The sequence below is a fragment of the Pelobates fuscus genome, chromosome 7, assembly GCF_036172605.1.
Source record: "Pelobates fuscus isolate aPelFus1 chromosome 7, aPelFus1.pri, whole genome shotgun sequence".
Lineage (NCBI taxonomy): Eukaryota > Metazoa > Chordata > Amphibia > Anura > Pelobatidae > Pelobates > Pelobates fuscus.
This window is the reverse complement of record NC_086323.1, coordinates 117362380-117434468: the sequence shown is the minus strand read 5'-3', so window position 1 is coordinate 117434468 and position 72089 is coordinate 117362380. Positions and strand designations below refer to the sequence as shown.

The 72089-nt window shown below is 42.9% G+C and overlaps 1 protein-coding gene across 1 annotated transcript; it reads right to left on the bottom strand.

Annotated features, from left to right (window-relative positions):
• Window positions 1–17274: 17274 nt before the first annotated feature.
• On the bottom strand, window positions 17275–49269 carry RFT1 (RFT1 homolog). The gene is made up of 13 exons (XM_063427446.1): window positions 49033–49269; window positions 47366–47451; window positions 43583–43699; window positions 41718–41907; window positions 38878–38979; window positions 37563–37697; window positions 33811–33889; window positions 32334–32384; window positions 24439–24569; window positions 21737–21881; window positions 21131–21236; window positions 19480–19729; window positions 17275–18242 (listed from the first exon to the last, which is right to left on the bottom strand). The coding sequence occupies exons 1-13, from the start codon at window positions 49093–49095 to the stop codon at window positions 18078–18080; spliced, it is 1620 nt and encodes a 539-aa protein (XP_063283516.1). The 5' UTR covers window positions 49096–49269; the 3' UTR covers window positions 17275–18077.
• Between the last annotated feature and the right edge of the window lie 22820 nt (window positions 49270–72089).

Below are 72089 nucleotides of genomic sequence, written 5' to 3'. Positions count from 1 at the left end.
CAACTACCTTGACATATTAAGAAAAGCTTGGTGATGGGACTGAAATGGTGAATGTATGTAGGGCACCACTGTAAAAAATGACGGTATCTTGTTTATTTTGAAGTCCTGTGGGTGCGCTCTTCACTTTAAATATGTTATTGTGCTGGAGTATGCACCTAGCAACAAGACTGGGCCAATATCTGCTTATTACATTTGGTACATATCAATTACATTTCTCTGTGTATTACTTATATATATATATATGTACATTAATATATGTGTAAATATAATAGGCATAATTATATATATATAACTAATACACACATTAATATACATGATATATATATATATATATATATATATATACACACACACACCCACACCAGTGGCGGATCCAGAGCCTGATCTCGGGAGGGGCACTTATAGATTTAAAGAAATAATCCATACACAATAACCACTACTGCTCTGTGTAGTGGTTATGGTGCCAGGAGTGCCGGGACCCGCTCCCAGAGTAAGTAGTCAAACCGTTTAAGAACAGTTTGACAACTTACCTGGGGTCTGCTGGGATATGGGGCTGTAGTAGGGTATAGGAGCAGTGGTGCAATGTGTGATGGGTGCTGTTTGTGTGAAAGGTTCAGTGTGTAGGGTGTGTGGGGCAATGTGTGCTTGGGTGCCTGTGTGTGTGTGTGTGGGGGGGGGGCAATGTGTGTATGGGGGGGTCTAGGTGTGTGTATGGGGCTAGAGGTCGCAGTGGTGAGAGTGAACTCTAGCCCGTTGCTCCAGCGCTAGAGTTCACTCTCGCGAGAGCTGGAGCGTTGCCACTGTAACCGCGGCAACGCTCTGTACTCGCGCAAGAAGGACCCGGAGGAGCTGCAGGCTGAGCTCCCGGGTCCTCTCTTCCTCCCTCCCCTGCCGGCTGCCTGCATGGTGCCTCCAGAACAGGGAGGGAGACCTCTGATCTCCCCTCCGGTCCGTGAAGGCACATGATGCTTGGACAGTGCTAGCCTTGCATTGGCCAGCAGGGGAGAGCATCTGGGGGGGAAAGGGCAATTGCCGTTGCCCCCCCTGGATCCACCAGTCATACAGGGAGTGCAGAATTATTAGGCAAGTTGTATTTTTGAGGATTAATTTTATTATTGAACAACAACCATGTTCTCAATGAACCCAAAAAACTCATTAATATCAAAGCTGGAAGTAGTTTTTAGTTTGTTTTTAGTTTTAGCTATTTTAGGGGGATATCTGTGTGTGCAGGTGACTATTACTGTGCATAATTATTAGGCAACTTAACAAAAAACAAATATATACCCATTTCAATTATTTATTTTTTACCAGTGAAACCAATATAACATCTCAACATTCACAAATATACATTTCTGACATTCAAAAACAAAACAAAAACAAATCAGTGACCAATATAGCCACCTTTCTTTGCAAGGACACTCAAAAGCCTGCCATCCATGGATTCTGTCAGTGTTTTGATCTGTTCACCATCAACATTGCGTGCAGAAGCAACCACAGCCTCCCAGACACTGTTCAGAGAGGTGTACTGTTTTCCCTCCTTGTAAATCTCACATTTGATGATGGACCACAGGTTCTCAATGGGGTTCAGATCAGGTGAACAAGGAGGCCATGTCATTAGATTTTCTTCTTCTTTACCCTTTCTTGCCAGCCACGCTGTGGAGTACTTGGACGCGTGTGATGGAGCATTGTCCTGCATGAAAATCATGTTTTTCTTGAAGGATGCAGACTTCTTCCTGTACCACTGCTTGAAGAAGGTGTCTTCCAGAAACTGGCAGTAGGACTGGGAGTTGAGCTTGACTCCATCCTCAACCCGAAAAGGCCCCACAAGCTCATCTTTGATGATACCAGCCCAAACCAGTACTCCACCTCCATCTTGCTGGCGTTTGACCCATTTTGCCAAAGGAAAGGATGTTGCCTAATAATTCTGCACACCTGATATAGGGTGTTGATGTCATTAGACCACACCCCTTCTCATTACAGAGATGCACATCACCTAATATGCTTAATTGGTAGTAGGCTTTCGAGCCTATACAGCTTGGAGTAAGACAACATGCATAAAGAGGATGATGTGGTCAAAATACTAATTTTTTTTTTTTTTTTTTAATTCTTTATTTTTTCTGTGCGCATGATAACACAAAGGCTTGCAATGCCACAACAACGTAAACAAGCAATGATGTCAACGCAGAACATATATATGGCATGAAAAAAGTGGCACATTTTTTAGAAGTATAATAGCAAGTAACGGTAATATGTGTTAGCGTATAAACATGGTTGGTAAGCTAGATTACTGAGGCATGTACAAAGCTAGGGTAAAGGATTTATGGGAGACCATAGCATTGTTGTCTACTACACAGCAAGTAACCCAGATAGGTGTGGGCCGTCAGGGGATTCTGCGGCATAGAGGCTGCAGCTGCGGTTGGCAGGTTGTGCATAGACACATAGCGTGTAGCCAAATAGTGTATGGGCAAATAGCGTAAGGGCAAATAGTGCATAGGCAACTAGTGCACATCTTAATGCCGCGTCAGAGTTAATAAGCAATGATGTCAACGTAGAACATATACACGGTATAAATAAGTGGCACAGTTTTAAACAATAAAATGATAATAGCAAGTAACGTTAAGGATGTCGCTTAATATGCGTTAGCATAGATACATGGTTATTAAACAAGATTATTGAGGCATGTACAGAGCTAGGGTACAAGATTTATGGGAGACCATAGCATGTTCGACTATTACACAGCTAGTAACCCATATAGGTGTGGGCCAGAAGGTGGTTCTGCAGCATAGAGGCTGCAGCCTTAGTAGGTAGATTGTGCTTAGGCACATAGCATATAGACAAACAGCGCATGGGCAAATAACGCATAGGCAAATAGTGAGTTATGGATAATGCAAATAATAGTAATTAGGCAGCAAAATAATGCAGCACAGCGTCAGTCCTGAGAGGGCTGGTGAAAAAAAATTAGAAAAACATAATAATGAATAACGAATAAGGCCCATACTCTGTGCGCCCAGTTGGTATCAGTCATCCTATGCCTCTTGGCAGCTTTGAGCTGGAGACCGACCATTCTGCTTCCCCAGTAGTCTTGTGTGCCATCCTGTAGGTTCGCTGTGAGTGCTGGAACGTGGGTGTGCGGGAGCCTTTCAGCTGTGATGTGTCCGGTCTTGACTGCAGTGGAGAGCCTCTGGTGGCTGAGCGTGAGGTGGGTATCTGCAGGCCTCTGCCCCCCAGGTCTGTCGCGGTGAGGCTAGCATTGCGATAGGCAGGTGGTGATTGTATGCTGCTGCGTGGATGGTGGGCACGGGTCTCCTGTCTGCGTGTGGGCGGATCATGTGCTCGGTTTCCCTGAGGTACCACGCGATGGCTGGGGACCTCAGAGGAGCGAAGATGGTGATTTCTGGGGGATCTCATGTCGACCCCTGGCCCATGTAGGTAGTGTGTCAGGGCTGGGTTGTGTGGGGTAGCCCGGGCCGATGGGATGCCGGAGCGTGAGAGTTGCCCAGTGTGCTTGCTCGCTTGCGAGTGGGAGCGGGTACACGTGCTTGGGTAGCTTTTCGGTTTTCGGTGCCTGCGTGGCCGTGTGACTGCTATGAAGGCCAGGAGAGGGTAGTCATAATAGCTTCGCCGTGTTGTAGGCCGGATCCATGCGGCTACCATGCGGGCCGCTCGTCGATAGGGTACTCCCCTGTCACCAAGGATCGCACAGAGGTTCAGGCATAGCTGATCGAGATTTTCCAGGGGGTGAGAGAGTAATTGCCTGCTCGTGTTCCCCTGCTTTGGCCCATGCCAGACGGCCATCTTAGATGGGTCCCGGTGGTCCTGTGCCCCTCTTAGGCCTTGTAACTGGCCTCACTCGTCTGTAAGTGTAGTCTGCTTGTCCAGTGGGGACCGGGATGACCCCCGCCGGTCCAGAGGGGGGGGGGGAGGTGTAGGAGAGCAACAATCTTGTGGGGGTCCAGTGCCGGAGTGAGCGGCTGCCTCTCTCCGGCTCCCACTCCCGTAGGCCGCAGCCGGCGTTCCTGTCACTTGAGTCCGATGGGCCCCTGAAAGGTATCATTCGATGCAGGAGTGCATCCCCAACATGGGTAGTGCCCCCTTGCAGAGTTTTGGGCTTTGTAGCCTCCGTATGTGCCCTGTATGCTGCCCGCCTAACAGGAGCTCTTCTCCCCCACGTCTGTTTGGCTTGGCGGTCAGACTCCGCCCCCCGTCAAAATACTAATTTGCCTAATAATTCTGCACTCCCTGTATATATATATATATATATATATATATATATATATATGTTTCTTTCTCCCCCTCACTGCTCCTCTGTGTCCATGTCTCCCCTCTCCTTCCCAGTCACTCTCTTCCCCCTCTGCCTCTTTCCCCCCTCCCCTTGTGTATCTCTCTCTTCCCCTCTGTCTCTTTTTCCCCCTTTTCCCTGTCTCTCTCTCCCTCTCTACCATCTCTCTATCCCCCTCTTTCTCCCCTTGTGTCTCATTCTCCCTCCCCTTGTGTATCTCTCTCTTACCCTCTGTCTCTTTTTCCCCCTTCTCCGTCTCTCTCTCCCTCTCTAACATCTCTCTATCCCCCTCTGTCTCCCCTTGTGTCTCACTCTCCCTCCCCCTCTGTCTCTCTCTATTCTCCCACTGTCTCTTTCTTCCCTATCTCTGTTTTATTTCCCCCTCCCCTTGTGTCTCTATATTACCCCCTTGTGTCTCTATATTACCCCCCCTTGTGTCTCTATATTACACCCCCCCTTGTGTGTCTATATTACACCCCCCTTGTGTCTCTATATTACACCCCCTTGTGTCTCTATATTACCCCCCCTTGTGTCTCTATATTACCCCCTCCTTGTGTCTCTATATTACCCCCTTGTGTCTCTATATTACACCCCCTTGTGTCTCTATATTACCCCCCTTGTGTCTCTATATTACCCCCCCTTGTGTCTCTATATTACCCCCCTTGTGTCTCTATATTACCCCCCCTTGTGTCTCTATATTACCCCCCCTTGTGTCTCTATATTACCCCCCCTTGTGTCTCTATAGTACCCCTCCTTGCGTCTCTCTATTACACCCCCATCCTCTCCATTTACCTGAGAGTAGTCAGAGGGGGCCGGCCGCTTTCCACGCTGGTGCCGTCGGGCCGGGTGGCAGCCTCGCCGGTCCGGCGGCACTTCTAATGCTGAGGACGGAGGAGCATGAAGGAGGAGGGAGGAGCATGTCTCTGTACGGCAGACGGCACCAGCGTGGAAAGCGGCAGGCCCCCTCTGAGTGTGCCACCGGACCGGCCACCCGGTGGCACATACCTCTGCAGCCCCCAGGTGCCGCGGCCCACCGGGAAATTTCCCGGTATCCCGGTGGGCCAGTCCGGCCCTGGGTTGAATAATTACTCAGGGTCTTATATCATAATATTCTATACAACTGAACCTAAGCATAGATGTTTCCAAGGTGGGTCTGATCTCTCACACTGTTTGGTGTGTTAAAGGATTGTTTAGCACAGGGGTCCTCAAACTCCGGCCCCCCCAGATGTTGCTGAACTACAACTCCCATGATTCTATCTATGTAATTCAAAGAATCATGGGAGTTGTAGTTCAGCAACATCCGGGGGGCCGGAATTTGAGGACCCCTGTTTTAGCACATTGTCATAGAGGTTTGTGTAAAGTTGTATGCAATATGTTTTCCGTGTGGGGGGTCTACATACAAATATGATTACGTACATGGTAGTGTAGAGTTAGTTAGAATATTCCCAAATGCGAATATCACAGTGCAGTGCTGAGAGATTATGATTTATCATAACATTAGAGACTTTTATTACGTCTGTGATATATAAAGTCGATTACAAACTGTGAAATAGTGCATGCGCCACTGACTTAGTAGGGAGAAATTTGCATAGTCAATTGTTAAATGGGGGGTTTCTCAAACCCCTTTTTCAATGCAGTTTGTCAGTAAGTTTGTAGTGGTTCAGATTGCCTACCGTTAACTCATATTTCCCTGTTTGGGATATTTAATTTATTATAATTATTATAATTAAGTTCTGGCATAGAGGATTTATCTGTGGTAAGCCAGCTTTTGGCTATCAATGTTTGCGATGCTATAAGTATGTGAAAGAACTTACTTGCTAGCCATATCATCTGATCTTTTTTCCAGCTGTCATCTGTTATGGTTATTTTTACCCTTAGGAACGGAGTCTTTTTTATAGAATTAAATACACCTACAGGATAAGAACTCCCAATTAAGGACTGTTATTTTTATCAATCTGTTTCATGCACAAATCTCTCAACAAATTATTCCTCTTGTTATAAATAATGATGCCCAAATATAGTCATCGTGAATACATTAATTAATATATATTTATCTTGAATGTTTTTATTCCTTTTCAAGATGATCACATAAATACAACATTGCACGATACAACTTTAAACAAATTCATACCATGTGTCCAATTCTTCCCTCATATACCAACCCATCATCTCTATATCGCCATCACCGCAAAAAAATGTTTGCTAAGCAATTCAAGTGAAAAAATATTTATGTATAAATAAAATCCAAGATAAGCCATTATTCTAGAACTTAGCCTTCTTTATTCCAACATAAATCTAACAGTCAACGGTTCAGTTCAAATTTAGAACTTTCATGAGGACATCTGGCTTAACTTGGAGTTGCTGTTTATAGTATTGTGGAGCACCGGGCTGAATTCATCATATAAGTTTTAAGTACAGGACTTTTTTTTACTGTTCATGTACACACAGGTGCCATTATAATGCTATAATCAATAATATCAGTGTATACACAATATACAACATATATGTGGCGACAATATGGCCACATTGAAACTCATAGCAGACCATCAAATCTTCATATAGAAATCATTTAATAACCAAAAATTATTTTCAGTCAAAATTTCAGAATTTACAACAAAAATTCTCTGTCTTTCTATTTACCCCAACTTATCAATGTACACTGCTATAGCTTCCAATCCAGAACTGTGTTCAGTAGAGGAATATGGGCGTTCTATGTTCATTGTAACCGAAAGCCTACTGGTTTGTGGGTAAAAGCTGAACTTTGTGCAGCGTGTCGGTATGTGCTGCTCCATAGTTTGGCCATAAATGAGGGAATCATTGAAACAGCAGAGTATAAAAGATGGGTACAGTAAGTGAAGTAGATATTAACACTGACAGGGTTATTCACTATAATGAGAATTCAAAGAGAATTTCACGTTTAAGGCCAGAGTAGCTGAACTGAAAGCATAGCTGGCTTCGAGAATCTCTCCTTTGTAATATTTTGACCTTTGAAATTTAAAATTCACTTTGAATTCACTTTAAATTCTCACTTTAGTGAGTAACAGTGTGTGAGTGAAAAAGAGGTGCTGCCATGGAGATTATTATTATTAAGTCATCTATATGTTGCCAACATATTCTGTTGCGTTTTACCATTTTTATGTGGGGATTAAACTGAAAAGAATTAAGAAACTAACTATTACAAATGTAAACAAGAAACAAGAGGTTATCCCTGCTCAAATGGACTTAAAATCTGGAGGGATAAGTTGAGAGACTATCACTGTCTGAGACTAGGAGAGAAAGTAAATCTTGAATTGAAAGAAAGTGGAATTTCGACTGATTGAGAGAGAAAAAGAAGGATGGAAACAGTGCAGTAGTGAAAATAAAAAAGAACTGATGACATTGTCTCTTACTTTAAATGCATGGGCATTACAGGAACACTATAGTGTTTTTTTTTTCCATGCAGAGCCGGTCTTGCTGCTCTGCCTCCATGGATCATTAGTCTCAGCCAACCCAATGTTTTCCCATAGGCTTTCCCATTGCTCATACAAGGCAAAACGCATCTCTATAGAGAATGTTCAGCGCCATCATGTAGAGTGTGGACACTGTATGCCAAAGCTGCACATTGTACACCACTGACACAGGAAGCACCTCAAGTGGGCGTCAATGTAAACACTACCTTTTATCTGAAAAGGCAGTATTTACATTAAAAAGCCAGCAGGGACATGCTATAGTGGTTCCTATTCAGCTGTAGTTGTTCTGGTGATTGTAGTATTCCTTTAACTAAAGTATTAGCTGGAGCATGAATGCAGCTATCGAAAGAGTTACTGTCACGATCATCTGTCTTGGTATCTGTGATCCAAAATGTCCCTATATTTGTATTCCATTTGCTATCAACTATACATCATGCAACCAATAGAAACCAATGCAGGGAAAATGGAAAAGCAGGAGAACATCTGTATTTACATTATTCATATAAATATATAATATCTATTGGTCGCTAACCATCAATTTTTTGTAATTTTTTTTCAAATATTTTTTTTTTACATCACTCACAGAACTCTGAATCAAGAAACAAAGGAAACGGCTTCATCTATGGTCGATTGTGAATATAAAAAATATAAAATGTAAGGATTACTGCAACCACCATTACCACTTCAGTGCTTTGAAATTTTCATGTTGGTAGGCATATGTATGCGCAGTGTTTCAGCTGAGTTATTAATAATTGTGTGCTAATGGGCTAGTTGCACTCCCAGCACGTATGACATTGGCAGGCTTACTAACTCAATTCGGTGCATAAAAAATGCCTGTCACCAGTGGGCACTGCACGCTACTAGATTGGTTCCCTCTCCCTCCCACCTCTCTCCATTGAAGTACCATTGTTTAAAAAAAAAAAATCATCCCTCCTCTTCCACATTCTCGCTAGCCCAGAGCGTGCTCAGGTGCTCTGAGATGGCAAAACAGCCCAATCTCAGGTTTCTGTATGAGAAGCCTGTGATTTGACCGCACAAGGCCTCTGTGGCGTAGGAGGGGACGTGACATCCCGTTATGGATTCCATGTAAGTAAAAATTATTTTTGGCAGGTTACACTGCAAATTGAGCGGGGGACCTTCTTCATAGTGCCCAATAGGGCATTTTGCACAATAAAGGTCCCCCCTCGAAGGGGTTGGTAAAGCTCTAAAACTGCAATTTTAATTTTTCCTCTCCGATTCATCTTGCTATGAGATCATAGGAACTCTTTCATGAGATGGCTGCAGGCAAAGAACAAACACTTATCATATCATATCATTATTTATATGGTCACCACATTGCTGATTATATCAGGAACTCTTATACAATAAATACTTCAAGCCTACGGACTTTGGACGACATTTTTTCTGATTCTTGGAGTCGTATCTAAAGCATGTTTTGTTTTAGAATGATCATCCTGCTGTGACTATATTCTTTCTTGCACATTAGCCCAAGCGCTATTTGTTGAGAAAATACTGTAGCATTTATTTGAAACATATGATACAAGACTTGTACATCACCATAAAATGATTATGCATCTATACCAGGCTTCCCCAAACTTCAGCCCTAAAGATGTTGCTGAACTACAACTCCCATGATTCTCAACTTATCTATTTCATTCATAGAATCATGGGAGTTGTAGTTCAGCAACATCTGGAGGGCCGAAATTTGGGGAAGACTGATCTATACTAACAAATGAAATTTTTAAGAAAATTTACTCAGTTTAAATGTTACATTAAAGGGCTTCTATAGTGCCAGGAAAACAAACTAGTTTTTATGGCACTATAGATTTCCTCTCTGTCAAGGCCCCCTCCCGCAGCACTGAAGGGGTTAATAACTCTTTCACTCACTTGCCGGTGGGGGAGACCTAATGCGCATATGCGGCAATGGCCGCTCTCGCATTAGGATCGCCCTATAGGAGAGCATTGTTCAATGCTATCCTATGGGTAAAATCTGACGCTGGAGGTCCTCATGCAGAGCATAAGGAAGTCCAGCATCAGATAATGGACCAAAAGTCAGTTTCAATTCCTGAAGTCCCTCTAGTGCAGAGGTAGGCAACCTACGGCACTAGTGCCATGTACGGCACTCAAGGTGTCTTTGCACGGCACTAAAGGCTGCTAGAGCCAAACAGGCTTTGGCCTATCAGGAGTCCCAGTGAAACTTCAGATATCTGCTAATACGGAAAGGTGGTGAAGGACAATCCTCAATTTATGCATTGCAGCACATAGAGTAAGTGATCTCAGGTCACTTCCTCCCAGAACTTGTGAATGGGAATCCACACTGTGGTAGAGCAGCCCACAGCGGATATTGCATCTCCTGCCCTTCACCTGTACCTGGCCAGCCTGGTCTCCACTGGAACCTAGGGAAGCCACCCATACTGCTAGATATACACAGAAATGCACAATAACCCTCCCCTCATACAAATAATATGAACAGCCCAAAAAATAAACATACACACAATCCGCACAAACGTAGCACTACTAACAATCCACATACATGTACACAACCCCACATGCAGCCTCTCACATGCAATACCCCAAACAGCACCCACACATACACACACTACCAAACACACAATGTGACATATCCATCTACACACAATTCCACAAGCAGCCCCAATACACAGCCCACATTCATAGGTATCATACACGATACCACAAACTACTCCTGAACATATAAAATATAATAGCTCATATACGCACAAATACAAAGATACAAAGCAATTACAGTATAAATAACACAAGCAGAATACATACACACCTCAATTAAAAAAAAAAAATAGAATCGGCACGCTACGGGACATCACAATCCTATATGGGCACAGCGCTGCTAAAAGGTTGCCTACCCCTGCTCTAGTGGCCGTCTAGTAGACAGCCACTAGAGGAGGAGTTAACCTCAGAGGTAATTATTACAGTTTATAAAAACTGCAATAATTACTACTGCAGGGTTAAGGGTGATTGGAGTTGGCACCCAGACCACTTCAATGAGCTGAAGTGGTCTGGGGGTCTGCAGTGTCCCTTTAATTTGCCAGCTTTTAAAGGGTCAGCTTGCTGAACTGCATTATGTATGAAGAGTGTGTCCTCTTTTTTTTTATATTACAAAAAGTGCAGATTGGAATACAAAATGGTACTTTTGGTTTTAAACACTTTTATTGTTGTGATTTGATGGAAAATGACAAGCATAAGGTCACAAGTAGAGCAGGACAAGCCAACAAGATTTTGCCTAAAAATAGTACAGCACAAAATTGGTAGAACAGAACAAAACAAAACATTTTCTCTCACGCATCATACTCAAAAGAGGCATGATAGACAGAAAATTCGGGTTTAATGTAATTAGAGGAAATTGGCACTTTTATAAATTAACCATGTTGCACCACCCTGGCTGTCAAGACACCCTGGTTTGGTCAGCTCAGTGGAGCTAAACTGCCAGGGCACCTGCCTTGCAAAGACTTCAAATTGAGCTGCATTGTAAAGTATGTGATTGGACAGCCACAGCAAGTCTGGGCGGGGTTAGAAGAGGAGGGCTTGCAAAGGTTTTAGACAAGAGAACTGAAGCTTTTACAAGCTAAATTTTTTATTTAAATTTTTTTTAAATTCTTTATTTTTGTATTCAGCTGACAGGCATGAGATTTCAGGACATGTAAACATTTGTTGTAAGCAGAGACATGTGCATCTCAATAAGATAAAACTGCTATCTGTGCTACCTACTATGAACTGAAGTTTTTGTGGTTATGTTCTGAGTGATACTAAAGGATAAACATCAGAGACTATCTCCCGTGTAGTCATATGCCGTTTGGGCCTCGCTAGACAAAGCGTGTATAAATCTCAAAACATTGCTGTCTATGGGACGTATCGCTATTGTGTTAAAGGTACGCCTAGGAATGGGAGAACTTGGATTGTGGTGTTAGCTCTTTTCAAAGCCAGTTAGGCGAGGGGGGGGGGGGGGGGGGAGAATGGTAACTTTAGTGGTTGATAACCTCTTCTAGCTGAGGGGGAGATTAATACGTGTAACTAAACTAAACTAAACTAAACTAAAGTAAATCTTAGAGTGTAAATTCAGGGTATTCCTGCCGTGTAAGTCAGGTGGTGCTTGCTGCATACGAGTCCTGTGTGGACTTTCTTGGCACAAACGGGATAGTAGTCACTAGGTCCCAGCTATGTGATGTTCAGTTTGCTGTGCTGGGTCTTGTGGGTGTCAGAGGTTCCCATGGGAGACTCAGGATGTCCGCGAGGTCCTGGACCAAGTATTTCCCTTCTACCTTGCAGACCATAAGTGTGCGCTCCTTCCTCCATTGCTACTGTATATTGTGTCCACCTAAGGATTCTTTGTGCTTCTTTTGAGCGATGAGCATCAATGTAGTCAGGTTAAAAGCAAAAAATAATAAAATAAAAGAAAGGAATATGGCAACCAAGATATATAGAGCCAAAAATTCCTTTATTATAACAAAATAAAATGTTTTTCTAGACGCGTTTTGCCTAAACAGGCTTGTTCAAGTAGAAAATAGTAAAGACATAAACCTGACATACATTACTTTATATAGGGTACATTAATTGTGTTGGAATTTGAATGTTCCCGCCAACATGCGCACCTGTGCACCTATTCATGTCTTACCTACCAAACGCAACAGTTTACCGTGTTTAACCCCTTAAGGACACATGACATGTCATGATTCCCTTTTATTCCAGAAGTTTGGTCCTTAAGGGGTTAAATTCTAACTATTTACAAAAAAATGAGGCATTACTATCTAGGAAATGTTAATCAATGCTGTGATATCCCTATCTTGTATTCAACTCGTACATTTCCCTTTCTTCATTCTGTAACCCAACTCACATGCCTTTATAAAATAAAAGAAAGATTGAAAACAAAAAGTATAATTATTCAAATAACATTAAATATTACAGGAAATCTACTGCGCATGTCTTCTCTAAACTATGCGTAGGTTATCTTGGCCTGTGAGACAGGGAAAAGGGATGTTGTGCTTGCCCTTAACCCTTATTTACCTGTATCTATGACTAGTCCCCTTTTCTCTGGTACTGCAGGGGACAGTTAGGCAAGGTATCTCCAGATGTACTAATCACCTTTTATTAATTCTTCACCTTGATTTCTTTGCCCCCCCTAAACCCCTCCCACCAACAAACCATCGAGGAAGACTTGTCCAGGTATTTGTAAATACAGGACAAAATATGTTATTAAATCTACATCTCCATATGCAATAAATCTACAGGTTAATGCATGTATTTATAGCTCTGTATGTCTAGGGGAATATACACTAAGCATTGCATAGGTAAAATAATTCATTCTCCATCAAGGATTTTTAGACTTTTTGGGCAATTCACACCCATTTTTTTGGATTTAAATAGAGACTGTGGACTGAGAGGGGGCTGATCAGATGAGGCCAATGACCACATTGAAACGCGTAATCACGCCCTAACGTCACTACGAACGCTGGTCAGAAGCCCCGCGTCCCAGAAGTACAGAAGCAGCACCCGATTCCTGTAGTCATTTGAAGCAGGCGTTTGACAGAAGGACAGGAGGAAAGCTGAACCAGAGGGACTAGAGAGTGTCACAGGGTTGTTACCACAGGACTAGCACATTTTGGCACAGTGCACTTTATTTGTATTTTATGATTTTATGTGTTACACTTTTCGTGTATATTATATTGCACTTTGAAGTCTATAGTAATCAATTATAGTCTTAAAGACACAGTAAACTTTACTGTTTTTGAGTGGTCCAGACTATTAGGTGAGGTGTTTGCACGCTGGAAGCCATTGCTGCAAACAGCTCTTTAGGCATTTAAATGCCTACATAGAGATTGCCTTGTTGTAGCAGAATGGAGAACTCTAAATACGTTTGTGACGGAACCTACACCTATTCCTATACTTTTCCCTTTTGATTTTACATGTTTCACCCTTTTTCCATTCGGGAGACTTCATACGAACAGAATCCTTTCGTCTACCGAACGAGGACCACTCCTGTATCCCTTAGAATGTTGACACAGACCACGTAAGTGTGAAACCGCAAGTGAAGTAATTAATGAATGCTCCCCTGTGTGGCCGCCATTTTGTATAACCAAATACGTGGCAGACAAAAGAAGGGCAGCCATCTGGTCTCGTGAACGTGGGCAGTGTTACTTGGTCGAGTGCTGGGAACCCTTTTCCGGCTAGGCACTTGTGCGAACGCCGGTAAAACTTAGACCGCTGCCCGTTCTACTTCCAAACCACCTATACGAACGACGTTCAGGAGATATGAACTACTTAACGGGTGAGCACTCGTATCCTGAAATGAAGAGATTCCCTTGCATGGTGTTCGCACAGAAACCTCACGAACGGAGACCTGCCAGGGCACCTACTTCCCTGGAACTGTTTGGGGCTAGCGCCTCATGCCTGGCCGGTCAAAACTTTACCTCAATGGCATTTCAGTTTCACCGAACCGATCTGACTGATTCTTGGATATGTTATACACTCAGATCGGGGCTATCTGGGAATGTACTTTTTGTGGGGGTTTCCTATGTACGGTGGGGGCGCTTTTTGGGTACAGTATATTTTGTTGGATTTCTGTACCTGAGAGATAATTAGAGGGTTTTTCTCACGCAATCATCTCTCGGGCACAGAGGATCCTGGGATTGAAACCCCTGTTTTATTGTATTGTAAACCCCTTGTAGGGCACTGGGTATAAAAGCCCTGTGTGACCAAATAAAGTTCAGTTATACTCCCAGAACTGTGTATCGTCCAGTTGCTGGGGAAGAGGTGTGATATTTCTTTGGCATTTTTTCTTGTTCCTGATTGTACATTGGTGGACCCAGCGGAGAAGAGTCCCTGCTAGGACTAGGGCTCCACTACACTTGTGAGCTGGGTTACACCCCTACTCACACTACTAACCCCAGGTCTCAATGAATATCTGGAGTTCCTGTAAGTACGCTTGGGGCCATTTTTACTAAACGTAATTCTGAAAACGGCCAGTAGATGGTGACAACAAACCGTGTTAAATAGTAAAATCAATTTCTAATATCAGAATTGATATTAGCAGTGGGTTACCTTAGTTTTAGGGTTGGTGTTAGTGGTGGGGTAAGGGTTATTTATTTATTTATTTTAAACTTTCCATTCTCACCCTCGCCAGCCTGGAGCACACACACACGTGCTCTGAACTGGCGAATCACAGGCTTCTCTATGAAAAGCCTGTAACTGGAGCGCACACGGCACTTGTGACATCAAGAGGGGCCATGGAATAGCAGCTCTGGGGGCTTTGTTCGGCACTGGATTCAAAGTATGTAAAACTTTTTTGTTGTTGCAGTTTTTACAAGGAATTGAGGATGGGAGACCTTCCTTGCCGTGCCTGATAGGGTATTTTACACCAGAAAGGTCCCCCCTTCTCAAAAGTAACCCTTTAAAGGATTCATCTGTGTTTTGTATATATTTTGTTTTTTATGGCAGTACCACTACTGAGAAATGCATGTTCCAGGTGTACCAATTCCAGTTCCCTTTTTCAATATTTAAAGGGACTAAGACATGTCATATATGGCATTTTAGTCATGACAAAATCAAAAAGGGACCTGCACATTAAGCCATTTGAACCCTCTCTACTTAAGCACAACACAAATATTTCTTATTACATTTACAATGTGTTATATTCGTGTAATTACATAATAGCCATTCTTTTATTTTATATTTTTATTTCACAAATTTGCATTGAGACCATTTAGAACAATTCAAATGATGATTCTAAATATTTTAATTCAAATCATTACAATGCACATTTTTCTTAGTAGCACAGCCACCAATAATAAAATTACTTTTGGTTGCCCAAGACAAGCTCATCATCAATTGAGGAATATTAAAAAAATTTTTAAAAAGTGTGTGTGTGTATATATATATATATGTATGTATATATATTATTTTTACAAATATAACTGGAGCGGATTTCAAGCTCCATAAGATTCTGCTTTCCTGCTTCCTTTCTTTTCCTAATTGTATGCATGGTTTTTGGTCAGATAAGCATTATTTCTGACATGAGAACTTAGCTATAGCTGCCCCCACAGACAAGGATTTGTACAGAAAACAGCTGCTACGTTTAGCAGCAGTTGGGTAGATAACTGTATAATCTGAACCAAAACGGCCGCTCAACTCGATAAAAAAAAGCAGCATTTCTCACAAAATTCAATAGAAATCATTAAAACATATCAAGTTTCATTAAATGTAATAAACTTCGGGGAAAAAGTCAAAGTTTAATGACAGTTGTCCTTTACATGTAACTGGGTTTCCTCTCTTTTAGAGGCCCAAGAATGTAGTATTAAATTAGAAAGACTGCATTCAGTTACATAGTACAATACCAACAAATATTAAGCCAAACTATGTAATTACCATAACGATAAATGTCAGCATCTTTGTCTCAAACTAATGTTGAATTATTCAAGTCCCCCCAATGAAGAATGTGTGCTTTGGAATTGCTCTATTTCAATGACCAATGATTTTTACTAAAAAGTGCACTGAGTCGTACAGAACACCACCAGCAAATTAACCCCAAACAATGTAATTGCCATTAAAGTCGGGGAAATTCAGTTAATACAAATTTTAGTATGCCTAAGTAAAATGAATGTAACTACAATCCAAACATAGTTCTGAGCATGGAACAACAGAAACTAAAACAAAGGCCAGGAATGTGATCTAGAAACAGAAAAATCTACAATGACATTTTTTTTTTTTTTTTTCAAATTTAACATTCACCAACTCCTTCTCAGGTTGCTATATTCCATAGTAAATCATGGCATGGCTCTTGCTTGGTTGATTCCATACGCTTCCAATGTTTATTCCATGGTAACATGGGTGTTACTAGATTGCAAAATTATCAGGGGCTTTAGCATAGAGGTACATTGCATGGCCGCTTTTACATATATTGACCCAATCTTCTGTCAAAACCACAACCTTTACTCTGGTCCTGTTCCCAACCTTAAAGGAAGTGGTCTGGGTGCGTATAGTGTCCCTTTAACATCCAACATGTTCCTAAATCATATTGTGTCACCACATTTTTGAAAGAATTAAAAGTTTTATATAAACCTATAGTTATAAACTCCACACCTGCTGTATAAATCCTGCTCCCGGAGCATCAACCAAAATCTAGACTGTTTTTTTTTTTCTTAGGAGCCCACTTGGTGCTCCAGCCCAGGTGTGCCCCCGCACAAGCCACTGCATGGTAATTGGTCATCGCCACGCCTGTGATTTTGTGACCATTTATTACTCCCCATCTACATCTCTTTTTTATGTAAACCCATTTCATAATATCCAATACCATCTATATAACCAAATCTGCCTCCTGATATCGCTCTTATATACCAAGTTACACAACTGTCTCTTTAATATTTCACCATGTATGGTTAACTTTTACCACTAATAATAGTATTATGTAAGTGCCAAGAACATATAAATATTACTTTAAAACTGGCTCTGTCAAAAAAATAAAAATAAAAGAGCATTCCATAAAGATTATAATTGTATTAAATGCTCATATAGACTGCATTGGAATGTCATTGAAATTCCAACACAGTCGAAAGATCTCATAATTCTGAAGCTCTAGGACTTGGAGAAAGAAGACAACTCACCATGGCTGCATCCCCCCGGCCACCACAGCCTGAGCAGCGCTGTCACCATTGGGGGTCTTTGCAAAATGTACAAAGACCCCAGAAGGTGACAGAGCCACTTTAACATGTCACTCTCTCACCCAAGATAGCATACACATTCACTCTGTCACCATCTATTGTCTTGACTACTGAAGAGCTTTTTCTATTTACCTTCCTGACACCCAAATGAGATTATATATATTTAAAATCTCTTTGTGGACCCATCTCATCAGCCACACTGTTCTAACCCGCATTGTTCTACTTATGACTGAAGGCTGTCCACCTCAGCCGCACGGTTCTTACCCTGCATTGTTGCATATTTTTTAAAAAATCACAAATGGATTTCAACCCTTAACCCTTAAAATTCACCCTCAAAATCTTTCACCATAATATCTACAATATAGTCAGTCTTTCAGCTGTTTTGATCCACTGTAATAGTGGATAGTCTGTATCTTATGATGCACTGTGTCTGTAGGCAAGGATCTGACAACTTGCTGTATCAGTTGTTTCTGTTACACTCTGTTTTATCATCACTGTATGCAAAGTTACAGAGTTTGCTGACCCCAAGTAAGGAAGAACAATGACACGTGGTGATTTTTAGTTCTTGAGTTCAGTCCACTTGGCACATTCTTACATCCACAGGAGAGATAGCTCTGTAAACACACCCTTTATAACAGGGCATTGTCCAGGTTTCCACCCTTATTAAACACCCTTTTTGGAACGGCCAGCCAGGAAATGGCTACGGATAAAGTGGATCAGTTTGCTTTCTGACAGTACAATAGTACAGGCAGTGATTGAGATACAGGTAGTGCCTACAAGAATGTGAGCCACACGGAGCAGCCAACCTTGATCACAGCAGAATAACACCTGAAAAAGATCAGAGACACACTGTTAGTTAAAATGTATACCTTGCTGCAAAATCAGATATAGGTGACTGCTTCTTCACCAGGAAAGAACCCCCTTCCTTCCACAGGTATCCTGCGGATATTTTACACATTATGTGAATGGATTTGTTGTAGAGCTGTATTTTTGGAATGTCTGGAGTTAAGGATAACACAGTTACTAGAAGAAACTGCCCTATTATTAAAGACTCTCCACTGTAAGTCGAGGGTGAACATGCATCTGTTTCTCTTTTACTCCCTTTCCCCCTGATTATGACTCTATAATAATTCTTTCACAGTGATTTCACTGCACTGGACCCGTGTTACAGAAATGTATTATTCATACAGTACAACTGCGGAACAAATGTTAGAACTTAAGCAACCCTTTGTCCTAAAGGCTTGGCTACCGGGTGTAAAGTGGTCACTATAATTTAATTTTGGTACTGACTAAGTGTAGAGGACAGCAGTAGTATATAAAAGATTAATATCAATAGGACACCGTTACCTTAACCGGGGATGTGTCCATCCCTAAATCATAAGTAGATGGAGGGTCTTTCATAAGATCTGGCAGAGGCTGAATATATCGATTTAGGACATTTAGTGTAATAGCTGTAGTTAGTGTTAGTACTAGGGTTCCTTTCATCTTATACATGAATTAATGCATAGCAGCTGCTGAGAGCAAAATCTCAGACAGACCAGGGTGAATGTCATGGCATACCCTACACCTGGGTTGCCCAATAGGCAGATATCCAGATATGGTAGAACTACAACTCCCATGAGGCTTTGCATGCCTTTAGAATGACAAAGCATCACAGGAGTTGTAGTTCTACAACATCTAGGGATCTACCTATTGGGCAGTGTTGCCCTACACACTGGTAGGTAAACCCACAATAGAGGGAATAAGGCACAGAGGCCATCACACACCATACATACAGATTGAAAACACGATCATGAGTATAACACAAATACCAGCACTAAAACTAAATCTAGTCTTGAAGTGTGTATTTGTATAAGGGGAACATAATCATCTGATCCTTAGTCAAAATTCTGATTTATCCAAAACGCCTCAATGGCATTATTTTCTGATAATACATGTCACATACACAAAGACAATAGAATATAAAGAGAATGATACAAAATTCTGACCGCTCCTTAAGAATTGCCTACACCCTTTGTAAGAATTTCTATATGGCTATACCTACAAGAACAGGTTTTGGGATTACCTCGGAATATCCAGTTAAAGCAGTGCTGATGCCCAGCATACAGATGACTGCAGGGGATGGAAGGAGACCACGCAGTGGTTGGTAAGGGCTTCCCTTGAAATATTTCCCGATATAAAGCACACTATGTGCAATCCGGAGACCCATGTTGAAGCAGTTTGCCAGGATGAAACCTACGCTTCCCAACCAAACGGTCATATAATATGAGAGGCAAAGGAAACTTGCAGACAGACCCAACATGACATAGTTATACCTGAAAATGTGAAAAAACACTATGAAAAGACAGGTAGGTTTAAGTGCCAGCATATAACGTCCCAACCTACACAGGACTGGGAGGTACACTCCCAGCCAACAGCTGCTAACAATAATTCAACCATCTTCTGAGCTGGGAAGGGAGATCCTGTCTGTCTCCCCAAGTCCTCTCCCATAAAAAAAAAAAAAAACATGTTAATACACTACCATTGCAACTAATGTTACTTTAGGGATGATTCTAATTTGAAGGGGACAGGGGAACTCAGATCTAGTGCAATATAATTTTTTATTCAAACTTTATTTCTCTTTTTCCCCTTCCCAAAACAATTTAAACAATAAACACAACACACACACACAAAAAGCTGGTGTAAAAATAAAACATGCAGTTCCAGGTCACCATTTAGCAATGATTCCACCTCAAAGATTTCCTCTAATCTTCAACCACAGACATAAAACAAGAAATTAGGGGTGATTTTGCTGGGGAAATAAGAAAGGCACAACATAGTGTTTAACTGTCTGTAAATCTTTGTTTTAAAAAAGTTCAATTCTGGTGATTTACACATGAGCAGTCAGTGTCCATGAGGAAGTCCCTGGAGGGACGAAACGCATAGGACTACAGAACTGACAACATATCCATGCTTTTCACTTCTACATATGCGGTTTTAAAATTACATGTAAGCAAATACATTTGTTATTTGTTGTTTATTTTTACATTTGTACTACAATTTTTGCACTTTCCCATAAATGATAATGAGACTGTCTAGGTCCTGAAGCAAGAGAGTGATCTCTTTAAAGATGATCTGAAAGCTTGAAGTTGGCATTAAAAGTGTGAGTGGCCAATTTAACTTTTTTTAATAAAGGTTTATACACAGTTAAACACTATGTTGTGCCTTTCATAATTCCCCTAGCAAAATCACCCCTACTTTCTTGTTTTATGTCAAAGGTGAAAAAAAACAAGAAAAAACTATTGCTTCCAGCTTCATATAATATAAAACACAGCCGTTATTTAAGTGTCCATGTATAAATAATGTGACCAATCAAAACGCAAATATATATACAGCACATATCTTCCTCGAGAAAACAATGCAAGAAAGATAGGTCTTAAAAAAAACAGCTTATCAACCTTAAACTGCAGAATATGTTGGCGCTATATAGATACCTGCTAATAATAATAACGAGTACTATTGGCAGGCTGAATCCTATTGTGTTTGCTGTTCTTTGATACATGGGTTCTTGGCTCCATCGTTTGTAGCTGGCAAGGTTGTTTATTTTATAGCTCGTGATACTATGGTCTCTAAATATCCATTGTGTGTGCCAGTCATAGAAGCGGCCTGATTACTGACACTGGTGGAGAGCTGTGTTACATTGCATTTCAAACCAGTAGTCCTCTAATTCCACCTACCTGTCCACTTCTTCCTTACTCATTGAAGCAAATGTAAAGCACTCTGTGACTCCATTGATTGCCAGCAGGAGCACATAGAGACAGTAGAAGCGCAGTAGAACTGGGCCTAGGAAAAATCAGAAAGTGTGAGATTAGAACACACTATGATACCAAGCCCTACATGGATTTATAGATTTTGGATTGTCAGTCACAGTAAAATCAGACTCTGCCAAGGGTATTTGCTAAAGTGTGAATTGTTGGGAGTTCAAAGTGAATTTGTAATTTCAGGTTAAAATAGACCAAGTGGATTCAACGTCAGCTATGCTTTCAGTTGAGTTTGGCTAAAACGTTCAAATTCAAATTCTTTGTAATTGTGGACAATTAACATTGTTGAATAACCCTGTGCCTGTTTCCTATACCGATTGCTCCCCAGCTCTGAATGTTTACTGCTGATGCTGGAATGCTGTTCTACCTATCTGGCCCATACCACACAATGTCACATCCCTGCTCCTGGCATCACTACAGGGCACGCCGGGCAAGTGTGCAGCATGGGACACCTTACACCATGAAAAGTCCACTAGTTCCAACAAGTATTGTGTCTGCATGTATGACTACAGAATAACCTACCAGAACCTCCGCTTAGCATGGATCCACCATAAATATCCAGTGCAAGCTGTGAATATGCATATCCAAATGCAAGAATGATCAGTCCAATTAGTGTCACTAATTTTAGCAGGGATTCTAGAACCTCAGATGCTGCAGAGACCTCCTCCTGTCAAAACAAAGTGTGAGTAAATGTATAAAATTAGTTTTTATGGAAGCATTATATATCCAATATGCATGTACAAAGAGGGTTATTCACTAAATGCCAAATTTGTTTTAATAATACTCTGCGTGACTTGATGAATTCCATTTGTCCATAATATCAAAATTTACACTGAAATTGTACCTAAAATATTAACCTTTGAATAGTTCTATTAAAAGATTTTAGCAGCTTTGTAACTTTTCTTTTTTTTTTTTTTTTTTTTTTCATTCAAATTTTCCTTTATTTTGTTGTGCATAAAAGATTACAACTTTGCCTGTATAGCCACAACAGCTTCAACAGGTGCGATGGTCACAGAGTTTTGAACAAAATTATGGCATGAAATCAACTTACATATGTTTTAGTCATATAAACGTTTCCTAGTATAGTTAACAGGTTTAACTGTAGCCTTATATCATTAAAGAGACAGCAGCCTAAGGTCGAATGAGGTTGTAGCGAGTGTGAGCCGTGGGGAACAGTGCCCTGGTTGCGTATTTGTACATACATTAGTGAAGGCAGATATGTGCTTCAGGGATAATGTGTAGGTTTACATTTCCATGGTCAAGCATATTAAATGACTGTAGAACAGAGAATACCCTAAGCTCACAGCACCAAATTTAGTCAGGTGATGTCATTATGTATGCCAGTTCTAGTTGTGGCGAAAATGTGAGTTCCATCTAAAACGAATGGGGGGCGGCCTGTGGGCAGCAGGGAGATGTGGGTCGAGGTATCCCTCCAGTCGCTTTAGCTTGGCGCATGAGGGAGTGGGCTTGGAGGTCCTCGGGTAGTAGGTCATTTTGTGGTGCGTGTCTGGGGGCCCGTCACTGGAGGCCTGTAGTGTGTGTTTGTCAGGGGTCCCCGATGGGGCCCCTGGGAGCCGCTTGGGATGTGGTATGTGCTGGCCTCGTCTAGGTGAGGGAGTGGGTCATGTGTGTCTGGTATTCAGAGAGGCTCTCTTTCTTGGAGTCGTCGCTCCGGTAGGGGGTTACGGGCGGTATGGGGTAGTAGATAGGGGGAGCAGTGATGGTGGGGAGTGGCAGAGGGTTGGAGTGGGCTGGGGTGTGAGAGGTGAGGCGTGGACCTCAGGGGCCCGCGCCCGGGTCCGCGTCCCAGCCCCCCCCGCCCCCGGAGCCGGCAGATGCATGTTCGTCCGAACCTGTCTCTGGTGTTCCGTCGTTCCTGCTTGGTCCTGTCAGAGGGGGGGGCCTTCCGGCCGTTCCGGGGGGCTGCGTGTCGTCTCTGGTACCGGCTGGGGAGGCGAGCCATCGGAGCCAGTGGTACCATGTGTCAAGGTAGCGCTGCGTGCGTCCCGCCGCCGAGAGGATCAGCTCCTCAATCTGCCTAATATCCTCCACCCTGGCCAGCCATTCTCTCAGTGTCGGGGCCGTGGTTTTTTTCCAATGCTTCGGGATGAGACTACGTGCCGCATTTAGGATGTTAGTTGGAGCAAGTAGGTGATGTTTGATGTTTGATGTTAGTTGGAGCAAGTAGGTTTCCGGTACGAGTTGTATGTTCGCATCCGTCATGGTCACTATTACCGCGTGGATCGCCGTCCAAAAGGGTTTAATAAGTGGACAAGTCCACCAGATGTGGAAGAGGGATCCCAGTTCCTTTCCGCACCTCCAGCATTCGGGTTCGCAGGTGGTTGTCATTATGGATAGCTTCTCAGGTGTCCTGTACCAGTGTGATAGCATTTTATACCCAGTTTCCTGGAATTTGGTGGCTATGGATGCTTTGTGTATGAGCGTAAACACTGTGGTCCATTGTTCCGCTGGTAATGTGTATCCTAGGTCCCGTTCCCAGTATTTAGTGAAGTAGGGGAGAGGTGTGTCGGTGGTTGGTGTGATCTGCATGCGGTAGAGGAACGATATTGCGTGTGGTGGGCTTGGAGGGTTCGTGCATACCGTCTCAAATGTAGTGAGTGCACGGGCTGCTGAGTCCAGTCCGGGTGTGGTCTTCAGAAACCTCGTTAGTTGGTGGTATTTGAAGTGGAGTGGCCAGGTGTGCGGGTTATTCGGGACCAGGTCTCCCAGAGGCATGATTGAGCCCTGTTTGTACACGTCCTTCAATCTGCAGGGGGTCGGTAGTCCCAGCGCCATAGTGTAGCGGGGGTCCTCCGCCAGGGGGAATCTTGGGTTGTGCGATACGGGACTGTAACTTTTCTAACTAGTCAACATAATTAATCATAGCATACTTGGATCTGGTGCTTGGAAGGTCACGTTTCTATAAAAAAAAAAAACACAAAAAAAAACATACGAGTGTAAGGCATTTCATGTGACACGCATGTGCTTACAAGTAGTTGGATGGCTGATAGGGGAAATGATACATGATTAAATCACATCAGTGGATGTGGGGTGGAGCCTGGGTGCCAGAGACTAATTTGAAACTAACAAGAACACCCTGGATGTAAAAGATAAGTGTGAAAGTTTCTTGTACTGTAAACTGTAAAGCAATAGACGGTAGTGTTTATGGTTCTTGGAATGTCCCTTTAATGGATGCTTGCTCTAAAAAGTAGATACAGGCCCACCTTTTGTTGACTCTTGACAGTTTTTCCTCGCTCCAGCACCTTTGAAAAATATACATAGAAGCTTTCCTCTATGGGTAGAAAGATGAATCGTGCCACAAGTGAGCCAAGATTGTTCACAATATCATACACTCCTAAAGTAAGAGAGTAAATAAACGTGAATCAGCTTATTAGAATTCCAACAAACTGTTCCTATCACAAACTAACAAATACCCCTTTTATTTCCTACTAATAACATTACATCAAACATCATCATTGCCAGGTGTGCATGTGTGTGTCTGTGAGTCGCATTCCATAGCAATTAGAATGGCAGCGAACAGTAAAGCTATGGGTCTCCAATATGTTAATAGCTTACTAGACCCTGCAAGAGCCTCCTGTATGTGATTAAAGTTCAATTTAGAGATTGAGATACAATTATTTTTTTATTTTATTTTTTATTTGCAATTTCTAGGGTACATATACAAGATATACAGTGTCGGTAGATACAATCTTTACATCGTGAGTGGCCCCAAAGGCACAACAAGCCATTAACACTCATAATAGTCATGCATTTCACATTTTCCAGGTTAACTCTCAGCTATTGTCCCGTGCTTTTAGTGTTGTTGTTAACCTGTGGCCTGGGCCGTTGTTCTGTGTACCAACGGTTGAGTCTCAGTGTCTGTGTGTACCGATTTTGTGTTTAGTTTAGTTTAAATAAGTGAACTTTATCAACTATCAACTGGGGAGGAGGGGGAGCTGGATGGGAGGGGGGGGAGGGGGAAGGTAAAACATGGTTTCACAGAGTTTTCTTGTTGAGGTCCCTAATGTGCTCGCGTTCTATTCCTGTGATATTAATTCTTATGGTGTCTTATGCGCTTGAGTTGTTTCCTTGCGAGTTTGGTATCTTATCTCTCACCTATGACTCAACTCTCAGTAGCTGCCACCGTCTGTGAGTCCTGTTTCAGGGGGTGCCTATACCCGTCCCACAGTCTCCACGCCTCCACCCAAAATTTTTGTGGAGCCCTGTAGGCTCTGGTTGCGCATTCATATAGTTTGACCGTGTCCACCTGTGCTATACTCATTTCTATAGGTGGTGGGGCTTTTTGTAGAAAGGCCTTGGCAATGGTTGTGATTACTGCTATAGTAATATGGAAGATAAGATATTTGTGAGATTTGGGCAGGTTCGGTGGGATGTGTTGTAAGAGAAAAATTTCCGGCGATAGAGGTATATCTATATTCCCTATTTTCTGTATGAGGGATTTTATATCTTCCCATAATTTAGTGATGGCAGGGCACGTTCACCAGATGTGCAGAGTATCACCCGTATCAACCCCGTCTATGTGTTTCATCTTGGTGGGTACCATATGCCATCTATATAGCATTTTCCTAGACACCTCTATCTGGGAGGTGCAAAGTGTAAGTTGTTTATTAGCTACAAAGCTTTTCCGCCATTCATCGTCTGACAATTGTCTGCCTATATCTTTTTCCCACTGTTTTATAAAGTGCATATGCCTTATCTCTTTGGTGGGCAGGGAGCTATCATATATTTTGGAAATGATGCCAGGCGACCTTTTAGGTGACCTGCATAGTTTTTCCAGTGCCAGCATATTCCTTTTTATAGTCGGTGTTGTGTTTGTCTCTTTGTGTTTCCCGATCCATGAGCTTATCTGCCGGTGCGCAAGTTCAGCCGTGGGTGGGAGTCCATACTTCTTTTGTAACGTGTGAAAGGGGATATGTTCAGTTTTGTCTACGAGTTGGTGTACATGTGTTAGACCTAAGCTAGCCCATCTGCTTATGTTCAGGTGTGGGATAAGTATTTCAAAGGAGCAGAGCAGCATCGTTGGGGGGATTTCCATGTTGGGGTTTAGGGTCTTAGTGTATTTGTCCCACTCTTTTAGCGTCAGGGAAGTTATAGGAAGCATATCCTGAAACTTTCTCCTGTGTTGCTTAGGTATCCCTGCAAGTATCGTGATTTCGTAGCCCTCTGTGTATGTCGCCTCTATTTGTACCCATGAGGGTGGCGAGGCATGACGGTGAAAAGCTGTCACTAGCGGACCAATGATTGCCGCCCTATAATATAAGTCCAGATTTGGGAGTCCCATGCCCCCTCTTTTTTGTGTTAGGTAGAGTATATTTGCTGCGACTCTAGGCTCTTATGTGTCCATACAAAATAATTAAGTGTTTTCTGTGCCTCAGTGATGTATGACGTGGATAGTTGTATAGGCAGGGTACGGAACAAATATTGGGGTTTGGGGAGGATCATCATTTTCACGGCTGCTACTCTGCCAGTCCCTGAGATATATTTAGTTTTCCAACTTAAGAGTTGGTTTTTGATAGTGTGGAGAAGTGTGTTGTAATTGGTTTTGAGTAGTTTATGTGCGTGCATTGTGAATTTAATACCCAAAAATGTGAGATAGTCTTGTCTCCACTCAAAGGCATTAGTTTGTTGTAGCGTTCTGGCTATATCTGGTGTTGCGTGTAAGCACATGGCTTGTGTTTTTGTTATATTTAATTTATATGAGCAAGCGCTGTATTTGGCTAATAAGTCGTTGAACACTGGAATGGATGTGAGCGGATTGGTTAATGATAGCATTACATAGTCTGCAAATGCCGTGAGTTTGTGGTCTTTCCCTCCTTTTGTGATACCTGAGATTAATTTATCATCTGATTGTTTGCAACAGTGGCTCCAGGGCTAAAATATATAGGAGCGGCGATAATGGGCAACCTGGCCTCGTTCCATTCGAAATATTAAAGGGCAAAGAGGCAAAACCGCTATTTGTTACTCTAGCAGAGGGCCTGGAATACAGTGCTGCAATCAAGTTTAGGAATTGGTGGGGGAAGTTAAATTTTTGCAGCGGTTCTCTTAAGAAGCTCCAGTGTAGCCTGTCAAACGCTTTCTCAGCGTCCAGCGACAGGAACAAACTGGGCTCTCTCTGTTGTTGCTTGGAGTACAGTAAGTTGTATAACTTCCTTGTGCCATCCGCCCCCTGCCTACCTTTTACAAAGCCCACTTGGTCTTGTTTAATTACTGTGGGTATCATATCCGCTATCCTTGTGGCATATAATTTAGCTAGAAGTTTGGTGTCCGTGTTTAGCAAAGAGATGGGCCTTAGATTTTGTGGTTTGTTTGTTGGTTTTCCTGGTTTCAGTAGAGTGACTATATGTGCCATCAGCATGTCTTGTGGCATAGTACCTGTAGATATTATATGGTTAACCCCTTAAGGACCAAACTTCTGGAATAAAATGGAATCATGACGTGTCAGACATGTCATGTGTCCTTAAGGGGTTAAATGTGTCAACTAGGTGTGGTCCTATTATATGGCAGAATGTTTTGTAGTAATTGTTGGTCGGACCATCTGGGTCAGGTGATTTGCCTTGAGGTAATGATTTTATCATTTGCAAGATTTCGTGCAGGGTGCGCTGATTGCCTTTTGTTGCTCTAACGTGAGGCTGGGTAGGCTTATCTTGGATATAAAATGTTGTATTTCTGTTAGGGTTGGTTGGTGTGTCTGTGGGTCATTTTGTATGTTGTATAGGGCATTATAAAAGACAGCCATTTCTGTGAGGATTTCCTGCGGATTGTATACTTTTCCCCCTGTTTGGCTATGCAGGTAGGGAATCTTTGATTGAGCCAGTTTCAGTCTTAGCAGGGATGCTAAGGCTTTTCCAGCTTTGTTGCTTTGTGTATAGTTGCCTATTTTTAATTTTTGGAGTATGTATGCCGTGTTGTCTAAGAGCATCTCATTTATTTGTTTCGTAACTTTAGCTATTTCTCTCTCGTGTTCTGTTGTGGGCTTTACGTATTGGGCACTTTGTAGGTCCCGTAGTGTTTTCAGTAGTTCTAGATATCTCTTGTCCTGTGTTTTTTTGAGATATGAGGCTCTGCTTATGAAGATTCCCCTGACCACCGCTTTGTGTGCTTGCCATGTCGTTGTTGGTTTTAGTTCAGGAAGTGTATTGTTGTTGAAATATTCAGTGATATCTTGTTTTACCTGTGTGCAAAATTCATCATTATTAATTAGGGTATCATTTAGCCTCCACGGGGCCTTTCCCCTATGGTCGAAGTTGGCCTGTATTGTTGCGGACACTGGAGCGTGATCGACCAGCTTATGTCTCTGATTTCACTGTTAGTAACTTTTTGTAATAAATCGTTGGAGACTAGGATCATATCGATCCTGGAATAAGACTTATGGACTTGTGAGAAATAGATGCACCCCTTTTCGTTTGGATGGCGTACCCTCCACACATCATATAGATTGTGTTCTAACATAAGCTTGGTTAGTGTTTTGCATTGTTGTGTTAAGTGCTTGGTCCTGGATGCGCCAGGGCTAAGTGATGTATCCGCCACTGGTTGCATAATGTGATTTAAGTCACCACAGATTAGCATTTATTTTATTGTATGGGTGGTATTCTATTAAGAACTTTAAGTAGAAAATTTATTTGGTTCGTATTTGGCCCATATATCCCCACTAGTGTATATTTGACCATATTGATGCTACAGTAGATTATGAGATAACGTCCTTGCGTGTCCTTTTGGACCTGCATTAATTCAAAGGCGAGACATTTGTGGAAAAGGAAGGACACACCCCTAGATTTGGATGAGTGAGTCGCATGATACTGAATAGGGTAGTCCCTTGACCCAAATATTTGGGTTTTGTTATGTTTAAAATGTGTCTCCTGTAGGCACATTATATCAGTGCGTTCTCTCTTCATGGCTTCCAATAGTACCCTTCTTTTATGCGGGGTATTAAGTCCCCTCACATTGTGAGTTTGTATTTTCATACTAAGTTGGTGGGTTTAAAAAAGTGCGCAAGGTGGGTTTGTGTTGTCCGCCTGCATTGTCTGTGCATTTTTGAAAAAACTTCTCTAGGTGTTCAGCTCGTATGTGCGTCTGAATCAGGATTTTTCTGTTAATGTTGTTAACTGCTTCATAGATGGAAGCGGCGATTGGATCAGAAACTCGGGAGATAGGAAAGGATAGCGGGTGACCGGGAGGGGTATAACTTGGATATTTACAACTTACCCCTGGCGGGGTCATGGCGCCTAGTGGCGGAGCCATGGCGGGTAGATATCAAGATATCTGTGTGTGTGGCTAACGGCCTTAACAAGTTATTTATGTGGGCTAGGACCTGCATATAGTGCTATTCCTGTGTGTGGCAACCCGAATGTGCTACAGTGTGAGCTCTGAGCGGCATCCTCATCATCCATCACCCGTGGATCATATTGCATTTTAGGGCATCTGGGTACTCTTTAACAAGTGTCTGGTTATTACTTATTTTCCTTTCTCATCAATATACAAGAACGCATATGTATCCACTTCAATATAAACATTCCCATTTGTTACATGCTTGAGATTTGTACAATTAGAGTGTTCTAGAAGTGTGTTGAAGGAAGAAAACTACATGTCTAAACGTGTGCTCTCTTGATACCTGACCTCTCATGCTTCTAGCAGCCAGAGTCCTGAGGTTTTCTGATATGCAATCTTCGTTGCGTTATTCTTGTTCTTGTCTCTGTCGAGGTTGCCTTTGGGAGTGTACGGTGAGGGTCTTTATCGAGTGACAAAGTGGAATTTGGTTTCGCGTTTAATTCACTTGTCTTTTCCGAAACCGTGTTCCTTCGGTGTGTGTGTGCCATTCGTCGATGCTCTAATCTGGGTTTGGGTGAGCCGTTTTCGTAAGGATGTCTCCAGAGGTGGGAAGCAGTTTGTCTGCCTATATAGAAGTTGTTGCTTGCCTGTCGGGTTGTCTCCAGTACAGTGTTAATGGCCATCTCGTCGGGCTGGAGCCGTGCTCCATTCTATCTGCATTCTCTGGGGGGGGGGTAACGTTGTCTTTTCTGCCGTGTGTCCCAGGGTGCCCCATTTTTAAAGTATTTTTGTTCCTTCTTCTGGGGATGAAATCGTATACAGCGCACCTTCCCGTGTGACGAGCATTTTAGTGGGGAATCCCCATCGGAATCGTAGTCCATTTGCCTGCAGCCTGTCAGCAATATGTGCAAAATCTTTCCTTCTTCTTAGCGTAGTGGAGGACAGGTCGGCAAATATTTTCACCGTCCAGGTACTCTTGATGAGGGGTAGGTTTATTCCTGCAGGTGCGTAGGACCATATCTTTGATATTGAAGTAATGTACTTTTGCTAGTACATCTCGTGGGACATCATCTGGGAGATGTTGCGGTTTCGGGAGTCTATGTACCCGGTCCAGGAGTAGCATTTCTTCTGGTATGTCCGGCGCATAGGCCCTCAGTAGGCCTCTAACATACATTTGCAGCCCTTCCGGTGGGGTCGACTCAGGGATCCCCCGCAGCCGCAGATTGTTCCTCCTGGAGCGATCTTCGAGGTCCGCTAGTTTTGCTTCATTCGTTATTAGCTTTTGTTCTAGTTGTTCTACATGGGTTGCTAAATCATTATGCGCTGTGGCGAAATCATCCATTTTGGATTCCACTTGCGACGTTCTTTTGCTAATCTCTTGTACGTCTCTCCTCAGGGAATCCATGGAGTGCTGCCAGGACATGATGAGCTTCTGGGAGAGATTATCCAGCGCCATTTGTAAGTGGCTTTTAGTAATCTGATCAGCCGAGGCAGAGTGCTCCATGTCTTGCTGTGAGTCTTGATGATGATCAGGACTAGCGGCGCCATCTTGTGCGGGCTGCTGGTGCTCCAAGGTTTCTGCTGGTTGTTTATTGCCAAAAAAGTTTAGTTTTTTGGTCTTGGCTGAGCCTTTCCTTTGTTTATTCTGAGCCATCGTTTGTTTTGCTGGTTTGCAGGTCTTAAGTATCCAGATTGAGACAGATTCTAGGCCTTGGTAGCCGGAGCTCAGGTTCAAGCGACCATTAAGCTCGGCAGTTAGCCACGCCCCGAGAGAGATACAATTATTTAAGGTAAATTACATCTGTTTGAAAGTGAAACCAGTTTTTTTTTTCATGCAGGCTCTGTCAATCATAGCCAGGGGAGGTGTGGCTAGGGCTGCATAAACAGAAACAAAGTGATTTAACTCCTAAATGACAGTGAATTGAGCAGTGAAATTGCAGGGGAATGATCTATACACTAAAACTGCTTTATTTAGCTAAAGTAATTTAGGTGACTATAGTGTTCCTTTAAATGTTTATAAGCCCTATTCAGTAAGAAATATGTTTCTATTTGGAAACAACCCAATGCCATTGCCAAACATACACAATAGCATTGACTCTTATGCACACTTGGTTATCCTTTAAACCAGGAAGAACTGACAATGGAACTGCAAAAGCAAATCCAAAATAGCCAAATTTAAAACATATTACCATTTGCCAGTTGAGCTTGTTTTGTCTACAATTTGTGGTTCCTCTGTCAGCTCTCCTGTGTTCAAGGTTATATGAATATCTACACCTATATAAGCTCTCCTCCTAGATCTGCTAAACATTCTGTAAGTACAAGCTTTCTATTTGCTGCCCTTGCAACAATTATTAGATTTCACTTCCCATTATCTTGTGCCAGGCTAAGATCATAGCACCGATGGACAGTCTTGCACAGTTTTTCACTAAAGTGCGAATTTAAACTGAATTTCAAGACCAAATTAGCCAAAAATGGAAGCCTAGCTAACTTGTAAAATGTTTCAAGTTTGGCAGTTTTTATCTTGAATTTGAAATTCAATTTGGGTTCAATTGTAATTGTCGCTTTAGTAAATAAGCCTGTTGGTCTCGGACAATGTTTAACTCTTAAGAACCAGATGTAGACAATGAGCAAGTAATTGGTCCATAAGTGGTTAAAATACAGTTGATGGCCAACTACTTTTAAACATCGAAAAAAAAAAAAACACCATTCTTTCAAAAATAATTCCGGTCATTCAAACACGATTATCATCATTATTATCATCAGTGACACCATGATAACAATACAGCTAATACATTACAAAACAATTGGTCTTTTATAAATGGCCTTTACTTACCCTGATCTCCAAATGACAGCACATTCAGAAAAGTCATTACATAACGTTCACCTGCACAATTTAGGAAGAAGGAAAAAAAGCTTAATAGATCAAATATATCCATGAACAATGATTCCTGGCATTCTTGGTTGCCATTTAATTGCTGCCTTGCTCGGTTTTCTTCATTCCCTGTATAATGGATGTGATTGTAGGTATTTCTTGACGATTACAATTGGCTTCCAGAATCTATCACAATTTATTTGACGGACAGACAAAGAAAGCTAATTGCAAGGGTTGCTACTTTGTTTACAGACATCGGGCTGCTCATATGCAGAACCCAGCACCACACCATCTTAACAATTTAATGATGTAGGCATCATACTAACTCTCAGACTGGAAATTGGTTCTTAAAGTTTTATAGCCAGGGGAGACAAACAGTCATCCTCTGTCATGTAACTACAGCTCTCAAAAAGCTCAGCCACCCACAGGAAAGAAAAGCTTTAAATGAGTTCTAAATCTACTATGGCTGGAGAATCCATCGAATGGCTTATCTTGCCTTAGCCTAAATGTATGAAGACAATAACTGCAGGCATTTCGTCATGGCTGAACATTATTCTCCTTCGAAACACAAACGTGCAGATTCAGGCTAATGAAATTCTATACATGTTATATGCATGCAAAATGGAAAGCATATATGTAATGCAGGAAAGGGTTGTTTTAAAGAATCAATATTGGAAGACATTAAAATACTACTAACTCTCTGCCTATAGGGCTTGGGCAGGGAGGGCTAATGTATAGCTACAGATAGACCTGTACAGACCTGAATTTCCTGCGTAACAATTTAATATTTCCTACTCAGTTTTGGGATGTGAAAGAGTTAATTTATTTATCTGTGTAACAGTTCCTTGTCTAATAAAAACTATGTGCAGGAGCTTACAACACTGAAATTCAAGGAGCACTTTGTTTTAATCCACATTTAAATCACAAAAATTATATATATATATATATATATATATATATATATATATATATATATATATATATATATATATACTTCCTGTAATAACCATCTTCCTTTCTGGAAGGTACATACTGTAGCAATGAGACCATCGTGAGCTGATTTGCTGACTCGACTACACCCCACAGCCAATCTCTATCCTCTTATTAACTATACAGAATTTTTAAATCACGCTAAGCAGAAAGGTGGCTTTTAATGCAAATACAGTGATTGGCTGGGGGACATGCACGTCAGGAGCTCAGCTCTTAATGATTTCTCATAGGCTGAGCTGAATACATGCCCTGGACACTTGCAATCAGGAAGATGTTTTATAGAACGGGGAGGTGTGGTTAAGAGTGCAGGAATAAATATGCAATCTTTAAATCTCTTTTTTCTGGGAAATAAATAAATATGGAGAAAATGCAGCATAAACTCGAAGCCAAAATTTGTCAAATGAACTTAACGTTGAGGTGTCCAGAATTTTCCTGGAGCGATAGTTACCTTCTGTCAGTATCTGCTTAAGGAAAGACTGTTTGAAAAAGCTCAGTGCCAGCCATGCCTGTTTCCAATCTAGGAAGTCCTGCAAGATAAGTAAAACATTTCAGTCTTACAATAAGAGAGATCTATTAACGTGTCTGCTTCAAATCCTGTTGTAGCACTGTTTGACCATTGCAGGAGTGCTCTGACGTTCCACATGGTTCAGTAAAGAGGTGTGAATGGAGAAGACATTGACTCCAGATGAAACTAAAGCTAAAAACCTTAAAGGACTTAAATAGCCCCTGATGGATATTTCATTTTTCTACATACTTTCTAGCAACATCAATTATCCCATTATTTCATAATCCACCAAAAAGAGGCAGCATCTCATTTAAAATTGCATGCAGTTGTTTACAAACCCCAGAATATCTGGTCTCCATAATATATAACATTTTACTCAGACTGGTTTCTATCTCAAGTCCCATTGTGAATAGAAATGGTCAAACATTAATCACAATCAGCAAAGATATGGACTGAACTCCATCCCCCCATGGTCTTGGTTGGTGCTCGTTCAAACCAGAGTTGGCAAGTCTCCAATAATTCAGTAGTCACAATTAAAGTTCAGACACACAACTGCTGGTATCTAATAAACAAACAAACAAACAAACATTAATTCATTTTGCTCTCACTAGACACCAAAACATAACTGCAGGATACCAGCGGCTGTGTGCCTGAACCTTTCTTGTTATTAGAGATTGGCAAACAGACTTAGCTGCTGATTGCTATGATCATAGTCCAAAATATACCAACTGACCCATTAGTCGGTTATAAAAAATAAATTCCAATGAAATGTTAGTTCTGTAGTCCAACATATAAACCTAATTACCGATTTCCCCATAATTGCCTTGTCAAAAAAACAGAAATCATCCTTATTTGCCCAGTTTCTACTTTCAGGGAAACCCTGGGTACCAACATACTGGAAGAAAACAGATCCACCATCTCTTACTGAGATTCATATATTAGAGAGAGATGGTCACATGCTCCAGATCCCCCTACAGCAGCGTTTCCCAATTGGTGTTCCGCCGAAATGTATTTTTTTTTTTTTTAAATGGCTGCGGGCGGTGAGGGAGCAGTGCGCTCTGATCTCCCTGCTCAGCTCCCTTGTGCGCACAGCAGTGATGCCGGAGCCGGAATATGACGTCACTCCAGCTCCACTAGGAGGCGTGCGAGGGAGCTGAGCAGAGATATCAGAGCTCCCTCGCCGCCAGCCTCCACCGCTCACCTGTCTGTCCCTCGCTGCCCGCCAAGCTGCAGCCATCCCCACTGGACCACAGGGACTTTATGCTGCAGCCCCACTGGATCCCAGGGACTCCATGCCAGCACTCCTAAAGGTAGGGGGGGCTGGGTGGTGTAAAACGTAAAAAAAAAAAAAAGAAAAAAAGAATTGTATGTGTGTCTGTTTGTCAGTGAGAGTGAATGTGTGCATGTCAGTGAGTGTATGTGTTTGGCAGTGAGAATGTATGTGATCTTGTCAATGAGAGTGTACATGTGTTTGTATGTTTGTCTATAAAAGAGTGTGTGTTTGTCAGTGAGAGTGTATGTGTGCATGTCAAAGAGTGTATGTGTGCATGTCAAAGAGTGTATGTGTGCATGTCAAAGAGTGTATGTGTGCATGTCAAAGAGTGTATGTGTGCATGTCAAAGAGTGTATGTGTGCATGTCAAAGAGTGTATGTGTGCCTGTCAAAGAGTGTATGTGTGCCTGTCAAAGAGTGTGTGTGCCTGTCAAAGAGTGTATGTGTGCCTGTCAAAGAGTGTATGTGTGCCTGTCAAAGAGTGTATGTGTGCCTGTCAAAGAGTGTATGTGTGCCTGTCAAAGAGTGTATGTGTGCCTGTCAAAGAGTGTATGTGTGCCTGTCAAAGAGTGTATGTGTGCCTGTCAAAGAGTGTATGTGTGTTGGTCTGTGAGAGTGTGTGTGTGCATGTCAGTGAGTGTGTGTGTTTCTGTCAAAGAGTGTGTATCTGTGTCAAGGTTTGTGTATGTGTCACTGTGTGCATCTAAGTGTGTGTGTGTGTATGTGCCAGTATGTATCAGTGTGTTTGTATGTGCCTGTGTGTGTGTATCTGAGTGTGTCAGTGTGTATCTGTGGGTGCAAGTGTGTGTATGTCACTGTGTGTATCTGAGTGTGTGTGTGTGTATTTGTGAGTCAAGGGGTGTGTATCTGTGTGTCAGTGTGTATCTGTGTGCCAGTGTGTGTATATAGCTGTGTGTCAGATATATATACACACTGACACAGAGATACACACACTGGCACATACAAACACAGATACACACACCTTGATACACAGACACATACAAACACAGATACACAGACTTTGAAACAGACGCACACACCTTGACACAGATACATACACACACACACACACAGATACACACTGTGTGTCAAGGTGTGTGTATCTGTATGCTACTATCTGCCAGTGTGTATCTGTGTGTCAGATTCATATACACTGGCACATACAAACACAGATACACACACACCTTGACACACAGATAGATACATACACACACTGACAGATACACACACCTTGACACACAGTGTGTGTATCTGTGTGCCACTGTGTGTATCTGTGTGTCAGATTCATACACACTGGCACATACAAACGCACACACACTCACCTTGACAGATACACACACACTGTGTGTATATCTGTGTGTCAGATATACAACTGGCACATACAAGCACAGATATACGCACACCGGCACATAAAAAACAAAACAAAAAAAAAACGGCGCAATAGATTTATAAATTTTTTCGGGAGGGGGGTTCCACGATGTTGATACACTATGTCAAAGGGTTCCATGGGAAAAATTAATTGGGAAACCCTGCCCTACAGACAATATTCCCTCACATGAAGCCTAGTTCATATCAGGTTGGATAAAAAATTTATGATTTTTTAAACAAATAATATAATTAAAAAATATTATAAAACAAACATTTTTTTTCTTTTAATTTAAAATCAGATGCATTATAAACCAGAGGTTATTCAGCATGGAATATTGAAAAGTATTTATGTAGCATGAGGCTGTATATGAATGCAATATTTACATATTTGGCAAATTATTTCCATCAATTGAACTTTCAGAGATATTATGGACTGTTTCCACACTTAAACGTTATAAAATGTTACAAAATAAACATAAAACATTCAGAAAAATACCTTAATTGTAATTCTTCAAATCTATGTACACACAATAAATACCTTTAACTTAAATTGGCACTGTCATCCCACATCCATAAAAAAAAAAAAAAAAGACTATCTGCGAAATATAGAATTAAAAGCAATATATGTATACATTTGATATTTGGATTTGTATCAAATGCCTGATCTAAGACAACTGCCTAGAATTTGCTACAAATTACCCGTGACTCCATTTGCACAGCTTGTAAGTACACACAGCCCAATACAGCTTTCTGAGAAAGAGACCAGGGATTTCAGCGTGCCAGGTGTAAATACAAGAGGTCAGTCAGAGTATAACAAAGGACACCAATTTAGATATTTAGTATTCAATTGGGTTAGTTGATTGCTGTGTATTGACGCACTTATATGCGACATGGACAATGGAGTCTTGGATTATTAATGCTGTCGTTGTGGACATTTAGAATACTTTACTTTTGACACATGGCATTATAAATAAGTTTCATTCATTTGCGATCTTGAATTACAAAAAAAATAAATCACACACATGCGCGCAAGCCGTTTCTTGGAGTACAGGTACCTGAGATGCTGAATATTGAGGAAAGAAATCTCTCATCTTTGTAAAAGGGAAAGATTTCTTCTTTGCTTCTGGGGAGCCAAGGAATCGTGCAAAATAAAGAATGTAACACAGAGCAAGAATGCTTGTATATATGATCTGTGGCAGATAAAACACAGGGGTGGATAAGGAAAGGATCAGTCAGAAGGAAAGATGAAAGCAGAATTGTCAATTATCTCTGTAAGGAAAGTTTCTGGTTTCCTCACCCATAACAGCTACTGACATTACTGGGGTGAGTATTACAAAGGGGCAACTCCTTTGATGGCGTCATCTGGCATGGTCCAATCTAATGCTCCTCATAGAGGAATCATTGCTTTGCTATGGGCTTCTGCTTCACGTGACAGACCTTTACTTGGTCAGTGCAGCTCAAACAATATGGGATTCAGTGCCACCATATGGCCATCACTACATTACAGGCTTATTCCAATATCAATGGGTCCTACACTAATTTTCCATTGATTAATCTCTTATGTTGAAATTAGTGTAGGACCCACCGACAATGTGGTACAGTGACGCAGTGGTGGGCTTAACATGATACAACCACATGGTGTAACTGAATCCCCATATTAGTTATATATTTTGGTTTTTATAACAGCACCACTACTTAGATATGAACATATGCCCAATTCCCTTCTTTTCGGTGTACGACTTGTCATCCAGATCAGATTCCTATTGGGCTGAGCACCCCACCCATCAACTATAGGTGCCCTTTTGGAGGCGACCACAGGAAAGCATAAATTGAGGAGAGAATCTAGAGGCAGTTTCAGCAGTAAGTATTGCAGTTAGCTTGCAAATCTCTCATGTTGGAATTATTGTAAGACCCACCGATATTGGGGTACAGTGACGTGCTTAACACAATATGACCATATGGTGTAACTGAATCCCCATACTTGTTTGCCAAGAAAGGTTATTTAAAGCAGCCTTGTAGAATGTAAAACTGTATTGCGCTGTTCCCTAATCTGTATTTTGTATATATTTCAGTCTTTACGGCAGAACCACTACTTATGTATATTCTGAGTGTCCCTCAATTCCCTTTTGCTGTTTAAGAAATGTTAATGTCTGACTTTTATCATAAACTGATTTGTACAGATTTGTTTTATTTTTGTGTACCTTGCACTCTCTCAAATCTCTCTGATAACATCACCTCTGGTTATATATCCAGGTAATCTATTCACAGTAATATAACCCACGTGAACTCTCTGCATGTGTAAATTTGTCATCAATATTATTTAGAAGCATGTCTAACATGACAAATTCTTTAAATAGTCTCCAAATTTACCTGGGCCAGTGAGAAAATGATCAATCCCCAGTGTGGACAGAAAAGCACCAATATTACTGTGATGGAGCAACGGATAATTATTGCAAGGCTTTCAGCAACAACCTAGAAATAAGACATACACAGAAAACATTATATACAGATTAAAAAATAAGATCATAACATTTTAGAATTCTCATTAATTTAACTGTACATTTACATGGTATAATTTAAATGAAATTTAAATTCAAAATTGAAAGACAGATTTACTAAAAATTGCATATTTACTGTATCTTACTTAAATTTCTGTGCGTTAATGTTTATTTTCCATCTTATCAGCAGGTGGGATATAGAAGAGAAAAAGGGTGGGGGGGAGCAGAAACACAATATTATATTTGTATTACATTTGTAGAGCGACTATGAGAATTCGTCAACCCGTGGTACCAGTAGAATGGTTGAAACATTATGACAAGTGTTATTAGGTTATTAATACTGCAAAGAATATCACACTTGAGTTTTGAGAAATATCACTTCGCGTTTCTGTAAGCTGACACTTGTAAGATTCTGGAGTTGGCCTTTTACAGGCCGTCATGCCAACTATGTCTCTAATTTCTGTGAGATACATATATTTACATTAGTATCAGTACCAGTACCCTCTAGCAGGTAAGCTAATTGAGCAGGGCTATCAACCCCTCTGTTTCTGTGCGTCAAACTTGTCTGGTTACAATTACATGTTTGTTAGTCCAACCATTGTAAAGAGCTATGGAATCTGTTGGCGCTATAGAAATATAATAATAATCGGTAGGTTGTCTAGTACTTTGAATAAATTTGATACAAGAGCATAACAAAATTAACTTGCTTTATATGATACATTATCACCAACTATGTAACAGGAACAGGCTGCCTGGTATTTGATTTGGGTCCAGACCTGAAGCTTCTAATAAGTCCATCCCTTCTCCATGCCACCAGGGACCTCCAGGAGGGACCACAGCAAACTTGAACCTTACAGCTACATGCCAAGCAGCCTGATTTTTTTTTTTTATTATATTGGTCAATCATCAACCAGATACTGGATAAAGTGATGAATAACTATTCCCAAGTATACAAAAAAACTAGACAAGACTGAGTGCAGGGACAAGTAAATATTGGTTTGTTGAACAACAGGCATTACAAAACATGTAAAACCATGTGAGTACCTGGTGGGGGACTGCAGTGACACAGTGGGGACCAATCAGAGTGCTGGCACAAACATGCCCTATGTATTGCAGTGTCCAAAGATTGATGCCTGGCAAGCTTAGCTGAGTTGTCTATCCTTCAAGTAAGGATTCAAAATATCTTCTAGCCACTAGCCTTGGTGAGTGAAAATGTAGTCCTGACTAAGTAGAAATTTTACCCATGGTGAATGTACCATGGATCCTCCAGGCTTGCAGTTGCAAGTATCTTTTATGGCCTGACTAGTAGTACAGGACTTGAAATTTAAAGCTCTGCTTCAAGGTATCTAAAATGTGCACAATTGAGTTGGTTAATAAGAGAATCAGTATCTCAAGAAAAGCAACTATGGTCCTATTGATAAAAAAAATACTTTTGATATTATTATTGTTGTTATTATTATATACTATTATTATATTATTAAGAGCTACCACATCATCATAATTGCCATACATGCAATCAAGCTGAAGCCTTTTGATTTTCTTCACAACCTAAGACCAGGCATTCACAACGACACCGTGCAAACACTTTCTATGAAGGTGAAGACATACAATGAAATTGGCCCTCTCTATGGTTAAACAAAACAAAGCTGGCCTAGACAACTGACTTGACACGTTTGAGAAGAAGCAACAGATCTTACATGGATGTCGTTACTGCCAGATGCCTCACCTGGATACATTAGCCTAACAGATTAACAGGTCCTTCTGTCCACAGGTGACACATTGATTTATTTAGCCATTTTTACATCCAGTCTTATACCTATCACTATACAGAGATGATCTAAGAAGCTGCAGGCGTCACCTGTTTTACAACTTCACCAGCTGTGGGACACAGAGATATTGGGAATGATATGGCCAGAGGTCCAAGTAGGACTGATACTAAGATGGCATATGTGTTGCCCCAGGAATCCTTTTCATCTGAAGAGCATGTGCACCAGACATCTTTTCTCCATCTAACCTTGATCATCTATCCTCAGACGAGGATTATACAATCCCCGTGAAGAGCTACAAACACTTGGATGCCGCATTATGACCATGGATAGAAGATGTGAGTGATTTTAGCCAATATCGCAGACATACAACTACCACTATGCCCCACATTCAGAACACGTGTGAAGCAATGCAGGCTACAACAGCAGTTTTGGAAGAGAGAAGCTGGAGTAGGCATATTACGATTAAAGATGGCTCTTAATAGGAAGTGTTTAGAAAAGCTGTGTAAGTCACATGCATGGAGATTTGACCAGGACTGCACAAACATTTTTTACTCCAAAATGGAGTAGTGAGACTGCAGGGGCATGATCTATACACCCAAACTGCTTCATTAAGCTAAAGCTGAATTGGTGCCTAATAGTGTCCCTTTAATCAGTTTTGACACACGAGCTACAAGTCTTTTTCACTAGGTGTTACTGTTTTATGTGAAGTGTTAGTACTGCCAGGGGAGGGCTGAGCAGGGAGGAAATTGCCACCAGGCCTGATAGTTTACAGCACTATACTAGATATGATCTATACATCAAAACGGCTTCAAAAAGCTAAAGTTTCTTTGGTGACTATAGTGTCCCTTTAACTGAATTTCATAAGCTACACTGCATATCCTATTTTTTTCAATGATTAAACTGATGTATCGGATGTACCTTTGAACAAATTTTCAATACCAACCTTGAGCCGGATAAAGAGATGTGCCTGAGCAAGGACCCAGAATGGTTCTGATAGAAGCTCTATTACTGCAGAAAGTCCAAATGCCAAAACTCCTGTGGTGTAATGTGGGATAACCTCTGATTTTGGAATCTCCAGGACATGCAGCCAAATCCAACCCAAGACTAAAAACCAACCAATTCCCAGAGGAACCCTAAAACATTTCAGAGAAAGTACGGTACACTAAATTATTAAATCAAATAATTAAATCTGACTGTTAAACCATATAGTAACAGATCTTTGCTTCTATTACTTAAAACATTAAAGGGGGACATTGCTGTGTTAGGACTGAACCTAATTGTGATGTCAATTAAATACTTTAATATATATTTAAAAGAAAACCGAGCATAACATGAAAAATGTTAACCAATTTTGGAATTCCATGTCATTATCACAACATGAGCTATCCTCCTTATTTGACACTGGTAGCTCAGTAAAGCCCTACAATCATTATATATGTAAAACTTTCAATTTTGGAATAGGATTCTTAAAAACATATTGTTATGATGGCCCTTAAAGGGTTATACTAAACCTTATGCAGGGAAGAAACGATTGTAGAATTACATTAAATAATCATCTTAAAGGGAGGATACGCCTTTATCTGCCTTACCTCCATTTGCTCCCTCCCCACATTTACACACATATATATATATATATTATTATAAATATATTTAATTATTTTTAGATTCCCTCTGTCCCCAGCTCAGAGCGCACGCTTGGAGTAACCCTTTAAAAAATTGGACGCAAACACGGGGGACGGAGGAGTAGTTTGCCTCACTCACATAGCGCCACGTAGCGCAGCATGCTATATGCTGGCTCACTGAGCAGACCAACAACGGGTATCGGATGAAGCCCTGACTACTGGTAATCGGCCCATGCTGGACTGAAACCCTGTAACCAGAAGGGGCACCAACTTGGAACTCCATAAGATGAATATGCCGACTTGAGGTTTTCCTAGACTGTTTTATTTTTACCCTAGCTAAGCTACGCTATCTCCGAGCGGTGCCCAGCCAGGGCATTGGGTGAAGTACCCATGATAAGGGGACTGCCTAACACCGGGTGGCCAGCAGATGATCGGACCTTAACAGCTTAACATACCTACCACATCATACTGAACGAGGTGAACCGCACCTGACTACTCATTAGACTTTACTTATGTTTTATATTAATACTTAAGCACTTGCTTTCCTTTTATTTTATTAAGCATACCTTACTTAGCAAAATATGATCACCTATAGTTATACGACCCCAGGCTAGATTGTTTAAGGTAACATGTATAGCCTGCCAGTTATTTTTATTTTGCCAGTCTTCTCATAGTATGTTTTGTCAGCATCATATGCCTCAACAGTTAACCTTGGTAATACCCAAACCACTTAAAAATGCACAGTTACAAATCTTAACAGGTCTCAGGGAACCACTGTTTGACAATCTTGATGCATAACTTTACCTAACTTTCTCTTGTTTCAAGCATTGAACACACATCTAAGCTACTTGTAATAGAGCTGACCTTTCATAATAATATAAAATTGTGCAAGTTTTACTATTTTCCCCAATGTTATAAATGTCATTGAAAAGTGTGTGGAATGCCGTCGGGGTACCACATACGCACTGTTATATCTTTATGCACTACAAAATAAAGAATTAAAAAAAACAAAACAAAAAAAACGCAAGTGCATGTTACATTTGTGATGCTTTGATATGCTCTTGCCTGTTGTAAAATAAAGAATAAAAAATAATATGTGCAGTCTTAGAGCACCATACAGATTAGTCGTTGCAATTTTCTTTTTATATACTCTAATTATTTTCACTTATGAATTTACAATTCTTACGCCAGCCAGGTGAGATGAACTGTGTGTCGCCAACTTTGCTGTGACGAGTGACTGAGGCAAGCTCTACGGAAAGCTTCTCGGGCAAGAAATACCACTGTGGTATAAAACAGGGTTAGCCTGAAAGATAATCAAAACTCAGAATTAAAGCATTAAACTTTTTTTTTTTATATAAAAGACATCCGTTTCTTTTTGACAAGCTGCCACATGACTGATAAATAGCAGCCTCAGTAACATTATGTTTTAAACTTAATCAATAATTAAACTATGTAACAGGATGCTTGGAGTACGACTATTCAAAGTAATGTAATGAGTTGAAGACAATATGGAAAGCAGTGATTTAAGAAGAAGAGTGTGGGAACAAATTGTACCTTCCACAAGGTCAAACTGGACCTAAATTTCCACATTAACACACAAGTACAAAAACAATATACAGAAATCAAAAGACCAAAACTAGGGGAGATAGACTAAACAGTTAATAAAAGAAGATATGCATATTCTAATAACACATACGTTAATAAGAGAAAAAAAAACATTATAAAACACAGTGACAAATATTAGCACACAACAGGTTGGCACAAATGGTCATATTACTATTAAAAGGCAGGACTGTTTGTGTTCTGCATTTTTTCACTGCAATACTGCATTGTTCTACGCAATTTATTGAAAAACCACTTTCGACACAAAAACCTGTGGACTAGATCTTCTGTGTTGCACTATTTAATGTGACAGTAATAATTTTGGTTTGTGCCAGTTGTTTTTTAGTAGAGAAATGGGATTCAAATAGAGGTGCATGTGTACATAGCTTAATAGGGCGCTACTTCTAATCTTGTAAGCAAGCCATCTAAAGCACACACGTCATAAATAACGTCACACAGAATAGGGGCTTAAAATGACGAGCAGTCGACTCTACCTTAATTTCCCTAATAAATCTGTAAACCTATAAATATGTGTCTTCCCCAGAAATCAGGAGGAGGTTGAGATGTCAATCAATCCTGGTTCTACCATCATTCTCATTGGAGATGCTGGAACATCCAATAAACCCGCATGCAGATGTTTAGGTGATATATAGGTCTGACTTGGCAGTAGATTTAATTATATTTTAAAGGCATTAATCATACGAGTCAACAGAAGTCAAACTCTCTAGTTATATCCAATAGAAACAAAGGTGACAGAGGTGATGGATCTTCCAATACCATAACCAGCATATGCTGACAGCACATGTTATTATATTTAAAATTCTTTATTTTGGCGTGCATAGTGATGACAAACATGCCGGCACTGCCACAACAGCAGGTGCCGGACAGTAATCGACATAGGTTACATCTGCACATTTTTTGTTATAAGTGTCATGCTTAGGTTATGGTTAAACTGCAGCTTATGTCAGTATAACAGGCAACAGAAAACAGTGAAGATCTGGACATATGCTGACATTAAGAGTAGGTAATAAAACAATATTAGTACTGGAATGATCAAGCTAGCGTTCAGTGTTAAGATTAACAGGAGTTCGTTAAATGTGTAATTCGTTTAACATAGACTTCACATATAGTATAAATGGTTGATACATGAGCAGATAGAAGTCTGCTTGCAGTAGCTTTCAGCATTAACATGTATGCGCAGGTGTATCTGCTTACAATTATATGTCTATCCCTGTAACTGGATCGCCTGGCATGTGTAGCTGGCAACCTATTAGGGGTACAGGTATTGTGTATGTAGTCGGAAGACCGTCATGTTTGGGTATACAGGCCCATATTGTGTTAAATTGCAGACAGGGATATTGCAAGCTTCCACTCCCTTCTATGTGTGAGATGGTGCGTATAGATTAGTATTTCCTAGCATGGTAACATGCAGGTAGACCAACAGCCACCTAGTGACTGACAAGCATGCATAGAATGCCACATTAGATTGAGTCGGATAGCGCGTATAATATTGCTTGTGGTTCACATAGCAAAGGGTTAGTGATCGTTTGAGAGATAGCAACAAAAAGGAAACTCATACTGTAAATTATAAAGATAAAAGTCAATGCGTGGTACTTAAGACATATCGATTGTTCATCTAGTTGTCGGAGAGGGTGGTTGGTCAGATGGCAGTCTCTAGGGAAAGTTCAGCCAACCCCTGTCAGCAGCAAAGCCGTTACCCCGCCGGGTATCACCTTGATGGCGTCACCGCATTGGAAATTGGCTTTGTCCGTAGGCTGTGTGGTGTGGTCTTGTTTTGTGACCCGGCTGGAGGCTGTAATCCCATGGGGCATAGGTGCGCCATGCTGGTGTCTGAGGCCTTGGTCCTGTGGGTTGCTTGCGCGTGTGGCTTGTTCTAGACTCCAGCGTGTGTGAGCGTTGATATCTGAGCCTCCTGGCGCCATTTCCCGGTTTATCGGTCTCTTGTCTCTGAGAGGCCTGGAGAATGTTCTGGGGGCTTGCGGCCGTGGGTTGTAGGAACATAGCCGGGTGTCCGGGCGGATCAGCCTTGCCACCGCTCTCACCACTTGGCTGTATGTCATTCCCTTGGAGCAGAGTGTCGTCCAGAAGCTTTTGCAGATTTTGTCAAACTGCTCCAAGCTCTGCGTTGGCGTCGATTGGTCTGGGCCTTCGCTGAGTTGCCACCTGGGCCTTGTCTCGCTTGGATGGTCTCCCTGCTGACTGCCCGGCCGGGAAGTCCAGCATTGGGTAGTCCGACTTGGTAGGCCTCTGTCTGGCTAGCGTGGCCGAGTTATGTGCTTCCGCCATTTTGGATGCCCCTTCCCCCGTGGTGCTTGGAGGTGTCGCTGGCTCTTGCGGAAGGTGCCGGGCTCGGGGTGCTCCGGTTGGCGGGGACCGGGATATCCCCCACCGGTCCATAGGGGGGGGGGGGGGAGGTAGTTCACCAAGCTCGCTGTTAGCTGCGTGCGTCCGGCGGGAAAGCGGACGCCTTTCTCCGCCGCCTCCCACGGTAGGCCCCGATCTGCCGATGCGGTGCCCGGGTTACCCTGGACATCGAATTTGGTGTCTCCAGGTTCGGGCTGGTCTCCCCAGTCCAGTGGGTCCCCTTGTGGGAGGGTGTGCACTTAGTATCCCGTTTCATGCTCGTTTTAGTGCTTGGTGTTTGGGAGCTCGTCCAGAGCACGTCTGCCCTGTTCGTTGGTCAGGCTCCGCCCCCCCACATGTTATTATATTGTTTAGGGTGTTTATTTAACAAATTCATTTCTGACTTAACTTGGAGCAGCTAGTCACATGTCTTATGATACATATGTTGCCAGAGAGCATATGTTAAATGGTTACTCCAAGCACCATGACCATGATAGTGTTTTTTGAAGTGGTCATAGTGCAAGCATGCTATATTGTATAAAATGCTGCAAATACTACCTAGCTATCTAGCTATAGGAGGTGTGACTCAAAGCAGCTTTTATTATTTTATGCACAGGAGCTCATTCCCTGGCTGGGGGTACACGGCAATAATAGCATTCAGCTGCCATTTATTGTAAAACAGTTTGCTAATAGCATCATAACCACTGCAGCATGCTGTTGTGTGTATGGTGCTTAGAGTAATTATTAAAGTGCATTCAGTATAATAAATTAAATTCTTACACTGATTACAGGGAGGGGTTGCACAGTAAAACAATAAAGGTACATACCAGAGATGTCTGCTTATGGATTTCATTCAATAACAAGTAATTCCACAGAACCATATATTTTGGATGATTGTTGATCCATTGTGACACATAACAGATGCAAAATGTACAGTCCGAGTTAAAAAAAAAGTTACACAAAACAATTGGCCACGATAAGATCACGCAGTGACTATATTTACCTAACATTAACAATGCCGATAATTTCTTTTGAGACGTAACGCAATGTGAAAGCATTTAAACCGAAGGTTAGTAGACGGAAGAGAACCTGCAAAAACAAAACAGAGAGAATAAATCATAATGAAAATCTACTGCAGATTATCAGGACAGGCTCTGACAGCGCTAGGTTTATATTAAATGAAGGTTGAGTTCCTGGTTGCAGATAATCATACATTTGCTAGGCATCTGGACAGTACGACGTGCAGACAACATTAAATTTACAACAATTAAAGGAACACTACAATGTCAGGAATACAAACATGTATTCCTGACACTATATCTGGAAAATAATTTTTAGAAAGGTAAAAGGAGATTTTACACACCTTATGCCCAGCGCCACACGTGACTTATCCTGGCGGACTCTGCCACATTTTGACTCCTTGGTTGAGATCATCAAAATTGACAAACTTAGCCAATTTTAGGAAAGCATTGGGTGGCTATTGTGCATGTGCGGCAAATCGCCAGTCAGCATCTCCTTATAGAGATGCATTGAATCAATGAGGAACGTTCATCAGCGAATCCATGCATAGCATGGAGACGCTGAACATCAGTGTTGCACACTGTGCAGCACTGACCAAGGAAGCACCTCTAGTGGCCCTCCAGAGTCTGAGTGACTGCCACTAGGGGTGTTCCTAAGCAGAAATGTAAACATTGTGTTTTCTCTGAAAAGGCAGTGTTTACATTAAAGGATCACTATAGTGTCAGGAAAACGAACTCATTTTCCTCACACTATATCATCCTTAAATCCTCCCACCCTCAGGGTCCCACTCCCTTGGCACTGAAGGGGTTAAAAACCCTTCAGTTACTTTAATCCAGCGCCGGGCTCCCTCGGCGCTGGTGACCTCTCCTCCCCTGCCGACATCAGCTCCCGAGTGTAGCGGAATGCGCATGCGCGGCAAGAGCCACGTGCGCATTCAAACAGTCCATAGGAAAGCATTTCTCAATGCTTTCCTATGGACGTTCTGATTGCTGGATGCGATTTTCGCATCCAACGTCATAGAAGCGCCCCTAGCGGCTGTCAGGAAGACAGCCCCTGGAGGCTTGAGTAACCCTGCAATGTAAACATGGCAGTTTCTCTGAAACTGCTATGTTTACATCTGAAGGGTTAAAACCTGAGGAACCTGGCACCCAGACCACTTCGTTGAGCTGAAGTGGTCTGGGTGACTATAGTATCCCTTTAAAAATCCTGCAGGGACAGACTATACATATCAAAACAATCAATTAAAAACGTGTAGTTAGTACTTTTCAGAACATTGCTGCTACAACAATGGGGACTTTAGCTTCGGTGGTACTAAAATAATGATATGCACTATAACTCCCATAGACAAAGCAGGACACGTTATTGAGCAATATGGGGCTCTTAGAAAAGAGGGACATTAGAATATAAACGATGGACAGAGGTATTTGGGTCCCTCCTAAATAGAGACACTTAGGAGCTATGCAGTTTCTTCATTTAGAGAGAATATAAAGTGCAATCATCCATAAACGAATAGAGAAAGATCCCCCACGTGTCAATAATGTAAACATATCAATGAGGGACACTAAATTGATATGTGTATATGTTAACTGTGACTGAATCTAGAACAGGGGGTGTTCACACTGAGTCCATGGACACATTAGAAGCAGGTACCTGCAGGATCATTGTAGAAGAAGCCAGTTTAGTGGTGTCTGAGAGGACATCCCGGGAAGCCATCTCGATAATGAGATGTAATGTGTGGAGAAGTAGCCACTGGTCACCGGTACCGCAAGGTATAAAAATCACTCTATAAGATCATAACTTGCTATGACTCCTGCAGCGCCATTTTGATTATGGGCAAAGAGAATGGGGAACCAACAGAACTTCCACCGACAGACAGCATAGAACGCGGGCTTGTCGGAACAAGAGTTTATTATTTCAACACAACAATACTCGCAGTCTCCTTTTTGAGCCCACTTGCACCACATCCTATGTTTAATGCAAGAACATTGCCAGTAATGGCTAGCACTTCCTCTGCAACCATGGTAACGCCCTCACACCATATCGCGGAAGTAGGAGCTGCCAAAGGCTGACGCTGTCATCCAGAGCAGTGAATGGTGCCACGCGCCTTCACTACTGCCACCTTTAGTTCGGAGGATGGAACTACATTCTAATTGGCTTCTATAGTGCGTTAGCAGAGTTAGGATACCAAGGCGGAGATTCATCAAAGTGTCCTACGCTGAAAAGTGGTGCACATTTGTATATGTGGAAATTGGAATAATCATTAATGGAATGTTTCTGCTGAATTAATTGGTTCCCATAGTTATCTCACTTTTTTTTTTTAGAACTTTGCAACACTTTTAAGAGCATGAAAAATGTATTTAAATGATTTATTAGTCTAACGTACTTTAAAGGGTTACTCCAAGGCCAAGCACTATGAACAATCAACACATTTGAAGTGGTTATGGTGCTTAGAGTCTGTATGTGCAGCTTTTCAATTTGAAACACAGCTCCTACTGAGATATTTTAGGTTCCTCATCCAGCAGCGTCATCGGTCAATCTGGAATGAGAGTTCCGGGCTGCGCTTCTTCTTTCCACTTGAAGTGGTCTGGGTGCCAACTCCCATCACCCTTAACCCTGAGCATGTAATTATTGCAGTTTTTATGTAGCCGAAATCCCCACAGGGAAGAGCGTGGACGTCGCTGGGGGAAGAGTGTGGGCAGAGCTGAGCCAGCCCCAAGTTATTAACCCCTTCAGTTTCAGTGCCGCGGAAGGGAGGCCTTGACCGACAGGAAGGCACTATAGTTTCCCTTTAAGTTAACAAAAATGATGAGTTGAATGGAAATTGTTCTTGGGGTTTGTTCATTCCCAGTTTATGTTACTTTGTAGCCAATAAGGGTTCAGCTATAAAGACAAGCAGGTCTATCTAGTAAAGTGGAAATTCAAAGTAAATTTCAAATTTAAGGCCAGAGTATCTAAAGTAAAAGCAATATTGACTTATAGAATTTTGCTAGTTTAGCTATTTTGACCCTTAAAGGCACCCAGACCACTTCAGCTCAATTATTTAAGATTTTAATAAATTGCCATAATTACTTTTGTGGGTTAACTCCACCTCTAGGTCTATCTTTCCTACGTGGGAATTACTAATGCGAGCGGGGCCATTGCTGCACATGCGCATTAGATCTCTCCCGTTGGCTGACGGCAATGGAGGAGCGGAGGCGGAGCCCATGCCAGCGTCGAGGGACAGTGGCACCGAAACAAGGTAGGTGACCAAAGGGGTTTTTAATCCATTCACTTTGCAATAAACCTGATAACTTTCTGCACTGTATAGTCCTCTGCATCACGAGTGGCATTAACAAAAAAATCCTCTAGAGGGCAGGGTGCATCTCTAAATGCAATAATGGTTATATCAAGCGTAACAAAAAGCAAAAGACAAAATAAGTAATTTTATATTTTTTTCTCTAAAAAGTATATTTTCTTTTATAGGAGTAAAAAAAATCAAAGGTTACCAAAAGATTCTGCCATGCTATTCTATAGGCTTGTCTATTCTATCACAAGCATGTGATGTTTACGTGGCCCATACTGTTACAGGCTTGTACAGTGTAGTTCTGCATATTTTAAATGTGTAATACCTGTTAACTCCCGCAATTACTTAATAGTATCTTGTTACCAATATGAAATCAGGAAACATGAGTAAATGGTTGATAATACACTCCATCATCATTACCCTGCACAAAATATGCTCCCAGGCTAAACAGTAATTAGAATTAACTACACATGGATGTTTAAAGTATGTACTTCTCTTTATATTATTTAATTAGAGTGTGATAATCAGCCAAAATAAATGATGTATATTTGATTTTTACATCTCAGGTGAAATTGCATTATCCTTCATCCTGGTAAACACTGATCACCAGGTTTAGATTGCCACCATTCTATATTATGTTGCTAAGCTAAGTGCCAATCTGTAATTAAGTGCTGCTCAATTGCCACATTATCAGGAGAAGGAGGTGCATGATTTATATATGAGCAGGATCATGTGCACAATTATACATTTGAGCTTAAGTATGCCAGGTCTCCCAACTATCCTAATTTTGTCAGGACAATACCTATTTTAGGGTACACGTCTCCCTGGCATCATATGTTGCCCAGGAGAAGTGATGCTTAGCGGGCTGGAAGTCGCAGCCTGCCCCTTGTCATCACACATTTGGGCGGTTACGACTTGGAGGTAAATCGTGTAACAACCCATCCCTCAAAGACACATCCCCTGGAGGTGTTGGGGAAAGGACCTATCAGAATAGTTGCCCTGACATGCCCTGGGGTGTGTACATTGGAAGCAGGATCCTAAGACTGTCCTTCTGGAACGTAGCCTTTCCAAAGGATGAAATATTCTAAGCTTTTATGATGGACACGGGAATCCAAGATCTTTGTGACTGCATATTCTTCCTTACCATTGACTTTCATAGGATCCGGAGAGGGAGAATGTCATTGTGAGCTGTTGTCCATATAGTGTTTCAGTAAGGAGACGTGAAACACTGGATGGATTTGTAAAGAGGGAGGTAGTTGTAACTGTACAGTCACGGGAGAAAGGATAGAGACAATCTTATATAGACCCCTGTAATTTAGTCCTAACGTCCGACTAAGACAGGACAGTGTTTGGTGGATAGCTACACCTTCTGTCCAACTTAGTGGATGGGGTCGGGTTTACGCTTCTTGTCAGCATAGTGTTTATATTTGTTGTGCATTACTTGTAGGATAATTCTTCCGCGTTGAAATCCTCTATGGAAAAGTTGTTCAGCATCAGGCATGGAGCAAGAGGTGGGTTGATCAGGGAGCATGACAGGATGATAGCCCTGAATAGAAAGGTGAAGTGCGGAGACAACAGTGTGTATGAGTAGTGTTAGCAAATTCTTCTTTAGCCAATTAATCACACCAGTCATTTTGTAGGTGCATGGTATTGCAATGTAGGTATCGTTTGAGCATCTGGTTTGTTTGCTCGGTTTAACAGTTCTTCTGGGGATGGAAGGCAGCGGAGAGATGGATCTGAATTTGTAGCAGGTCACAGAATGACGTGAGCTAAGGACCTCTATCAGATAGAATGGAATTAGGTACTCAGTGCAAACTGAATATATTTTGATAAAATAATACAGCCATCTGTTTGGCAGTAGGTGTCCCTTTTGCTCGGAGGAAACTGGCCATTTTTGTAAGCCTGTCAACCACTACCATTATAGTGATATGACTTTTGGAAGCAGGTAATTCTACAATAAAGTTGAAAGTGATCTGTAACTTGGAACTAGAAGGTATTTGAAGGGGTTGCAATAATCCAGCAGATCAAGAAGGGGGATCTTTGGACCTAGAATAGACAGAGCAGGCTTTAACATAATCCTATGGGTCTTTCTGCATAGAGGATCATAAGAAGGATAGCTGTACCAAGTTTTAGGTCTGTTTCTGGCTGCCATGACTGGACATCAAAGAATCATGACATTGGTACAATACTTTGGTTCTGACTACTTCCAGAACATATAGTACATGTTTTGTTTGCTGGAGGAATGGGCGTAGTAGCCCCTATGATAATCTTTGGATTTTGTCCACTAGAGGAGTATGGGTAGCCATAAAGTGTCCTTTATGCAATATAGTTTTGGGTGGATTGGTTGTGGAAACGACTGGACAAAATAAGCTGGATAGAGTGCCAGCTTCACCATTCTTTGAACTTGGACAATAAGTAATATGGACTGGAAATGAGAGAAGAAAAGGGGCCACTTTGCCCTAGACCCTAATAACCCTCCAACCACTGCCTTACCTTGTCAGAAGATGCTCTTTGCCTATTACTGGCCACCAAACCAATGCTTCTCCAAAGTCAAGAGCAGCCTAGGGGAAGACAGAGGAAGTGGCGTGTTGGGGACGTGGAAGAACAACTTTGACATACCTCCCAAGTATTGCTATTTAGGAGTGGAAGTCCCTATACCAGGTTCAAATCCCACTGCCCCTTTTTTCTATCCTAACATGCCTCTTTTCTAGGAGCTTTATATTATTGGTGTGTCTGAGAGTATAACACAGCAATAATGCTATCAGTAATGTGTCTTGAACCCATTCACATCATTACAACATTCCATGCTGTCCACATTTGAATGGGCTTAAAAGCCATTGCGGCGGCATAGAATGCTGTAATGGCTTTCAGCCCCAGAGTCACCTTGTAGTTACCTACCCCGGCAATCCACTTTAGTGGGACTGCCTGACAACTCAGGCAATCCCCCTGGGCAAATCCAGCCCTTATGGGCCATGTGATCGTGCTGTAATCACAATCACATGGCCGGAATAGTCGTCTGAAGTTCAGACTGCCAATGCTGAAAAATGTAAATAAAAAATTATAAATGCCTAAAAGATATAGATATATATATAGATATATATATATATATATATATATATATATATATATATACACACACATATACATATATATATATAATTTCATAGTTATTGTATTTGTATATTAATATAAATGACCTGTTGTACATAATTATATGATTTTATTAAAGGAACGCTATAGTCACCTAAACAACTTTAGCTTAATGACGCAGTTTTAGTGTATAGATCATGCTTCACTGCAGCAGCTTCTCACTGCTCAATTCACTGCCATTTAGCAGTTAAATAACTTAGTTTCTGTTTATGCAGTCCTTGTCACATCTCCCCTGGCTATGATTGACACAGTCCCCATTGAAAAAAAAACTGGTTTCACTTTCAATCAGATGTAATTTACCGTAGGGTCTAGCAAGCTATTAACATAGCATTGGATAAGAAAATCTAAATTAAACAAAACATGCAATAAAAGAAGGACAAACTGTAGATGGCTCTTTACAGGAAGTGTTTAGGGAGGCTGTGCAAGTCACATGCAGGGAGGTGTGACTAGAGTTCATAAATAAAGTGATTTAACTCCTAAATGGCAGAGAATTGAGAAGTGAGACTGCAGGGGCATGATCTATACACCAAAACTGCTTCATTAAGCTAAAATTGTTTTGGTGATTATAGTGTCCCTTTAAATAAAATGTAAGGAACCTTCCTGACAAACCAGGCAGAAAGATAATTTAATTTGCAAGACCTATATTTAACCCTGTAACTTTCCAAAACACAATAAAACCTGTACATGTTGGCTAGCGTTGTACTCGGAAGACTTCGCCTAACACAAATATGAGTGTTACAAAACAGTAAAAGAGTTATCACAACAATGATATCACTAGTGAAAGAGCAGTTTTTGTGTAAAACATGCAAAACAACTAATTAGGAACTTTGGCCAGAATTTGTGTCTTAGTGGCTACTAAAAAAGACTGGACATACCCCATTTTGAATACGTGGGTTGTCTACTTTTTCGAATGATATGTCATAATTGAGGTAATTCTCATTATTGGGCTGCTATACAGTGTCAAAGGTAACATAACCAATCTGACTGATTTCAATGTGCAAAAGCAAAAATGGGCAAATCTTATATTTGACCCTGTAACTTTCCAAAACGCCATAAAACCTGGATATGGAAGGTACTCTTGTACTCATGAGACATTACTGAACACAAATATGAGTGAATTAGAGCAGTATAATGTATAATGCTGATGATATCATCTGTGAAAAGCAGTTTATTTGTGAAAAATGAAAAAAAATAACACTAACTTTGGCCAGGGTTTGTGACTAAGTGGCTACTTAAAATGATTAAGTGGCTACTTAAGGTATTCAACCCATTTGAATATCTTGGGTTGTCTACTTATGTAAATAATATGCCATGATGGGGGAAGTTTTCAGTTCTCGGCTGCCATATGGTTTCAAAGGCAACATAGGCACAGCAAACCAATCTGTCTAATTTCAAGGTGTAAAAACTTTAACCCCTTAAGGACCAAACTTCTGGAATAAAAGGGAATCATGACATGTCACACATGTCATGTGTCCTTAAGGGGTTAAAGGGGGGAAACCCTATATTTGACCATGTAAATTTTCAAAACCCCATTAAACCTGTACATGGGGGGCTTCTGTTATATTCATGAGACATTGCTGAACACTAATATGTGTATTTTATTGCAGTGAACGCTAACAGTATTATGACATCCGCAGTTAAAATATCATGCAGAACTAATATTTCTAAATATCTCATATTTTTCTAGATTTTATTCATATTAAATTATGTTTCATATATATATATTTGATGTGAAATGATAGCCCTATTTCTCCTAAACAAAACAATATATAGTAAATGTAGCTGCATTTGATATGACAGAGGTAAATTATGGTTGAAATTGACATATGGCTCAAATACCAAGTATTGTTTTTATCGGAACATGTACAATTGGCTCCGTCCTTAAAGGGTTAAACAAGATAACATGTTTAGTCAGTCCGTATATATATAACACACTGCTCTTGTTCTAATTTAAATTTTTATTGAATAAATTGTTAGTAGAAGTTCACCTAAAATTTCCCAGAACAGATCACACCAGATTATCCAGATAACATTGGCCCTGCAATATTGTAATTAATATGTGTAAGTGCTCCACATTTGTTTTGTAGCCATTTTATGCAAACAATTATGCAAACAACATGGCATGGAACAAACATTAGGCACTATCACTATTGAAATGCACAATCACTATTGAAATGTACCAAAATAATTAAGGATTTACTGGTGAGACAGCTCTGAAGACTCATTTCATCATCACTTCTGTAAAGAGCTGTAGTTATGGTATTTAGACTCAGCTCTTTGACTGTAATAGTTATTATACCTGTTAGTTTACTACTCGAAAATATTAAATTCATTTATATGTATCCGGAAATGTAATAACTACGACATTCAATAAAATATAAACAGTAAAGGGGTGGCAGGATTTCCATTAATATTTAATATTAATATTCTGCTTAAAATCACAGATGGCACAATGTCATTTAGTCAAACAAACTAGACTGGTCAAAAAGAGCCAAGCATAATACCCTGTTAATCTTTCAAATCAATTATGTAAATTAAAATCAAGGATATCCAAACCAGCTAAAATAAAGGCCAACCCCCGGAGCGAATAGGGAGGGGGGAGCATGACTGATGCCCTGGGGGGATGGCATAGCCATCAAAAGGATACAGTTGCTTTTACAGTTGAAAACAGGGAATTCTGGAAAAATTACCAGACTACTGGTGAACAATGCTGAGGGAGCCTGGCAGTGTCTTTCCTCTGGTAGTTTCTGTAAAAGTTACATTTATAAAATGTCTTCCTCCCAACTAAAATGGCTAGGCTTCAGAGATGTCGAGGGAGGCATTACTCACTCTGCTGCAGGATTTCCATAGGGCTCATGGTGAGAGTACTATGCTTCCTTAATACAAGGTGTCATGGAGGACATGGGAGAAGATGGTGGATAGGAATGAGAAGTGACTTCTTCACCTGTGAGCAGATGGGCCCAGCCCAAGTCTGATTCAGTGATCCAGAGTTTGACAAAACCCCTATTTTTTTCTCTCCTTTTGCTGTGCTCATTCCCCGTTCGGGAAACTGGTATTATCTAGTCATGTTGACATGGCATTTTGGGGACATTTTATGGGTGTGTTGTTGGGAGTGTCAGGAGCATGTTTTCTGTGTGCTCGAATTGTATAAAAGCTGGCCACTGAGCCTGAATTAGACAAATTGATTTACCCCTTTATGAAGTCTAGGCTCATGTTTGGGGAACCGGGAGCTATATTCACAACTACCATCACTTCTGCGCTTGGGACTTGGGATATTCTGCACGGATGTACTCAGCTAGAGTACTGGGATCCGTTACACTGGTGGTAGTAGTGGGATTCGTTTCCCGAATGGATGTCCTGATTCGAAGGGAAAGTGAATGGCTCAGCAATACGAACTTCTGAAAAAAACAACGCTAAAGGATTTACAGACAGCTCAAGGCCGAGTGGCAAGTAACAAAACAAAAGCCACGTTCAGCGATGAATTACTACAGATCGACAGAGCTGGTAACATGGAAATGGAGCAGCTGGAGGAAACAGAATTCCATTCAAAAGATGTGAGATGGAGGCTCAGTATGTTGGGGCCCAATCCATCGCAGGATATCATAATGCAGGTCATGGCACAAGCATCAGAGGCACAGAGAGCTCGGGATTCAAGAGCAGCATCGCTGCAAGGGGTCTTACTAGTTTCCCCAGGAGTTACAAATGGGCAGCCACAAAAGGTGAAATATGCAGCCTTCAAAGCATTCACTGACAGTGAGATGGATATTGACAGTTACTTGCAAGACTTTGAGCGTCAGTGTGCTTTGAAGGGGCTAGAAAAGGCTAACTGGGCTGCAGATCTCAGCAGCAAGCTCTCCGGTCCATCAGCAGAGGCTTACAGAGCGGTGTCAGATAAGGACATACAAAATTGGTAAATTTACAAGGTAAAGGAAATATTGTTGGCCAGATATGCGGTCACACTGTAGGCATACCAGAGAAAAGGAATTTGTATGCAAAATAATGTCCCAATTTGCCCAGAATATCCTGGAGGGGGCACTGCCCGTGACAACCCAACAGCAGACGCGAGAGATGACTCTCCAGAAGCCCAGGTAGACACTGGTGCCCCAACCCCTGCCCTTTATCCAGACCCTTTCTGGGGCACCCCACAGGATTTTGGGAAAGACCAAAGGGAGGATCCTACCTTAGCGGGATATAGGCGGGAGGCCGAGAACCCGCAGGGGGACTTGGAATAGGAACGGTTCCAATGGGAGAAGGGGCTGTTGTACGGGGTGACCGGAGGAACCAGTGGGAAAGCAAGCCAAATGGCCATGAGACAGCTTGTAGTACCTAGGATATGTCGGGCTAAGCTATTGCGGATTAGTCACAATATTCCCCTTGCTGGCCAATTGGGTATCCGTAAGACTAAGGACCGGTTGCAACAGGCATTTTTCTGGCCTGGCGTCACCCGGGACTTACAGCAGTATTGCAGAACTTGCGAGGTATGTCAGAAGGTAGGGAAGAGAGGCGACCACCTTAGAACCAAACTTAGACCCTTATCTATTAGACTACAGTACTATCGCTAAGCCCCTTACCGACCTAACTAGAAAGTCCTTACCCCGGCAAGTTGCATGGTCCCCAGAGTGTGAGGACGCCTTCCAGAAGCTTAAAGCGGCCCTGATTGAGACACCTGTATTAGCTGCACCATACCACACTCAAAGATTTCCCGTTTATACAGATGCCTCAATGTTTGGACTGGGAGCTGTTTTAAGCCAGGTGGGGAAAGACGGTATGGAGCACCCAGTGGCATATCTGAGCAGAAAATTGCTACCCCGGGAAGTCAGTTATGCCACCGTGGAAAAGGAGTGCTTAGCCCTGGTGTGGGCATTAAAGAAACTGCAGCCGTACTTGTATGGGCGCTCCTTTACCGTTATGACTGACCACAATCCCATGATCTGGCTTAACAGGGTAGAGGGAGACAACCCCAGGCTGTTGCGTTAGAGCTTGGCACTGCAGCCTTTTTAATGTCACAATGCAGTACCGACTGGGGAAGCAGAATGCCAATGCAGATGGCATATCTTGGCAAACGGAGAAACGGAGAAATAACTACCACTTGACCGGACATCCCCAAGCCAACCCGTTGGGGTCTCGGCGGGTATGCCGACCCATGGAACTGGGGGGGAGCTGTATGACAAAACCCCTATTTTTGCTCTCCTTTTGCTGTGCTCATTCCCCATCCAGGAAACTGGTATAACCTTTGTCTCAACTTCCCTCCCATTCGGTATTAAAAAGTACCGACCACCCCCGGCTCATTAAGTACAAAGTGACTGCAAGAATTAAAGCGGCACTGTCATGCTGAATTTACCTTGATTCCTCTTCTCTCCCTTTGTCAGGATCTGTTCTTCATTTCTTCCTGTCTGCTCTAGTTTTTTTTAAAACATAAGACAAAGTAGGGACTACTTTGTCTTATGGAGGTTTCCTACGCTTTGACCAGCGGAGGAACAAAGTATGCCTCGTTTCCTGTGGTCAAATACATTTTCCCACAATTCTCACCTTTCCTCCGTGTTCTCGCGATGCCTTCTTTCCGTATTCCCGAACACGGGCAAAACTACTGAATCTCAATTGGTCTTTCAGCCAACTTTACTAATACTAAGTGAAGATTACTTAGTATTAGTAATTTGTGCCCCTACTCGTTATATCGCTATATCGAGTAAATTGTGCCCCTACTCGTTATATCGAGTTGGGACATATCTAGTAAAAAGATTCAAATAAATACCTCCCCCCACCAATAAATGGGCCCATGGTGGGGTATCTTTTAACAGGCCTGGGGGGAACATAGTGTGTCCCCGTGCCCCGCGAGTGGGTGCTTTTCAAGTAAACGGAGGACATAGGGTCCCCCTTGGTCCCCACCCCTGAGCAGTGCGTGGGGGCCTTAAATTACAATAGGGTGGACTTATTGTCCTCCCCCCGGCTCCCACCCATGAGTAGCGGGTGGGGGCCCTAAATGAAAATGGGGGGACCTATTGTCCTCCCCTCTGGCCCCCACCCCTGAGCGGTGGGTGGGGGACCTAAATTACACTAAGGGGGGACATATTGTCCTCCCCCCAGCCCCCACCCCTGAGCGGCAGGTGGGGGCAGTAAATTACAATAAGGGAGTGGGACCTATTGTCCTCCCTCCGGCACCCACCCCTGAGCAGCAGGTGGGGGCCCTAAATTACAATAAGGGGGGACCTATTGTCCTCCCTCCCAGCCCCCACCCATGAGTGGCGGGTGGGGGCCCTAAATTACAATAAGTGGAGGGGACCTATTGTCCTCCCCTCCCCAGCACTCAACCCTGAGCAGTGGGTGGGGGCCATAAATTACAATAAGGGGGGGACCTATTGTCCTCCCCCCGGTTCCCACCCATGAGCTGCGGGTGGGGGCCATAAATAAAAAAGGGGGGGGAACCTATTGTCCTCTCCCCCTGCCTCCACCCATGGGTAACAGGTGGGGGCTAAGTGTAAATACCCCCCAGGTGACTAGGGGTCTCCAAGTCACCCCCACCATTTATTTTTTTTAAAAAGACCTACCTACCCCTCTCACCCTAAAAATAATGAGGGTGGAATGAGAACTAAATCCCTGTAAAAATAATAACTTACCATTTGATGTCTTTACATTTTTCTAAAATCTATAAAAAACTATAGTACCCGTCGAACTTTGAAAATAAAATAAAAACCAGAGCACAAAAAAAACCCTGATACTAAAAAAGTAATCCATCTTCACCCAGGAAGGGCACCGTGCAGACCGAGCTCTGCAGGGCGGGGAAAGACTTATAAAGCCTTCCCACAACCTGCAATTAGGCTCAGAACACTCTGATTGGTTGGTTTAAGCCAGCCAATCAGAGTGCTCTGACAGGTAAATGAAGAGACTTACAGAGACTGACAGGTAAGTTTTTACCTGTCAACACACTCTGATTGGTTGGCTTGAAATCCAAAAAATCAGAGTGCTCTGTGTCATTTTACATAGCGTGGGAAAGTTCGTTGGAATTTTCCCATGCTGTGTAATTTGACTCATAACTCTCTGATTCGTTGATTGAAAGCAACCAATCATTATTTACAGGGATTTCGTTTTCATGTTCCCCATCACTATTTTATAGTGAGGGGGTTAGGTAGGAATTAATGAAAAAAAATTTGGGTGGGGGTGACTAGGCGCTTGGGGACTCCTAGTCACCTGCGGTGGTATTTACACTTGGGGGGGACAATACGTCCCCCCCCCCATTTTCATTTAGGGCCCCCACCCGCCACTCATGGGTGGGGGCCGGGGGTGAGGACCATAGGTCCCTCCCTTCTTGTAATTTAGGGTCCCCACCCACCGCTTTATGGGTTGGGGCCAGGGAGGAGGACAATAGGTCCCCCCTTATTGTAATTTAGGGCCCCCACTCTCCGCTCAGGGGTGGGGGCCGGGTGAGGAGTTAAGGAGTACCCCCTCTCTGGGTCCAGTATGTAATAATGCTACGCTGGGTTTACAAATGCCCTTGGATAAAATAAATAAATAAAAATAATAAAAAATAAAAAAACGTATTAAAGGACCACTATAGGCACCCAGACCACTTCAGCTTAATGAAGTGGTCTGGGTGCCAGGTCCAGCTAGGATTAACCCTTTTTTCTATAAACATAGCAGTTTCAGAGAAACTGCTATGTTTATATTGGGGTTAATCCAGCCTCCAGTGGCTGTCTCGCTGACAGCTGCTAGAGGCGCTTGCGTGCCTCTCACTGTGAAAATCACAGTGAGAAGACACCAGCGTCAATAGGAAAGCATTGTAAATGCTTTCCTATGAGACTGGCTGAATGCGCGCTCGGCTCTTGCCACGCATGCGCATTCAGCCGAAGAGGAGGAGAGGAGGAGAGCTCCCCGCCCGGCACTGGAGAAAAGGGAAGTTTAACCCCTTCCTCTCCATCCAGCCCGGCGGGAGGGGGGCCCTGAGGGTATAGGCACCCTCAGGGCACTATAGTGGTCCTTTAAGGGTGAGTCAGTGGGCACACTGGCTGGGAGGGGGACAAAGTTAAGTAATTGCTTAGAATGTTTGGAAATTGGTTCCAAGTCTTTGTAACATTTGCAAGTATTTTGAGTAGTAGGTTTCCTGAGAGGGCACTGTCACTGTTCACTGTTTACTATTTGGACCTCATTTCGGGTACCTATAAGTTATATGGAGGTCAGTGCTTGATCTGTATGACTAGCAGTGTGGGGAAAAAAAAATAAACTAAAATGGCGATTTGAGCTCAAGTGGATTTTTTTTTTTTTTTTTTAAGTGGTAACATTATCTATGCGGTAGTATAAATGTAAGAGAAGGGGAGTAGCTCACGTAAGGCTAGCCTGTGCTGTGTTCGGTCTGGTCCTAGCTAGGGAGGGTATGTAACTTGGTAGTGTCCAGTGCCTCTATGAGGCTTAATGATAACAGTCTCTATGGATCAGTCCTCTGAGTCTGCAGTGGCCGTGTGGGGACCTCTGCGCGGTTCAAACGGGGTGATGTTGACCACATCCCATTGCTGTCGTCGAGGGCTGCCTCTTCCTGGTTCCGCCTGTGTAGCGATGCCCCGCTGGGTTATGAACCGTTGGCCCTCTGCTGGTGAGTGTAGCTTGTGGACCGTTCCCTCCAAGGTGACTTGCAGGGAGCGTGGTGTGCCCCAGCGGTACGGTATCTTCTTCTGTCGTAGTACGCTGGTGACCTGGCGCATTGTTTGTCGCCATAGCATGGTGGTCCTGGAGAGATCGTTATAAAAAGTCAGAGTATGTTGTTCGAATGACAGAGAGGGTGTTTCCCTGACCGCCGACATTATTGCCGCTTTATCCAGCTGTGTGACGAGTTGCACTATAACGTCGCTGTGTGTTTGCTGGGGCTGTCTGCCCTGCCTGCTTGTTCTGTATATGTTGTCCACCAGGATGCTTCTGGCTTGCTTGTGGGGAAGAATATGCTGCAGTAGGCGTCTCACGAATTGTGGCAGTTCTGACCTCTCCACCGTGGTAGGGATGCCTCTGATTTTAATATTTCTGCTGCGACTGCGATCTTCACATTCAGCCAGTTTTTGTGTTAATGTAGCTTGGGAGTCTGTTAGTTTTTTCTGTTCTGCGGTAAGTGAGGCCTGCTCAGCCTGGAGGTGTGTGGATGTCTCCTCTGTGGCTTTAATACGCCCGGTGAGCGTAAGCATGTCCTCTCGCAGGATCGCTAAATCTGCCTGGAATATCTTGCGTATGTCCCGGAGCAGTGTTTTCATGTCACCCTTTGTAGCTGGGATGTTGTTCTCCTCGTCGGAGGATTCGTTATGTAGGCCCCCGGCCGGGGTGATCTCATCTAGCGTGTCCAGAGAGGGTTCCTCATCGGACGACGAGATCCCTGTTTGCTGGTCCGCCATTTTGGGCGCCATGCGCTGGAGGCCTCCCTGCATATAATCGCCGATATTTCGGGAACCTGAGGCCAGGGCTGTTTTATTCTTCTTGGCCCGTTTCCCCATTATGTTGTGGGGGTGTATAGTCGAAAACCGGTGGTGTGACACCCGGTTCGCTGCGGTTATTGGGCTTAGTGGCACGAAGCTTCAGCTCTGCACGTCTGCTTGGTTTGCTGGTCGGCTCCGCCCCCCTCAAGTGGATTTTTAAGTACAGGATGGTTACCTTTGGTTGCTACTTATGACTCCGTGTAGCCCAACCACTTTCCTACGACGCTCCATGCAGCAGTGGCGGATCCAGGGGGGGGGGCAACGGGGCAATTGCCCCCCCCCGAGATTCTCCCTTGCCGGCTAATGCAGGGCTGACATTGTCCAAGTGCCAGCCCTGCATTGTGCCTGCAGACCGGGGAGGGAGATCAGAGATCAGTGATCTCCCTCCCCGGTCCGCAGGCACATTACTGACAGCCGACCGGCAGGGGAGGGAGAGAGGACCCGGGAGCTGTTACCAGCAGCTCCTCCGGGTCCTCCTCTCGCGAAATTTGGAGCGTTGCCGCGGTTACCGCGGCAACGCTCCAAATCTCGCGAGAGTGAACTCTAGCCCTGTAGCGCGGGCTAGAGTTCACTCCTACCACTGGAACCACCAATGAACCCCACTGGACCACCAGGGAACGAAATATGTCCCCCCTCCTCCCAGTAAAGGTAAGAAGGGAGGGGGGACATAATTTATATATTATTTTTAATTAAATTTAAAAAAAACCACACACATTTAAAAAAAAAAAGCCCCCCCCCTATCCTTCCTATCATATACACACACATTGCCCCTGCCCCCCATATACACACACACATTGCCCCTGCCCCCCATATACACACACATTGCTCCTGCCCCCCATATACACACACATTGCCCCTGCCCCCCATACACACACATTGCCCCTGCCCCCCATATTCACACACATTGCCCCTGCCCCCCATATTCACACACATTGCCCCTGCCCCCATATACACACACATTGCCCCTGCTCCATATACACACACATTGCCCCTGCCCCCCATACACACACACATTGCCCCTGCCCCCCATACAAACACACATTGCCCCTGCTCCCATATACACACACATTGCCCCTGCCCCCATATACACACACATTGCCCCTGCCCCCCATATACACACACATTGCCCCTGCCCCCCATATACACACACATTGCTCCTGCCCCCCATATACACACACATTGCCCCTGCCCCCCATACACACACATTGCCCCTGCCCCCCATATACACACACATTGCCCCTGCCCCCCATATACACACACATTACCCCTGCCCCCCATACACACACACATTGCCCCTGCCCCCCATACAAACACACATTGCCCCTGCCCCAATATACACACACATTGCCCCTGCCCCCATATACACACACATTGCCCCTGCCCCCATATACACACACATTGCCCCTGCCCCCCATACACACACACACATTGCCGCTGCCCCCCATATACAAACACATTGCCCCTGCCCCCCATATACACACACATTGCCCCTGCCCCCATACACACACACACATTGCCCCTGCCCCCCATATACACACACATTGCCCCTGCCCCCCATATACACACACATTGCCCCTGCCCCCCATATACACACACATTGCCCCTACCCCCATACACACACACACACATTCCCCCTGCCCCCCATACACACACATTCCCCCTGCCCCCCATATACACACACATTGCCCCTGCCCCCCATACACACACACATTGCCCCTGCCCCCCATATACACACACATTGCCCCTGCCCCCCATATACACACACATTGCCCCTGCCCCCCATACACACACACACACATTGCCCCTGCCCCCCATATACACACACATTGCCCCTGCCACCCATACACACACACATTGCCCCTGCCCCCATACACACACATTGCCCCTGCCCCCATATACACACACATTGCCCCTGCCCCCATATACACACACATTGCCCCTGCCCCCATATACACACACATTGCCCCTGCCCCCATATACACACACATTGCCCCTACACCCCATACACACACACACACACTTCCCCTGCCCCCATATACACACACATTGCCCCTGCCCCCCATACACACACACATTGCCCCTGCCCCCCATACACACACATTGCCCCGGCCCCCCATATACACACACATTGCCCCTACACCCCATACACACACACATTTCCCCTGCCCCCATATACACACTTCGCCCCTGCCCCCCATATATACACAAATTGCCCCTGCCCCCATATACACACACATTGCCCCTGCCCCCCATACACACACACACATTGCCCCTGCCCCCCATACACACACATTGCCCCTGCCCCCCATACACACACACATTGCCCCTGCCCCCCATATACACACACACATTGCCCCTGCCCCCCATATACACACACACATTGCCCCTGCCCCCCATACACACACACACATTGCCCCTGCCCCCCATACACACACACACATTGCCCTGGCCCCCCATATACACACACACACATTGCCCCTGCCCCCCATACACACACACACATTGCCCCTGCCCCCCATACACACACACACATTGCCCCTGCCCCCCATACACACACACACATTGCCCCTGCCCCCCATACACACACACACATTGCCCCTGCCCCCCATACACACACACATTGCCCCTGCCCCCCATACACACACACATTGCCCCTGCCCCCCATACACACACACATTGCCCCTGCCCCCCATACAGGGGTGGGCTGGGCCGGGGGGCAGGGAGGCAATTGCCCCCCAGGCCGCCCGAAATTATTTTAGGACCGGCCGCGGCGGGCCGGCCCTTTAAATGCTGCAGCCGCCGAGCTGCAGCATTTAAAGGGTGATGTGTTAGAGGACCGACTAGAGAGGAAAATCAATCTGGCGGCGGCATTCATTACAGACTGTAGCGGGGCAATACGGCTTTTGGGGAGACCAATCAGGAGAGGGTTACAATAATCCATGCAGAAAAAATTACTAGAGCACGGACAAGCTCCTTGGTAGCATCTTGCGTAAGAAAGGGACGGATGCGGGCTATGTTTTTAAGTTGAAATCTACAGGATTTGGCAACAAACTGAATGTGAGGCTCAAAGGTGAGGCCAGAGTCAAGTATGACTCCAAGACAGCGCGCTTGCAAGGATGGACTTATGTGGATATCACTGACTTGAAGGGAGAGCGAGAGAGGAGGATCAGTATTAGGAGGAGGAAAGACAAGGAGTTTAGTTTTAGAGAGATTGAGTTTCAGAAAGCGCGAGGACATCCAGTCAGAGATGGAAGAAAGGCAAGCAGTGACACGTTGCAGGACGGCAGGGGAGAGGTCCGGGGAGGAGATGTATATCTGAGTGTCATCAGCGTACAGGTGGTAGTGGAATACAAAAGAGGCAATAAGTTTGCCAAGAGAGGCAGTATAAAGAGAAAATAGAAGGGGACCAAGGACAGAGCCTTAGGGAACTTCAACTGAGACAGGACGAGAGGAGGAGGTATCATTGGAAAAGGAGACACTGAATGAGTGTTGGGAGAGATAAGAGGAAAACCATGAGAGGACAGAGTCACAGAGACCGAGCCATTGAAGAGTTTGAAGGAGGAGAGCATGATCAACAGTGTCAAAGGCAGCAGAGAGGTCAAGAAGAATTAGTATGGAGTTGTGACCTTTGGATTTAGCTGTGATTAGGTCATTAGTAAGTTTGATAAGAGCAGTCTCAGTAGAGTGGAGAGGGCGGAAGCTAAACTGAAGAAGGTCAAGGAGAGAGTTGGAATTGAGGAAGCGAGACATACGGGTAAAGACAAGTCTTTCCAAAAGCTTTGATGAAAAAGGGAGCAGGGGTATGGGACGATAGTTAGAGGGGGAGGGTGGGTCAAGAGATTGTTTTTTCAGGATAGGTACTACAGTGGCATGTTTAAGGTCAGCAGGAACAGTGCCAGAAGAGAGAGAGCAGTTGAAGATGTGTGTTAGGGAAGGCACAAGACAAGGGGAGAGAGATCTGATGAGGTGAGATGGGACAGTTGCAAGACATACAGTTTTTATTTATTAAAGGGTCACTATATATTGGGCCACCAAAACAATTTTAGCTTAATGAAGCATTTTTTGGTGTATAAATAATTTCCCTGCAGTCTTACTGCTCTATTCTCTGCCATTTAGGAGTTTAATTACTTTGTTTATGAAGCCTTAGTCACAACTCACTTTATGTGACTTGCACAGCCTTCCTAAACACTTCCTGTAAAGTTACATCTAATGTTTACACTTCCTTTTGAATTGCAAATTCTGTTTAATTTAGAATTTCTTATCTCCTGCTCTGTTAAACGCCTGCTAGACTCTGCAGGAGTCCCCTGAATGTAATTAGAGTAAAATTTACAGAACAGGAGATAACACTTCTATAGTAAGTTAACAACTGAATATTAACCATTTTATTCATGCAGGCTGTGTGAGTAACAGCCAGGGGAGGTGTGACTATGGCTGCATGGACAGAAACAAAAGTGATTTAACTCCTAAATGGCAGAAAATTGAGTAGTGAGATTCAATGGCATGATCTATTCACAAAAACTGCATAATTTAGCTAAAGTTGTTTTGGTGACAATAGTGTCCCTTTATTTCAGGTGATGAGTGGTTGGGATCAACTGTGAGGTCCCTGTGGCCATAGGGATTTTCTAATCTTCTGATTTGATTATGTATCATTTAACTCTTCCCCATATTCCCGCAAGGTTAGTTGGGTAAATTTTACTAACCAGCTTTATATTCTGTGATTAAATCAGACATTTCTTGGGTACTGAATCATTTGCAAGCTTGGCAGCCTCTTCATTTTTTTGAGTCATTTAAGGCCATTTTAGAAGTATGGATGAATTATTTGATCACTCAAATAAATTCAAAGGAGAGTTTGCAAATTTCACCTTGCCAAAGTAAAGTGAGCGAATATTATCTAAGACTTTGGCTCAATTTCCTCTGATATTTTAATTTGATCTTAAATTGGAAATCTACTTTGAATTCTAACCCTGTTAGTAAATAATCTCAAATGCTTTTAGTGGCTGGAAGAACATTTAGAGCAGGAATGGTAGGCTTTAAAGGAAGCCTTTAAAAGTAGGTTTTAGTATTTTTTCAGTTACTAGATATTAGTCCAACATCAAGAATAGTAAAAATATAGTAACAGACAAATATTTTGCATTAGTTCTAATGTCTGCATTTTCATTAACCCCTTAAGGACCAAACTTCTGGAATAAAAGGGAATCATGACGTGTCAGACATGTCATGTGTCCTTAAGGGGTTAAATAACAAAATTATTGTGAGTTTTGTTATGCTAAGTTTTTTTCTCCGTAGGACAGCAATGGCACGCGTGCCACAGCAGGCATGCCGAGCCCTCTCTGTGGGCACACAGCTATATGTCGCCGGGGGGCGCCAGATTTTTAGTGACCAGGTAGCAGGGAAGTGCACAGCACCCACTCCAAGTAGCGTGGCCGGGCGATGCGGCACGTGGTACAGGAACTTCAGTTTCCTGTACCCAGCCAGACAGAAAGGAAGTGCTCACTGAGAGAGCACTTCCTTTCAGTTCGGCTGGTACAGGAAACAGGAGCTCCTGTACTGCAGTCTGTGCCACAGGGAGGGGGGTTAGCACCAAGGGGAGGGGGAGAGAGGAACACTAAAAGGAAGGGAAAGACCAGAGGGGTGGGGGAGAGAGAGGAGAGACCACTAAGGGGGTGGAGGGATGAAGTGACCACTAACGGGGGTGGGAGGAGTGAAGAGACCACAAGGAGGTGGTGGGAGAGAGGGGTGACCACTAAAGTGGGGGGAGAGGAGCGAACCACTAAGGAAGTGGGGGGGTAGAGGAGAGACCACTAAGGGACAGGGGGCAGGGGAGAGTTCTAAGGATGGAGGGGACAGCTGTAAGGGAGGGGAAGAGAGAGATCACTAAGGGACAGAGGGGCAGGGGAGATCACACGGTGACAGAGGAGAGAACTAAGGTACAGGAGGGATGGAAGAACACTAAGGAAAGGAGGGGAAGGGAGAGCACTAAGGGTGTCTGTGTATCTGTGAGTGTCTGCGTATCTGTGATTGTCTGCGTATATGTGAGTGTCAGTGGGTATAATTGCTGTGTTTAATTGCCTTGTTGGCACTTTGAGGGAAAAAAGTTGGTTTGTATTGCGGTTTGGGCCCTCGGGCTCAAAAATGTTCGCCATCACTGCCCTAGTTTAAATCCAGTTTAGGAATTGTAATGATATCAGATTAAGAATGAACTTTTAATTGCCACTTAAAATATAGTACAGTACAAACTAGGGCTATATACTAGTCTAAGGAAAAAGTTGATTAGTATTTATGAATTGACTGCCTCTCCTGTTGAGGTGGAGTTTGTTATAATGCACTTGAACACCGCATAAATAATTTAATCGGAAATAATTACAACATATATAATAACCCTTTCTCACTTTCAAAACACACTGTATCCAATTCTACAGTAGTTGCATTTGTAACTGAAAATTGTAGATTATACTAGCTTTAGTGTAACTATAATCTTAATTTTATTAATGACAGGAGGCGAATATTTGCTTAAGTCTCTCTTTACTAGAACTCCACAGCAGCACATTAACAGAGAGATAAACACCAAAGACAAAAACATAAGGTATCTATATAAGGCTCCTCCTAAGCCACCATTTCCTCTTTCACGCTGCGACAACGTAACGTACACAACAATGACAAAAACTAAATAAAGAAAAATTTACAACATAACAATGAATGCCATCTGGAAAACTTTGGATAATGGATGAGCTTGATCTTCATCCCGCCCAACAGCCGATGCTATGAACTGAAGTCGAACCATTAAACTGAAACGAAATAAACAGAATCGGAAACACTGATTAGTGAACGAAATGTACTGATAAAACATAAATCCCACGATCCAGTACTGATAGAATAAAGACATGAAATCCATCACTAATGACCGTCAATACAATATAACATGCACTTCCCACAACATCACCCCAGACTACCAAGCCTAGCCCAGATATACAGACAAATCAACAGAAATGCAATCCATCCAAAACAAGGGGGGGGGAGAAACCAAACTGGGTGGGAAATATTCGCCTCCTGTCATTAATAAAATTAAGATTATAGTTACACTAAAGCTAGTATAATCTACAATTTTATAGCATGACAGGAGGCTTCATATTTGCTGTTTTAACGCTCCGACAGCAAAGCAAAAGAAACATAGTCCGACGGTCCAAAATAAACTGGCGCAAGCTCCTCACGGGACCGGACCACCACATACAAAAAACGTCCCGAGGAGAAACGCCCATCAAGGAAAACTCGGAAGCAGTAGCGCCGCTAACCGAATGTACTCCAAGAGTCGCATTCACCCCTGCCATTGTCAATAACCATCTCATCCATCGAGATTGGACAGGGGCGAAGGATCGGACATCAGAAACACGCCTGAAAGAAACCAGACACAACAAGAGGGCAAACACAGTAGAAAGCTGGCGAAGGGAAAAAACAAGGAACTCCGGCCGAATCCCGAAGAAAAACGCTAAAACCCTACTTACCTCCAAGAGGGAAGGGTAGTTAGGCGCCGGAGGACGTGCCAGCCTCATCCCACGTAGACCTCTTCAGACCAGCGGGTCCTGACCGATGGGAAAAAACCTCCAAACGGAACACGCGCCACCTAAATAAAAGACTAATCACAAGAACCAGACGGCACAACCGTCCCAAAACATCGAGGAGGGACAAGACACTCAGCAAGTAGGTCACGGCCCGGAAAAAGGGTTCAGCATCCTGACCTAAGCACCAACGACACTATGAAATCCATGCTGAGAGGTAAACATCTCCTCGTCCCGGGAGCTCAGGGATCCCAGAGAAGGTCCCTGGCCGACAGTGACGACACCTCGACCCACCAGGCACTCCCGAAAGAGTCCAAGAGGAGTATTCGAGAGGACGTAAGAGAAGAGGATCCCGACAGGAAAAAAACAGAAGCTCCGTGAACCCGACCGACCTCGCCATAGCGGAGTCAACAACACTAAGGACACACGTCGACCACAAACTAGAAGTAACACCCGGGGGATAGAGGCGAATGGAGGAAACACCTATGCTTCCTGAGACAACAACCGCACCTGTCGAAGCGCGACCACCACCGCGCACGCTGGATCCGAGAGCCAACCAAAGCACGTCCGAATCCGATGGTTGTCCCGGAGGCGAATAGACCCACCATGAACAAAAACCTAGTGACGTACGAGTACGATGAAGATGGGTCGAGAGAGCGCCCAGTCGCTGGCATCCTTCCAATGTCTGGAGAACCAATCCGTCGTCAGGTTTGACTCCCACGGCAAATAAAAGAAAATGTGATTGACTGGGAAAGAGCGTGATGTGGGAGTCTAACAGGCTTGCAGTCGATTCCAGCACGAAATCCGTGTTTGGTCCGAAAAACGCCTTGCCGTTCCATGCGGCCATGTGCAGAAGCCACCAGCGCAATCCGGCCGTCACGTCCGGGAACGGAGAAAACTATCCGGTCTGAGGAAGGTCATATGTGTAGAACAGGGGTCTTCAGCCTTCGCATGGTCCTGTAATGTAGTGGGCCCGGGCATATTGCCTGTATCGAGGCTGAGAGGAGCCCCACCACGCGAGCAAACAATTGAAAGGGAAACCGAACTTGCTTCAATGTCCTTCTCCTCACCTCCTGGGTGGATGCCACCGGTGCCAAAGGCAGACGGAGAACGCATGCCGTCGCATTGACCACGACACCAAAGAACTCCACCGTCTGGGAAGGTCCCAAAGCTGATTTCTCCAGATGAACTACGAATCCCAGGAGCTCCAAGGAGGAGACCGCCGAACGTGTGTGACATCTGAGCCTTGAGGGATCTTCGCAGAGGACCAGAAAA

Bases quoted from the DNA above. Each gene is read 5' to 3' on its own strand.
- RFT1 (XM_063427446.1), bottom strand. From the start codon at position 49,095: ATGGCTTCCCGGGATGTCCTCTCAGACACCACTAAACTGGCTTCTTCT. The intron at 19,730-21,130 runs GTAGGTGGAATT...TCACATTTTCAG, and splicing joins AGTAAGGAAGAAGTGGACAG to GTATAACTATGTCATGTTGG. The intron at 18,243-19,479 runs GTAATCCCAAAA...GATCTTTTTCAG, and splicing joins CTTTAACTGGATATTCCGAG to GTGTTATTCTGCTGTGATCA.